The sequence below is a fragment of the Alligator mississippiensis genome, chromosome 1 (genome assembly GCF_030867095.1).
Source record: "Alligator mississippiensis isolate rAllMis1 chromosome 1, rAllMis1, whole genome shotgun sequence".
Taxonomy (NCBI): domain Eukaryota; kingdom Metazoa; phylum Chordata; order Crocodylia; family Alligatoridae; genus Alligator; species Alligator mississippiensis.
In genome coordinates, this window is record NC_081824.1 from 243846139 (window position 1) to 243907086 (window position 60948).

At 48.5% G+C, this 60948-nt stretch overlaps 1 protein-coding gene across 1 annotated transcript; it reads left to right on the forward strand.

The window, feature by feature from the left end:
• The first annotated feature begins 19742 nt into the window (after positions 1–19742).
• CD4 (CD4 molecule) lies at positions 19743–56194 on the forward strand. The gene is made up of 9 exons (XM_019476111.2): positions 19743–19866; positions 35397–35588; positions 35691–35837; positions 36113–36376; positions 36981–37337; positions 37463–37699; positions 37801–37919; positions 38203–38270; positions 55851–56194. Exons 1-9 carry the CDS (start codon positions 19806–19808, stop codon positions 55879–55881), a joined length of 1476 nt encoding a protein of 491 aa, XP_019331656.1. The 5' UTR covers positions 19743–19805; the 3' UTR covers positions 55882–56194.
• The last annotated feature ends 4754 nt before the right edge of the window (positions 56195–60948 follow it).

Genomic DNA, 60948 nt, shown 5'->3' on the forward strand with positions numbered 1-60948 from the left:
CAAAATGACTCAAAAGAACTTATCATAGATCTGGGTTGCTCTGCCTCTCTCTTGGCTGTCTAGGACCTGGAACTCATAACCAGCTTCCTGTGGCCACTTCTCTATACTACTAGTGAGCATGGAGATGTGGGACCTGAGTATTTTTCTGCATCACTGAGTTACAATGAGGACCTTCCAAATATGAACTGAATGTAACCAACGCACCAACATCTGCTTGAGCCTGACCTTGTTGAGAAATGATAACTGTGAGAGGTGTCAATTGCTTGTTGTCCTAATTTCCGTAGGAGATTCATTTTTAACCCCTATCTTACAAAGTTAAAATTTAACATTTAACTCTATCCCAGATGATTATTTCAGTAGAAATTTCTCCCTAATGTGGGTAACCACCACTGCTGAATGCAGTGGAAAATATGAAGGTAGGGAGCCTCTGATTGTTTTCTCACAAGGAAAACTGAGTATCAGATATTGTTTCTTTCTGACAAGTAAATGAAGAAACCATTGCTTGTTTTTATATTAGAAATCCAGCTCTCTTCTCCCCTGATTTTCCTGAAGAAGCCTGGAGAGTAGCAGGTATATAGCACCAGGGAAGTGAATCTGGGTTTAAGGGAAAGGTAAAGGGACAGACTAGTCTTTTTGCCTCACAGGTTTACTGCCCTCTTCCTCTTCTTCAAAGGAATACATTTATTTATATAGTGGAGCTAAATAAAAACCATTGTTTTGCCTGGTATATAATTTAGGCCATATCTACTTCTTTTTCAGACTTGAGGACTTACGTTTTTTTCCAAAAATCTTGCCTAACCTCTCTCCCAACTATGTCATTGATCTAATAAAAGATATCACGGAACAAACCCTACATCTTATATCAACCCTGTCATCCATCTGATGTTCTGTGCTATTTCTGACTCTGGCCAGGGCCAGATGCTTCAGAGGAAGGTGGAAGAACCTTCCAGTAAGCAGACAGAGAAATATGCTCTCCAGGAAGTCTTTTTCCAACCCAGGGATGGACAAAATAAATCCCATGAGCCAGATTCAACGCACCAAGGACTTTTGTCTGGCCTGCAGTGAGTCCTTTGGTCTCACTCAGCCCAGGTGCAGGGGGCAGCCTGGGCTGTGGCACATGCAGCTGGTCCTGCTGCCCTCTGGCATGCAGCATGGATAGGGTGGCATGGTGCAGTGGCCAGACTTGCTTCCCAGCAGCCCCAGCAATGGTGGCTCCTTCTGGTTGTCACCAGACCCAGCCACATTGCCTGGGCACCCTAGTGAGTCTACCTCACACCCACCACTGGGGGTAGGCCCTACGCGGGTAGGGTGTGCAGCCAGGCAGATGAGATGGGGCTGCAGGTGGGTAGGGAACAGTGTTCAGGAGCAGGATGAGTGGGTGAGGCTGGGATCATGGGGTGGAATCACAAGGCAGTAGTAGCTAAGGGGCTGGGACCTGGGGAAGAGCTGTGATCTGCTCCCCACATGCCCCTTCCTGCAGTAACAGTGCCCATTACAGGGGCATGTGGGCAGCAGATCATGGCTGTGCCCTGGGCCTTGCCCCATGCTGTCACTGCCCTGCAATCCTGGCCCCACCTACTGGTCCTGCTCCCCGATGCTGCTCCCAGCTGCCTGGCTGAGCGTGGAGCAGAGCCACTCAGGGAATTTTAGTGAGCTGGGGTGTGTGTGTGTGTGTGTGTGTTGGGGGGGTGGGGAGGGAAGTGTTGACAGTTCACCAGAATTCCCTATGTGTCCCACAGGTCCAAATAACTGCCCAGCCCTGTCCTAACCCCTTACAGTTACTTTATGGCTAAGGGTCCATAGCAGAAGATGTAATATCTTTTCCAAAGCGTTCTATCCCTAGTATTTACTGGATAAATCTGGATAGCCTTGTTATCCATACTGATGTCCAATCCCTCTTTAAATCTCACTGTGATTACTGCAAGTTGTTCCACAGTCTAACTGTTTATTGTCTGAAAACTGTTCCTGTTCATCAGTTTAGAACTTGCTACTTCCTTCACTTTCATTAACAAGGTCCCTCTGGCCTTGTGTTATTAGGCAGGGAGAACAGAAGTTAGCAGCTTCTGTTCTTTGAGTCACTCATTACTGTATACACTTTTATCCTTGCTCCCTCTTATTGATCAACCTTCTAAGGTAAACCCAGTGACCATTCAGTCTTTCTGCACAGCAGAATTTTCAGGCCTTTGATCATTCATGCTGCTTATCTCTTGAAACCCTCTAATTGTGTAGTATCCCCTTAGAGCTGAGCATCAGGTATGATAAACATCAAAAGATGAAACCACATCATTGGTTGATGTACTAGTATCATAATATTCTCTGTATTATCTACCATCATGTTGCTTACACATGGAAACATTAGAACAGAAGACTCCATTAAATGGAATCTCTCAGGTCTCTGGCAGTTGGGTATCATTACTATTCAGACTGTTCACAGCAATGGAAATTTACACCGGATAGTAAAATCAACAGTATTTTTTCTGATAATAGGGCTGTCAACATGCTCTGCTCTCAGCATCTCAGTAGAGGACATGCGCTTACCCAGTAATCATGGAGTAGTATCTTTGAGTCACTTCCTGCCAGGAGCAGATCCAGGGGGAGGGGAGGCGGTGGCATGTTTGAACCCTTGTTCAGCATCGAGAGCTCTAGTCTCAGTTGCTGGACTCACGCGCAGTAAGCTCATCACCGCCATTTCGGTTTCTGCTTCCTGTGAACCAGTTAAATATCTGTACATGAACGCAATACACCTTCCCTGTCAACAGAGGAGATCTGGAGATGCCCTTACTAATATTTCTCCCTAATAAAAGAACAGTGATCCTGATCACACTTGGCTCTCTCTGTCTCACTGTTCTGATAACTTATACGGAGATGCCTGGGTTTGTAGCATCATCTTCCGCGAAGTCTCCTCTTCTCCATCTTGTCCTTCTACAAAATTTTGCAAGAACAGATCTACTACAACAATTTTTCTTTAGTGGTTTGTGTTCAATATTCAAGTGTCACTTTTGTAGTTTTAGGATGATACACTGAAGGTTTGGTGGTGTAGAATCTTTGTCTGCTTTGATGTGAGCAATTTCCATCCACACATGTAAAGATTAACTGTTTGTTTCACTGCTTATGGTGCTTGTGGGTCCAGCTGAATTTTGTCTGGCTCATGTTGATCCTCTCTGGCCCCCTGATTGAACCTGGCTTTCTACTAAAAGAAATGCCCTAGCAGCAAGCTAACTGCTGCTGTACTACATGCTGGACTTCCATTCTGTAAGCAGCTCCTGACACCAGTTTTTCTCTGTCTCCCTACCTTTGTTCCTGACATTCTCCTTGATGTTCTGGCTGCAGGCCTTCAGCACTTGAATTCAGCTCTGTGTCTTAGGTCTGCCTTCTAATTTTGCCCCTTGGCTTGATGCTCTGGTTGTAGACCTTTAGCTCCCAACCCCAGCTTGGTGCCTTGGAGCTGCTTCTTGTTCTTATGCCTTTGACTCAGTTTTCAGGCTGTTGGCCTTCACCTTTTGTCCTGTGCAAGCTTCCAAGTCACCATGAGGGCACTTGATTCTTCGCAGGAGCTTGAGTTGTGCTGGGGAGCTCTTTTGTATAATGGTATTGTGAAACATCTACTTGTGGCTTTATTTCCTTGTTTTCATCATTTATTTTAGTTTAGTTTAGTTTAGTTTAGTTTTTCAGAGTGATTTTGTGATTTGGGAGGTCTTGTGAAGATGGCTAACCCAGGCCACTCATTTTTCCCCCCTCCAGCTCCCATATACGCACTGTGATTTCTATTAATTTTAGTAAAACTCCGGATTGGTGGATTGCCATCCTTCATTAGATTTCCTGATCTCTTTCTTTTTTGACTCAAGTCATGTGCTTCCATTTTCTAAGATGTGGCCACAGTAATTTATTTCCTCTACAGTGACTTGCATTTTGTTGTGATTCAGGATTTGGTGGTACTACCTGCAACTGATAAGGAGTGATGTTAGGTTTTTGCTGTACTTCACTCTTGTTATGCCACAAAGGAGTATGTCATCCATAATGACTTGGACTCTTGTCAGTCCCTCTAGTATTTTACCTACCTTTTTCTAGAGTTCTGTTTTGCAGGTGGTGTACCGAATGCATTCCCTAAAGTGCTGTCTTCAAAATGCAGAGTGAAAATAATTTGGGTGTCTTTTTTACCATATGATCTGCCAGTGGCTGGATCAAGCAACTTTTTCAATTAATATACTTGTGGAGACCTTGAATGTGATTTCATGTTGGGTGGATAGGTTTTTGTATCCCCAAATTATTGTTTCGATTATGTCTACAGGTCCTGTGCATGTCCAGGTTGCATCAGTGTTTTCTCCTGCTGCAGGCACTGAACTCAGCTGTTTCAAAAGCATATTTTTAGTGACACCTCAATGGCTCTCTCTCCTTGCTCTGCCTTGGTAGATAGCTTGGGTTTGCCATGCCCAGCTAGACACCCTATGCTTTCAGACAGATTGGGAGAGCTTTCTTTTATTTCTGCTGTGAGATGTCTTTTAATGGATCCTACTGGCATTAGGATTTTTATCAAGTTTAATTATTATCAAGTTGTTAGTCCCTGTACTAATTTGCCTTGTGTGATTTATTATTACATAGAACTTTAGATCCTGACATTTTTTGTTTGCACCTCTATTTAAAATTGTTTCCCCGCCACCCACCCCCCCGGGGTGGAAGGATGCCTTCCAGTCTCATTGATATAGGTAACGTAAGAGTCATGGTCTGCATGAGCTAAACTTTTCCCATGTGGTCTTTCAATGACACAATTTACTTCTTCCCCATGTCAGTTATAAATTAGATGAGCATTTCTTTTGGACTTACAAAGAGAGTTACATTTGCCTTAACATCCTGTTTCTTATTCTGTCTTTTGTTGAAAAAGAGCGCTGTGTCATTAATGCTAGTCACTTAATCTTCTCCAATCACAGGCACAGTACTTTGTGTTTGCACGTGATGTGCGCATGCAAAATGATTCACTCCGTGCACTTCATCTATCTTCCTCTGTGTCTGACTGCCATTTTCCTTTCCATGATGCAATTAATATCTACTACAAACCTGCTGTGTCAGTGCCTTTCCTGTGTACTAACTTATCTTATAATACTCTATAGGGCTGATCCTGTAGTCTTGCACCATTCTTTCTCCTGTGCTTATGTGATATGACCATCAAACTTTCTTTAGTCAACATGAGTGTGATAGTCTGAGTGCATACTGTCAGCTGCTGTTGGGGTATCTTATATACTCTGGTTGTTGTCATGGTTTTTTTCTAATTTCAAGATATTTTTCTGCACTAATTCTGTGTGCATTTTTTATTTTGATCCCACCCTGATCCTATCCTTCAGAACAGTGGTTCCCAACCTTTTTTTTACCACAGCCCAGCGAGAGCAGGATGGGGTGCACAGAGCTGGCTGCCTCCCTCCCAGGGCTTCCCCACCGCTCGGCTTTAACCCCAGAAGCTCAGCTGTGACCCCAGAAGCTGCTGAGCTGGGTGGACAGACGGGGCTTCAAGTGGGGAATCTCATGCCGTGACCCCACAGCCAACCCACTGTGGCCCGGTACCGGGCAACAGCCTGGTGGTTGGGAACCTCTGCTTCAGAATACCATCCTCACTTGTGAATATCTTTGTTTTTATCGTCATCTCTAACTGATCAGTTGGCTTAATAGTTCCCTACTCTCTGTCGCAGAAAAGTTTTGCATGGTAGTGATTTTCTATGAAAAGCAATAGGGATCAAATAGCTCATTGATCCTGTCTGGATTTTTCCTATCTGCTCCAGGGAGCTTGTCAATAGAAACTCCTGCCCTGCCTTTTGACCCATGGCATAATAATAAATAAGCAGCCTAATCTGGTCCTTACTGAACAGTTATTCAGCTAAAACCCAAATTAAGAGTGTAGTTGTTTCAAATTTCTAAGTTATTTAAATTTAAAAATTTAAATAAATCTTAAAACTCCAAAAGCTAAACTAGTTGCAAAGTTGTCTGGAGGGAAGATGGCACAGTTGCCTTTCAACTCTTTCGCAGAGGAGTTGAAGACTGTGGCACTTAACTAAACATCCTCGACTGAAGTTCTTGATTAAAGAAGGGCCCCCAGCTCCTTTGTAGAAACCCAAGATGAGCTGCCAGCTTGGAGGTGGGCAGTACTATGGCCAAAGCAGGGGCGTTTGAGGGGAGAAAGGAGTACATGGGTGAAACGTTCCAGGACATTCAAGATCATACCCACCTGTAACACTTCTAAAAAGGGCACCTGGCGCCTCCCGGTGGCCACTCTAATCCTGTCTCTTCTCTCTGGTTAGTCAGGGTACCTCTCTATGCTCCCTTGTCATGCCTTTGATGTTATTTCAAATTCAGTAGGCTGCCCCAGTCCACCAGAGTGATTTCTTTGCCCCTCTGGCTCAGTTCAGTTCACTGGGCCCTTGGCTCCTCGGGTTAGCCCCAATCATCCTTTCTTGACTGTAGTACTTCCCTCAGGTGCCTTCATTGGTCTCCTTCCACCCCTTCAGCCACTCCCATGCCGCCCAGCTCAAAATGCAATGAGCAGAACTCCACCATGATTACTTTGCAGCTGGGGAGCCTTTCTAACATCCTTCCCCAGGCTCCTACTCAGTCCCACTGACTTCTACTAGCTCTGGCCTTCCTGAGCCTACTCATAGTTCCCTTATTCTCTGGTCTTATTCATCAGTTTTATGCAATGAGCTTCTTGTGCTTTCACAGCCTGAGCCAGGCTCCATTTCCCATCCCTGCTTCCCTCAGCTCCTAGCAGGCAGCCCCTGCCTCCAGCCCTGCACAGGTAAGGCTGTCTTCATTTCTTGTGGTGCACAACTCCTCCTCTGGTCACCTCAGTAGGCTGTTATCTAATTAGCTGTCAGCTGCCGCTTTCTAACTCTACTGCCTTGCCCTGCTCTCAGCAACAGGGCTTAGTCAGGCAGGCAGTTCCTATGCTGCCAAGGAGGATGAAGGTCTCAAGAGAGGAGGCCAGCAAGCTGGAGAGGAGGGAAAAGTTTCTGTAGGTTGGACCCACTTTTCAGCTGCAGCTCCAGTATCTTCTAGCACTAAGGCCATCCCTCCAGGGGGAAGAGACCCCAGTGTATAAAAGGGAGAAGGTGTTAGTAGGGAGGGATTTGATTGTTAGGAATGTAAAGGGTTTTGTGTGTGGTGTTCATGAGGACAGGGTGCCTGCAGGGTGTAAAGGCAATGTATCATGTGGAACATGTAGACCAGCTTGTTAGGGGTGCTGGAGAGGAGCCAATGGCTGTAGTCCGCACTAGCACCAACAACAGAGCAAAGTGTAGGGGAGAGGTCCTGGGACGTTTGTACACGACACGAGATTCCCCATTTACACCACCGCAACTGTGTTTGTGCTTGCACAAGCAGGATTTCCCGCTACTTTTTTAAAAGTCTTTTTGGCACATTAAACTAAAACTGCTCAGACATAGTTTAGTTGGTGTCGCTGCCAATTACATCATCGTATCTATGAATTTGTGGCATGTAAACACCAACCGACTCAAAGACTTGTAATTACCTACTTTTGCCACCAGGTGGTACTGCGCTATTTCTGTAGTTCAGGCCTTTGGCCACTAGGTCCTGCTGTTATTTGCCGCTGTTATTTCTTTTAGGCTAAATTTAGACTACCAGCCAGGAGACTGAGGTCCAGGACCAGAATTCTCTGAAATGCTTTCAGTGCCCTAAGCTGGCCTAGGGAGACCGGCAGAGCTACAGAGTTTCAACATGTGGCTGAGGGAATGGTGTTGAGAGGAGTGGTTAGTTTTGGTAGGAACTGGGGATCCTTTTGAAGAAGGAGAAGCCTATACAGGCAAGGTGGGTGCCACTTAAACTAAATGGGTACTAGTGTGTTAGCACCTAACATTAAGAAGATGGCAGACTTTATACTAAAAGCTGGGGCTAGGAATGAGCACACAGTTTGGAATGGTGCATTTTCTTGGGGTAAAAATCATAAAAACTACATCCCCTCAAAGATGACAGAAAATAGGATGATAGGGCTCACATAAAACACTGGGAAGAACAGCCAAAGCAAAATGATTCCCAACTAAACAAGGCACTTACCAGTAGGCAGACAGGCAATAATAAAAAATATAGGTACTTCTGTATCGATGCCAGAAATTTAAGAACTAAATTGTATGAACTAGAACGCCTAGGTTTCAATAATGATATTGACATCGTAAGTATATCTGAAACTTGCTGAAACGAGGAAAATCAATGGGACACTAATATTGGGGTGCAAACAATATAGGAATAGTAGAACAGCTTGTATCGATGGGAGTGTGGCATTTTATGTTGAAGACAGCATTAAATAGGATAGAAATCTGACCAGACACAAGAGGTACCATAGAATCTCTCTGACTAGAAAAGCAGTGTCTGAATAGGAAAAGTTTAGTTTTGAGGTTATACTACCAACCACCAGGATGGTGGCAGTGAACAAGAAATGATAAGAAAGTTTAGAGTGGCTGCAAAACCACAGAACATTATACCATATTCTCATGCATTTCCCCTCCACAAAGTTACCCCCCTCTCCTGAAAAAAATTAGGATGCATGCATTAAGCAGGGACGCTTAGCTCATTTCCTGAACGAGTCAGAAGCATTCTGCTTTGATTCCTGATCTACAGTGCAGTAGCTGTCACCAGAGGCAGATTAAGGTGTACTGGGGCCCTGGGCAAACACAAAATTGGAGGCCCCTTCCTGCCATGAGAGCTAGGCTGCAGTGGGGGGAGCCCCTTCTAGTAACAACATACCTGGATTAACAAATAGCTATTTCCCACTCACAGCACAGACCAGTCATCTTACAGATGAAAGCAGCCATAACATTAGTATTAGTTCCCCTTCAATGCCACTTCAACTTAAAGAAAGCAAAGTGGGATTATTTCACCAAACACCTCTATGCCACCATAGTAAATGTTGAGTCAATACCAGAAAACTATGAGCAGCTTGTAAAAATGCCACACCGTGTCTCAAAAAGATATATCCCAAGAGGCTGCAGAACCGACTACCTACCAGAACTAACACCAGAATCAGCCAATAGATACACAAAATACAACAAGCTTCATGAAGCAGACCCATTTGCTGAGGAAAGTATCATTGCAGGAGAAGAACTAGTCACTATGTTAGCTGAGAAAAGAAAGAAATCATGGCAGAATTTCAGGGAGAATATGGATTCGAAACAAAATAGCAAAAAAGCATGGACAACCCTCTGGAAACTTACCAAGGACCCAAAAAAGAAAAGAACAATGCTACAATGTTATTGGAAAACAGGTACACATCAACTCAGTGAAAATTGTAGGGCAGGAAGTTGTCAACCCCTAGGGGTACCCCTAGGGGTACTTAGAAAGGCCATAGGGGGTATGCACGGGCAGGGATGGAGCATGCCTTGTGGTGTGGCAGCGGTGTCTCCCCTGGCATGTTCCCATACCCAGGCGCTGCCAGCCCCATGCAGCACACCAAAGTGCCTCCCTGCCTCCCACCTCAGCTTGCTCTCTGCGCCCGCTCCCAGGAGCAGGGCCAGGGGGGCAAGGGCATCAGTGCCCCTCTGCGGGCCACACGCACGCCTCCTGGCCAGCTGAACGGAGGGGGGCAGACTTGCGTGCAGTGGCTGCCTCCATCACAATCACTGCCCTGTGCTGCCATCGCTGCCACACCCTGTGCCGCTTTCTCACGACTGGTCAGGCATGCGGCTCCGTGGGCTGGTGATGGGCCTTGTGTCCAGCCAATCTCACTCCACCTGTCACCAGCCAGAAAAGCCGCACATGTGACAGCCGTGAGAAAGTGATGTGGGGCGTGGCAGCGGCATGGGGCAGTGATGGTGATGATGGTGGCAGTGGTGGTAGCTGCCATGTGCAAGCTCCCCTCCCTCCATCCGTCCATGCAGGCAGCATGTGCGCAGCCTACAGAGGGGCCACTTGCTGCCCTTGACCTCCTGGCCCTGCTCCTGGGAGCAGGCACAAAGGCACACTCCCCCGCTATTCTTGATCTGGCCCCACCCTGCCCCAATCCCCATGCACACTTACCTCCGAGGGGGGGCATGTCTGTGTGTGTTTCTGCATCTGCGTGTGTGTGTATATGTGTATGTGTGTGTGTCTGCATCTTTGTGTCTGTCCCCTGCCCACCCAGCGGCAGCAGGCACATGACGTTGTACAGCTCCTGGGGCAGTGGCAACGGGGTGCAGAGTCCAGCCTGCAGCAGCAGCTGCCTCGGCCCCACGCACAGATCTGGGGGACACATGCCCCTTGGGCCTCCACCAGGGTGTGTGTAGTGGCTGCACCCCCTTCCCATGCCCCCCAGACAAACTGCTCTCGCAGCTCCATCCCACACTCCATCCCAGCTGTGCAGCACCTGTCCCTGCCCCTGCCCCAGCCCCACTTCCTCCCTCACCACAGGGGGCCCCAATCTGCCCCCCACATCCTACTTACAAACAAGAGAAAAATATAAAGGGTACATGAGCTGAAACAGTGAGGCAGAAGGGGTACACTTGTTAAAAAAGGTTGAAAACCCCTGTGGTAGGACACTAAATAAATAACAAGGTTTGATTCAAGACATAAGAAAACCAGGAGGTTTATCACTTGGGATGCATTTTACAATGGCTGGATTAACAACTTCAGTAAAGGCAAAGCTTTTGGGTAGATGTGATGTCTTTTATTACACCAACTAAATAGTTGGAAAAAAATTCTTTGCAAGCTTTCAGGCATAAACACCCATCTTCAGGCATTGGGAGACACTGCAGAGGCTCCTTGCAAAAATATATCATATGACAAAAGATTACCAACTACTGTGAATAATACTATCCACGCTAGAAAATTGATGATTCTTTGTTGAATTGTGCATGAAGCAGCATGGCCTACCTCAAAGGAAGCATACGTGCACTTAGCCTGTTTAACATCTACATGAAAGTTCAACCAGTTCTCCCAGGTATGAGAAATTTTATTTATGCAGATGATTTATGTACCATTGCCTAAGCTAAGAACTTCACCCAGGTCAAGGCTCCACTGGCATCAGCACTCAATAGGTTGTCAAGCTATTATACCAGAAATCAACTAGGTGTCAATCCAAATAAAACACAACTTAGTTTTTTCCTCCTTCAAAACCGAGATGCTAGAAAGTGACTCAATGTAACCTGGAATGGAATAGCTCTCACCCACTGCCTGAATCCTATTTACTTAGGAGTGACATTAGACCACATGCTTTTATATAAAGCACATGCAGGAAAGACAAAATGCAAAGTTAGTTCCCAGAACAACATATTAAAGAAGCTCATCAACTGCGAATTGGGGGGGAGGAGGGTCGGCTAATCCAACAGCATTACAAACTCATGCAGTTGCACTGCACTTTGTTATCTGGCAACTGAATACACATGTCGAGTTTGGGAAAGATGGGCACATGCAGAGAAGCTAAACCAGGGGCAGGCAAAATACAGTCCGTGGGCCAAATCTGGCCCACCAATCCATTCCATCTGGCCTGTGGGGCCCCTCCAGAAAATAATTACCAGCCTGCAGCTTCCCCTCGGAAAGCTGGCGGGAGGCACAGGCTTTCAGAAGTTGCACGCCATTGGACTGGGTGGGCTCTGTGCATCCACTTCCCCGGGTCTCTCAGCATTCCAGCTGGGAGCCCCATGTGGAGGCATCAAGCATAATGGTGCATGATTGGACAGCTGGTGAGTGGGGAGGGGAGCTCCTGCCTGCAGTGCTGGGAGCCCCATGTGTTGGCACAGAGCCAGCCCAGCTGGCCCAATGGTGCACAGCTCCCAGAAGGAGAGCTGGGAGCTGCGCATGGCAGCATGGAGCTGGTTCAGCCTGATGGCACATGTGTGTGTGGGTATGGGGTTTGTGGGTGGGTGTGGGCCCCCAAACCCAGTCCACATGGTGCACAGCCTCTGTCAGTGGCAGCAGTAGCAGGCAGCAGGCCCTCAAGGCATTCATGACACATGGCAGGCAGAGCACTTCAGTGGCATTCAGCTCTGGCTGAGTCCCAGGAGCTTCACATGGAGGCACAGATCTGGCCCAGCCTGGCTTACTGGCGCATACCTTTGGGACAGACTGGGCTGGCTCCATGCGAGCATGTAGGGCTCCTGGCACTACAGGCGGAAGCTGCATGCCATTGGGCTGATCTGGCTCTGTGCCTCCATGTGGGGCTTCCAATACTCCAGCACGGAGCTACACGTGGAGGCACAGAGTCAGCCTGGCCCAGCCCGGTGGTGTGGGCTGCCAGCTGCAGTGCTAGGAGTCCTGTGCATTGGCAAGAAGCCAGCCCAGCCAGCCTGATGGTATGCAGCTCCCAGAAGGAGAGCCAGGAGCTGCACAATGCAGCACAGAGCCCGCCCAGCCCAATGGTGCATGGACCGGGAACCACAGGGAGTCACGTGCCATTGGACCAGGCAGGCTCCATGCCACCATGTGCAGCTCCCAGGACAGAGTCATAGCTGCGCACTGCTGGGGACCTCTGTCTGTCGCAGGCAATGAGCGCCCCAAGGTCCCATCGCCTGCTGCTGTTGCCACCACGGGTTCAAGCTGTCCATCCTAGGTGGGAGGCATGTGGTGGGGGGGCCCACCAGAACCCACAAACCCCACCCCCATTCCCCCACAAATCCCACACCCACCCACACACACTCCCACACCTACACGCCCCCCACAAACCCCACAACCAACCACATCCCCCCATGCCCCTTCACAACCTCCCTGCACAAATCTGACATCCACCCCCACTCACACTGATGCTCCTCCACACCCCTTCACAAACCCTATACACACACTCCCACAAATCACACCCTCCCACCCCCAACCACCCACACCCACACATAATATACAAGCATAAGGCTTTATTTTGAGCTATTGTGCAGTCACCTCTAAGCAAAGACATGTAAACCAGGACAAAATATTTTAGAAATAAAATTAAAATGTTATAATAGATGTTTTATTTTTAGTATGTGATTTGTTTTTTTCTAGTTCCAAGATGGCAAAACCCCCTCCCAAACAGAGTATTCCCATGAGCCAGGGGAGGGACTTCTGGTGGCAAAGGTCAGGGCTTAGGGACTGGAACTTCTAGTCCCAAGATGGAGGTGGGGCACCTGTCAAGGGGCAGGTCTATGCTTGCAGCCCCTGACAACTGACCCAAAATCATTAAGTGGCCCTATAGCCAAAATAATTGCTGAACTCTGAGCTAGACCCTGTGCTGAACAAAAGTGGCAAGTGCATTACTGAATGCCTTAAATCAATGAATGGTAATAGTCTCCATCTATTTGCCAAAATCACACCACCAGACATCAGGAGAGCAATAACAAATAAAACAAAATACACCCTGCAGTTCAAGGATAACAGGCACCCACTACATGGCTACACTGTAGCCCCAGTAGCCTGGGATCATGGAAAAGTTTCCTTTCTACAATGCAGACAATGAATGAGACAGACAGCCACATTAATAAAATTGTGGCTATCATGAATAGAGATGACCAGAGATCTGGTTTTCTCTGTTTAAAAAACCCTGCAAATTCTGATTAAAATCCTGAAAATCTGCATTTTCCCACGATTAAAATGAAATGCCACTCATATATAAATATATATATATAGGTAGGCTTCCAATTTGCTTTAAAAGTGTAAATATATCAATGAAACCTTTATATATATATTTTTTTATTGATATATTTATACTTTTAAAGCAAATTGGAAGCCTACCAGTGCCTCAATTGCTATAATAAAATTAATTCTAAATACCTAAAATTTTGGTGTTCAATTTTGGGTTTTTTATCATGGAAAAATCAGAGCTTCCTCTGCCCCTTTGCTCACCAGGTTATGGGTACAGCTGCACCCCCAGCTGTGTTTTCATAGATTTCATAGACATTAGGGCTGGAAGGAACCTTGAAAGATCGTGGAATCCAGCCCCCTGCCCAAGGGGCAGGAAGTCAGCTGCGGTCAAAGGATCCCAGCAAGATAAACATCCAACTGTCTGTTAAAGGAGTCCAGGGCAGGTGCTTGCACCACCCCTAGAGGTCTATTCCAAGTCTTTAGGGCTCAGACAGTAAAGAAATTCCAGCCTGAAACGGTCTTAGAGGAGTTTGTGAACATTTGTGGAGCTGAGCAGCCCTGATATGCCAGTGCCCTGCCCATAGCGTTGCCCCTCACTCCCCACCCGCAGTTCCCTGGGCCCTGCTGGTGTCCCTCACACCCCACCCACAACCTCCCACCCCGCCAGCCCTGCCAGAGGGGCCCCCCAGCTGCCAGGGCTATGGCATCAGGGACCTAGGTCCTCAACCCCCTGCCCCCACAGCAGCACCTGAGCCTCAGCTGCTGCCCATGAGAGGCAGTAGCTGTCTCAGCAGAGCAGAGCATGGAGCTTGACAGCACGCCGGGGAGCCCCGAGTCCGCAGCAGGCAGCCCACACCTGCCCCCACCCCATGCACAAAACTGGGGGGCACATGCCCCCCATGGGAGTACATGCAGCAGGGGGGAGCCAGCCCTTCCTGCCCCCCAGATGAATCACCTGCAGCTCCATTCTGCTCCCCACTTGGGCTCCCAGGCCGCACATGGCTCTAGACCCCAAGCTGCACAGACTGCCACAGCTGGGCAGCAGCCCCAGCTCCAGCCCTGCACAACTCCCTCCCTCCCACACTGTGGGGGCCTCAATTCCCTGCCCCACCCATGACTTACTGTAGACAGCTGTTCTTCAGGCTGTCTGGCAGCCACGTGTATGTACAGTACGTGCGCATATTCATTTGGCACCCCCTGCCTGACCACCCTCCTCCCACTCACCCAAGCCCCTTTCAGGCTGGAAGTCTGCCAGCCTGCAAGGGGAAACCCACCGGTTCCCGCATTTTTCTCCTTTAAAGGAGAAAATCTGTGGGTTTTGCCTTAAAACGAGAATATCCAGGTTTTTCTCCTTAAAATGAGAAAATCTGGGTTTTACTGCATTTTTCTTTAGCATTTTTACAAACTACTCATAATTTTCTGGTTTACTATGGTGGCATAGAGGTGTTTTGTGAAATCATCCCACTTTGCTTTCTTTAAGTTTAAGTGGCATTGAAGGGGAACTAAGACTAGTGTTATGGCTGCTTTTGTTTGTAAGATGACTTGTCTATGCTGTGAGTGGGGAATAGGGTCCATAACGATTTCATTACAGGCTCTAGCTATGCTGTTACTAGCAAATGCCAGGTCAGGGTTGTAGCCCCTTTTCAGAGGCTACTATTAAAAAGAATTGGGAAACTTTGAGTCATGGATAGGGTGACCATATTATTTTTAAGGAAATCCAGGACACTGTCCTCCCCCAAGTCAGCAGCCTTGCTGTAGGCAGAGGCAGGCAGGCAGGCAGGGTACAGGCAATAATCTGGTGGGGAGGTAGAGGGGCATGGTGCTCCAGGCTTGGTGCACCATGGTGCCTGCCTGTCTGGCATGTCATGCCCCTCCACCTCCCTGCCGGACCGCACCCCATGCCCCTGCAATTCCAGGACTTTCGTTTCAATTTTCACCACCTGGCCTAAGAAATCCAGGACTGTCCCGGCCAAAATAAGACCTATGGTAACCCTAGTCATGGATGAGGCTCAATTGATGGGCCTCTGCCCATACATCAACCCATTCCCCATCTTCACTGGTTGTGTTATATCCCTAGTTTACACTATGGCTGTTAAAATCATAGCTGATTACTTGTGTTTTATCATAGCTGAGATTGAACGTGTAAAGTTGAAGACTGTTTGGTGGTTTGTAGACTGATGTGATATAAATTCAGCAGGTATCTATTGTTAGAATTTCAATATTTTCATCATCAGTCAGAATTGTATTGATGATGAAGTCAGGTTTAACCAAGACTGTACTTCTGTATTGTTCATGTAGTCTCTTGAGTTAATCTATTTTTTTTGTGGAATAATTATCTGATCCTTTCAACAAATAAGTCAGTTTCTTACCCACACTACAGTTCCTTCAGTAACTCCCATCCTCTTCTGCTTAATAACTTTCTGTGTGGCATGGGATCCAATGCCTCACCAAAGTCCTGATGGATTACATTCAGTGCATTTCCCTTGCCTACAGAATCATTAACTTATCAAGAAAAGATATCAGGTTACACTAGTGCAACTTATCTTTCTTGTATCTTATCTTATTTTCTATTTGCCTCCATTATTAATTATTCTTTCTGACAAATTTGTTCTCATAGTTTCATAGTAGCTAGGGTCAGGAGGGACCTGAACAGATCATCTAGCCTGACCCCCTGCCACAGGCAGGAATGAATGCTGGGTTCACAAGACCCCAGACAGGTGATCATCCAACCTCCTCTTGAATTTGCCCAGGGTAGGAGCGAGGACCACTTCCCTGGGAAGTTGGTTCCAGATTTTGGCCATTCTAACTGTAAAATATTGCCTTCTGATCTCTAACCTAACCCTATTCTCCATCAGCTTATTACCATTGTTCCTTGTCACCCCAGGTTGTGCTGGGGAGAAAAGAGCTCTGCCTATTTGTTGTTGATCCCCCTTGATGAGCTTGTAGGCAGCCACCAGGTCCCCCCTCAGCCTCCTCTTGCTGAGGCTGAACAGGTTCAGGTCCCTCAGTCTCTCCTCATAGGGCCTGTCCTGCTGCCCTCTCACCAAGCGGGTGGCCCTCCTCTGATCCCTCTCCAGGCTGGCCACATCCCTTTTTGAAGTGCGGCGCCCAGTACTGGATGCAGTACTCCAACTGCAGCCTGACCAAAGTCGCATAGAGGGGGAGTATCACCTCTCTGGACCGGCTTGAGATGCACCTTCGGATGCATGACAAGGTATGGCTGGCCTTGCTGGCTGCGGTCTGGCATTGGCGGCTCATGTTCATCTTGGAGTCAATAATGACTCCGAGATCCCTTTCCGCCTCTGTGCTTTCAAGAGGGGAACTCCCCAGCCTATATGTATGCTGTGGATTCCTTCTCCCAAGGTGCAGCACCCTGCAATTGTCTACATTGCACCCCATCCTATTCTCGTCTACCCACTTTTGTAGTCTGTCTAAATCTAGTTGCAGCCTCTCTCTCCCTTCAAGTGTGTCCACCTCGCCCCACATCTTAGTGTCATCAGCAAACTTAGACAGCGTGTTTTCCACCCCCTTGTCCAAGTTGCTGATGAAGATATTAAACAGTGTGGGCCTGAGGACCGAGCTCTGGGGTACCCCACTGCTCACATCTCACCAGGTTGAGTACAACCCGTCCACCACTACTCTCTGGGTGCGCCACATCAGCCAATTTTTTACCCATCCAACTGTGCAGGCATCAATGCCACAGTCACTTAATTTATTGATGAGGATGGGGTGAGAGACAGTGTCAAAGGCTTTCTTAAAGTCTAGAAAGACTATGTCCACAGCGACACCATCATCCAAGGATTTAGTTACTTGGTCATAAAAGGCAATCAGGTTGGTCAGGCAGGACCTGCCTTTGCAGGTCCCCCACAGATATGCTCCTTGATGATCCTCTCCAAGAGCTTCCTGAGCACCGAAGTGAGGCTTACAGGCCTATAATTACTTGGGTCCTCCTTCCTCCCCTTCTTAAAAATAGGGACCACATTAGCCAGTTTCCAATCCCCCAGCACCTGGCCAGATGACCACGAATGCTCATACAGCCGGGCCAAAGGCTCCGCGATGACCCCTGCCAGCTCCCACAACACCCTAGGGTGGAGGGCATCTGGACCTGCAGATTTAAAAATGTCTAGCCCTTCCAGAAGATCCCTAACTACATCTGCACTGACTGAAGTCTTGATAGAGCTATCCCCAAGATTGTCCCTACCTCTGATAGGTGGGATATCCTGGTCCCTGTTCAGGAAAACAGAGGCAAAGAAACTGTTAAAAATATCAGCTTTCTTATCTAGCGTGGCCACCAGATTACCGTTTGTGTCTTGCAGGGGCCCTACATTGCCTGGTGCCCTCTTCTTGCTCCCAATGTACTTGAAAAAGGACTTTTTGTTGTCCTTAATCCTGGATGCTAGCCTGAGTTCCATCTCTACCTTGGCCTTCCTAATAGCCCTCCTACACTCCCGGGCCAAGGAGGAGTACTCCTCCTTGGTGATAGTTCCTCCCTTCTGTTGGCTAATCCTACAGGCACTGGAGTCTGCCGTTGATGGCCAGTTGAGGCTTCTTTCAGTGTGGTGTTATCCTCCAGAAGGGGGTCGCCGGCTGGTCCTTCTGGCTGGACAGGTTGGGTGCTGGTCAAGTTGGAGATCAAGAGGGTGCCGCTGAGGGTCACTTTTCACTGCTATTTATCTGTCCTTGGCAGACTTTGGTGACTCCCCAGTTTTCAGGTTTGCCCAATCCAGGGGTCGTTGACCCTCGTGGGACTTCCCCCTCGGTGGCTATTGGATGCCATCTGTCAGCCCCAGGGGTCATCCGCGTGTTCATGCAGGTTTGGGAGTCCATTGATGAATTTTGAATAGGGCTCTGGGAGCGGTCGATCTGGAGATATTCAGCCCAAAAGTTGGTCCCCGGTGTTTATTAACTTAGACCAGGTCTTCTAGCCCTTGAACAGTGAAGTTTAGAGAATTCCCGGTTGCTACATTGTCTTCTATTGATTTCTTCCGTTGGTTGATCTGCGGTTTTCCTAGGTGTTAATTGCTGCCTGCTACTGTGTTACACATTCAATCACTGATTCGGTCTTTCAGGGGCCCGCCTGATACAGGGAAGCAGCAGTTTGATCCCTGCCCTTATTAACATTGTTACAATGTATAACTTACTTCTGAAACTAAACACATTTAATTAAAAGGTGAGGAGTATAAAATATAAGCTACAAGAGTAATGCCATGGCACACAAATAGACAAAAATACCAAAATGCAAGGGGAGACACAAAATACACACATACAAACTTTAAAACACAATTCCTTATCTTATACTGAAAGAAAGAGGAAGGAAGAAAAGGTAGAAGAAGAGAAACATATCCAAAGAGGGGAGAGCAAATGCAGGCAAGAGGAAAAGGGGGCTTTCTGCTACACTTCCACTGGTTGTATGCCCCCCTTTTAGTCCTCAGGCATTGCTGAATGCCCTTGCTGAGCCAAGGGGGTTTCTGAGCACTCTTACCTCTCTTGCTTTTCTCAGGGACTGTTATCCTTCTAATACTGTACTTTGCATGCTTTGGAGGTCAGACTAACCAGCATGCTGATGCCCAGTTCACTTTTCTCCTTTCATATCTACAGGTACAGAATTTGGTATACTCCAGGCAAACAGTACCACACCCCTTTGGCAAATGTATTCAGATCCTCGCTACTGGACTTGCCCTTTCATATGCTTGTTCTTTCAGTATTCTGGGAGAGAGATTGTCTGGTTCTACTAACATGAAAGCTGTAAGCACTTTCTTTCCTACCATCTCTGAGAGGGTAATTTTATACACCCTTTCCCTTCCACCATCTTGCCCTTGCCTCATGTTAAGCATCATTTTTCTTTCTGGAACCTGAAGCACTTAGTTTGGGGCATACCAAGGTGACCTTCAATCTCTATTCTAGCCTCTTTCTCTAGTGACCTTACTTTTTCACCCTGGTTCTAACATTCTTTTGCTTTCTTGATTGCAACTGAACTTTAAGAAGACATCCTTAGGACCAGTCTGTGGTGATGCTTGGGGTGTCAGTTAATATAGAATGCCATAAGGTATACAAATGGTTTGAATTTTCCCTCCCATGGCTCTGCGACTGAATTTCTACCTTGCTGCATGAAACTACAGAAGGCTCCACAGGTATTGATTGAGAATATTAGCTCAGCCTGTCATGAAGCACGCAAGGCCCTAAGAACAAATCTTTGTTAATATTCTATTAATTGCCTTTCCCCTGTAGGACTTCTTGGTGCTGGCAGTATTTCTAGTCCTTGGCTCACAGAGGAAGAAAACATTCAAGGGAAGATGGAGCCACCCACCGTGCTTATGTGCAGGATCCTTGCTGTCCTCTCAGTGATGAAGCTTGGTGAGTCCTTGGTGAGCCAGAGAAGGAGTGGTACCATCACAGATCTCTGCCAACTCCTGTGACTGTTGTCATGGGTCTCATGTTATTTGAGATATGTTTATGCTTCACACAGTGTCCTGATTTCACATCTTCAAAATAGAAACATTCTGCTACTTTTCAAAATGGGGCCCATCTCCCATTACAGTCACTGGGACTGTGTCCACTACCAGACTTCAGTCAAAAAAGATGTCATAAATTCATCTGTGGGGAATCCCCAAGCCCTAATTTTCTCCTCACTGTGCTGCCAGTTGCCCCAAGGAACAAAGCGTGGTTGCCCTAGGATAACTCCTTAACCCAGTAAGCCTCAGCTCCACTGCTTGTATATCAGACCCTGTAGCTGCCATGAGGGAATCTCTGCCAGCCCCAGGTGGCCACCCTGTTCTATAGAAAGGACCGGCCTGGCATATCACTTGCCCAGAAATCACTCTTTCCACAGGCAATCTGTAAGGAGACAAAACAACATAGGATACAAGAATTACACAAGCAAAACAGACTATGAGTTTGGAGGCTAACAGGCTTGGATGTAGAAGGGGAAATGAATTATTTTAAGGCAAAACTACATAACCTATCAGGAGCTTGCATCCCAAGCAAGAGGAAAAACGGCAGAGAATAGATCTGCATAGATGAACTAGCACCTAAACAGGCCATTAAGAATAGCAGACGATCTACAAACAAGGCAGGAATGACGGATATCTTTCTGTGTTCAAGAAATTCAGGATCAAGTCTGAGTGTCCAAAGTTTAGCTGAATTCAACCATATAAAGAATAGTAAAACAAACAGTCAAAGCTTCTTTGGTCATATAAAGAAGCAACAAGTGGGACCATTAGATGTTGAAGATTGGGTGGAGATCAAGGGGCGCTTACACAAGTGATCAAAAGACACTTCTGATCACACTGTAACTTTTAAGTGTTTTACACAAAGCACTTAAAGTTATAGTGCAAGTGAACTTAACAGAAGTTCAGTGTTTGATTGTGGGGGCTCAAGCCTCCATGCTCAAGGCCAGGAGACAGGGAGCACTATTGCACAACTCACAGCAGGCTCTGCAGGTTCCCTGGGAGGTAGTGTCGAGAACGACCTAGCCACAAATGGATTCATCAGGCATCTGACTAGACGTCTTACATGTACACCATGATCCATAGGATCAGTGGTTGCCTGCTCAAAGGTTCAACAACAAGAAAGTCTGTTGAAAATTGCACCAGACCTTGGTATTCAACCAGACACAGATGTGGGCTGCTCTGCATGCTAATAAAATGGGCTACAGCCCATGCATGGGTATCAAATACTAACACATGGGTTAAAAAAACAAAAGGCTGATCCAAAACCCACTGAAAACAACAGGTAGATTTCCAGCCCTGGGCCAGTAGCAGCAGGGAAGCCCCAGCCTTTCCCATGCCCTCCCTGAGGAAGCTGGTCAGGGCACCCCCACTCCCCATAGTGCTATTTGGCTGGATGCCGATAGGCTGTCCCTGGTGGTTGCCCCCTTCCAAGAGAACATTCTCTTTCCCTAGGGATTTCCCCATGTGGGGGTGGGGAAGAAAAGGGGGCGGCAGACACCCTCCGGGCAGAGCAAACAGGCCTTCAGTGAAATTGCCCTGAAGAGGGATGGGGTGGCCTGGCTGACTTCCAGGTCGGTAGTGGCAGGGAAACCCTAGTCTTCCTCATGCCCTGCCTGGGAAAGCTGGCCTGGGCACCCCTACTCTTCCACAGTGGAATCCTGGCTGCTGCGCCGGGAGCTGGGGCAGGGGAATACCAAGCCCCCCTGCCTCATGGGCCCAAGCCCAGGCCAGCTCCCCCTCAAGACCCCAGCAGGGGTGGTTGAGCTGAACCCACATGGCAGGGGGCCTGGATTCCCCCTCCCACCCCAGCTCCGAACACCAGCGTCTTGCCTTTCTCCTTCTCCCTGACCCCTCTCCCTCTCTCTCCTCTCTGTGACAGCCCTAGGGGCAGGGTTGGGGTGGTGCTCATGGACCAGCAGCTGCCCAGCCCTGCAAAGGCACATGGTATGTGGGCAGAATCGCTCCAAATTAACCCTTGCCTGTACACAGGTTCTCTAAAGCACTCTGCCCTAGAGTGCCTTCACCCAATAACTGATTTAAGGAGGGTTAATTTTTCACATGATCGGTCATTTTAAAAGTGCTTTGCAGCTGTGAATGTTTGTTATGTTACCATTTTAGAGCACTTTCAGGAGCCTCATCACACAAAAAAATGTAACGTCTGTAAGCGCCCAAAGGCAGGCTATGCGTGGTTAAAGAACTTCAGTCAGGATGAGGAGATGATGGAGGACAATGATGGGGTAAAACACAACAACTGAGTACATGAATAGAAAAAAAAAGATCATATGCGGGGATGACACTAGGAGGGGGATGGGGACGGTGGTGGCGGAAAGAATAGCCACCCTAAAATTAATCTTAGCCCTCCAGTAGCCACCCCTTCCAGAGCTGCCACCGCCACCTGCCCGCCCTGCACAGCTGAACCTGCCCCATTTCCACGCAGCCCATAGAAACACTGTGCTCCCGGCCGGCCCAGTCCAGCCCTGGCCCAGCCCCCTCACCAGGAAGAGGTTGGCAGTGCACCTCCCCTGATCGAATGCAAGGTGGAAGCCTGATGTTACAAAATTCAGGGGCTTGAATAATCTTCAGCCTGGAACACTGAAGGAATTGGCACATGAAATAGCAACTTGTGTAGTACAGGTCATCACAGAATCTATCAAATCAAGGATAGCATCCTTTGACCGGAGAAGAGCAAATGTAGGGCAGAATTTCCCCTTGTGCAGTTTTATTCCCCATTCCTATTTCCCTCTGCCAGTGGTAGTTTTCTAGCTGTCTATATGTATATGGCCTTTTTGACCCCTTCTTTTGTGCTTGGAACATGTAAACCTGCACATACAGATTAACCAGGTGGTAGTAAGGCTATGCACCAGCCAGGAAAGTTCACATATGTGAGTGCAAGTGGAGGTCCCCCCAAAAATGACAGGGATGAGGGGAAAGGATAAGGGCCTTCTTCTGCACTTAGGAAAGCCATAGCCACAGGTCAGGCATTATCCAGACCCCTTGCAAGCAATCGTTTTGAACATGAGCCGCTGCTCCTGGCATTTACTAGTCACTGGATAAAATAGAAAGAAGGCCTCATTGGGAGCAAAGCTTAAAGATACAACACGGGCTTCCATTCAAGGGAACAACAATCTCACTGAGCCACACACTCTCTGGTATGTGCTCTTTCTCCTGGCCTCACCTACTTCCCTCTCTTGGCTGCCGAGGGGGCCACAGATAATGCCTGAACTGTAGTGTGGTGGTTGGATCGCAATAGTGGCAAGTCAGAGAGACACTCCGGGGTGAGAGGGGCCTAGAATCTGGATTTCCAAACAAATGCCCTAACCACTCATCTACTGACGATAAAAACACATGAGGACCTTCTCCAGCCTCCTCTAGAGTCAGGACCTGCTAATCATGAGTTTCTGGATCCCTACATTGAAATGCAGGTGTGCATTCACAATGGGTGCAGTTACATAGCTGTGTATGCACATGGCCAATGCATACTCTACAGCAGCGTTTCCCAGCCCATGAGTCACAACCCCAAAGTGGTCTCAAGAATATATGAAAGGGTCACAAACAAACTTTAAAAATGGATTCTTCTTTAAAGGAGAAAAACGTGGGAAACCACGACTTTTCCCTTGCAGGCTGGCAGAGTTCCAGCCTGCAAGGGGCTGTTTGGGGCCCCTCATGACCCACGCACCCACCCCCCATGTCCCCACCCCCACACACTGGGGGCTGGGGCCTGGGAGTGGGGAGCAGCAGGTTGCGAGTGAGGGACACTAGGTCAGGACTGACCATCAATGTTTACAAATGGGTCCTTATACAAAAAAGGGTTGAGAGTCACTGCTCTACAGCACATACTCAGTATATGTGCACCCACTGACTTATCCACTGTGCAGGACTCACAGAATTGCTTCCTGTGCATAAGTGGCATTTTTGGCACTCATGTGACTAAAAAGCTGTTATTTAGATGCATAAAAGGAAATCAAATTCTATCATCGCATGTGGGTTTTTTTAAAGTAAGAAAAAGTGACCCAGGCAACTACAAGCCCTTTTGCTTGACTTCAATAACATGTAAGGCAGGGGTGGGCAAAATGCAGCCCGGGGGCCAGATGCAGCCTGCCAGGCCATTTTATCTGGCCTGCAGGGCCCTTAAAAAAATTTAGAAAATTAATATTTATCTGCCCCTGGCTGCCTGTCATGCGGCCCTTGATGGCTTGCCAAAACTCAGTAAGCGGCCCTCTGCCCAAAATAATTGCTCGCCCCTGATGTAAGGTCTTAAACCAGATACTGAAGGAAAGAATAGTAAAAAAAAATGGAAGCGATTCAAAAATGGGACAAAATGCAACATGGGCTTGTCAGAGGACAATGATGTCAGACTAATTTAATATCTATGTTAAGATAATGGACTTGTTAAGTAAGAATAAAAAGGTGGACTTCATTTTTCTAGATGTAAACAAAGTTTCTGATACCACGTGTCATGGAAAATTAGTGGCTGAACTAGACAAGAAGGGGACCAATGCTATAGTTTTGAAGTGGATAAGGATTTGGGTCATGGAGGGCATCTTTACACATGCTTCAGGAGTGGGAGGTCACTTTAATTAGAGCAGGTCTTGGGAGCTGCTCTAATTAAAGCATCCACAGTGTCTTGTGTATTCCGTGTCCTGTGCTTCAAAATGGCGGCAGGAGTGCTTTAACTAAAGTTTGTTCCACAAGCTTTAGTGAAAGCACTCCTACCACCATTTTGAAGCGTGGGGATGCTAAATACATGGGATGCTGAGGCTGCCAGAGCATGGTAATTAGCACGTGCCAGCAGACTCGATTATTCAAGTCTGCTCCAACATACCATAATTACAAAGTGTCAGAGTGTTGAGGGCATGATCCCTAATTATGCAATTGTCACAGATAAAAGTTATTAATTTGTAAGGCTGAAATAATCAGGGATCGATGCAATGAAAGGGGTTACTCCTTAATTTGCTCATAGCTTGAGCTTGCTGACCTCAGGGCCCAGAGTACCTTAAACTAAAGTATGTACCTAAGGCTGGCTGCCCAGCAAGCTTTAAGAAAAAGTATGTAAACATAAGCAAGACTCTACACACCAGGTAAGTATGAACAAGTGAGTTATATTGTAAAGACAAAACGAAGTGCACAACAGATGTTTAATAAAGAACTGACATACAACTTCATACACAAACCGTCAATGACACTAATTTACAACTATGCCACTTCCCATATAAGTTCAACAAGTTCCCACCACATCAGACAAATAGCCAATTACAAATAAATCCAAAAACAAAGATCTTATGTCCTCAATAGGGACACCAAATTATAAACTCACAAGTATAACTCACTCAATTAGTTCTACTTCTCTCACCCTCACAGTCTAACACCCCCAGTTTCAGGACCCTAAAAATCATATACCCACTCTCACTCTTGCAGCAGTACTGCAAGCACAACTCACCAGGGGAGTGAGGTACCCAACACCAATCATTCACCTTCCCTAGGAATCTCTCCTTTTCACAGGGACTCGAGTTCCTTGGATTATGGGATGGGGCAATACTTTACCATAAGTGCAAGATCCTTTGGAGACTCTGCTGCCCCCTGATTGCTGTGGACTGCAATTAGGGTTCCACCTGAGAAGCTCCCTCTGCAGACTCAGGGGACATGCACTAATCAGTCTCCTCACATCCACTAGGCTCATGCCAAGCTCATACGTATACCTAAGCAAGCACCAAGCAAACAGACCCAAGCAAAGACAGCCACTGAGATGCCACACACAAACATCCAGCAAGTTCACCAACAATCCAACACAGATGCACGCACACAAACATCACACACCGCAAACCCTTTTATTTACCCAAATCACACCATTTCTGTCAATTGCAGCTAAACCAATCATCAGTTCAGAAGTCCCATCAATCACTTTCTAATCCAATCAAACTGATAGAGGTGTCTGTCACTCAGTATCATTTGGAACAAACTTAATGCTTTCCATTCATTCACCAATCAGATCAATAATTATCTCAGGGGGGTGATCTGCACCTTTTTGGTGCCAAAACCACTGTCACTCAATAAATTGGGCATGCTCAGAACCAGAAATTAGGTCATGATGTAATGATAGTTCAAAAGTTCAGAGCCTCCAAAACCTTCTGAGTCTGACCCACACTGAGCATCTGCCAATTGATACCCTAAGCCAGTGGTTGTCAACCAGAGTATGCATACCCCTAGGGGTACTTAAAAAGGTCACAGGGGGTACACAGAACTGATATGGCTGATAATGCGGCTGATAAATGCCCCATGCGTGTGCACAGCTGCAGCAGAGCATGCAGGCAGTGAGGACTGCAGCCCAGCAGTGTGGAGAGCACCTGGGTCCTGCTGTTAAGTCTGTTGTGAGGGAAGAAGTATGAGGCTGGCACATTGAGGCCCCCATGGTGGGGCTGGGGGAGGGAGTGGGGTTTGGGCAGGAGCAGGGGCTGCCCAGCTGGGGAGGGGCACGGGCCTGAGCTGTGCACGGAGGGGGAGGGGGGCAACTCCCATTTCTACACCCCCCCCCCCAGGAGGGCATGTGGGGTGTGTCCCCAGATATGCGCAGGAGGAGGGGGTAGGCTGCTGCTGCAGGCTGGGACTGTGGCTGGGGCAGTGCCAGGCTGTTACTGGCGGGGGTGTTGGGCTGGGCTGTGCTTGGGGCAGGCGACAGCAGTGCTGGAAGTGGGGGTTGGGGGGGGCTACAGCAAATTCTGGAGTAGCTGCAGCCCTCCCGTAGCCCCCTCCCAGTGCCACCACCAACCAGCCCCCTGCCAGGAAGATCCCAGTGCAACCCTAGCCCCAGCCTGCAGCAGCAGCCTGCCCCACCCCATGCACAGATCCATGGGCACATGTCCCCCATGCCCTCTTGGGGTGCGTGCAGCAGCAGGAGGCGCCCCCCCCCTCCAGTTCCCCCAAAGGAGGTGCTTGCAGCTCCATCCCGTGCTGCACCGCAGCTGTGCATCACCTGCCCCTGCCCCAGCCCTCCCTCACCAGGAGGGCCTCAATCTGCCCCTCCCCCCACCCCTTAAAAACAAGAAAAAAATATAAAGGGGTACATGAGCTGAAACTTTGAGACAGAATGGGTATACTTGTTTAAAAAGATTGAAAACCCCTGCCCTAAGCAAATTACTTAACTTGAGCAAAAGAGCTGGTCAGGCTGGGGACACTACACCTTCCAGCCTAACAAGAGCAGATGTCACAGGCACCCAGAGAGACCTCAGTGGTTTAGTTCAGAAGGTGACTTATCCAGTGGGAGAACAGTTACCAGTTGTGCTCCTCAGGGATCTCTCCTAGGACATGTTCTGTTTAATATTGAAATCCACATGAAATTAGTGGGTGGGCACTAGTGGGTAAGCTGGGGTGGGGTATTCCCCGTGTGGAGGAAGACCAGATCATTATCTACATCTTCAAATATAAACTTGTGCAATGAGGCATGAGGAATGAAATTTAACAGTACATAGTGTGAAGTAGGGATCAATAACAAGGACTTCAGCTACAAACATGGGGACACGAAGACTGGGAACATCTAACAGGGGTATGGGTGCATTGGTTAACTGTAGGATGGCCATGAGCCATCAGTGTGATGCAGCGGTCAAAAAGACTACCACAGTCCTAGGGTGTATTTGGTAAGGTATATGCAATAAGGATCAGAAGGTACCAGTACCACTGAACAAGGCATTGTCAAGACCCCATTTAGAGCACAGTGGGTATGTCTACACAAGACACTTTACTGCTCAATAGCATAGTTTACCCCATCTACACATGCATATGTTTACTGTGCAGTACACCTTGCTAATAATTTGTGAGTAAATTTGCAACCTGCAAATGCAAATCTGCTCCTGGTCAGCTGACCATCAGGGGGTGGGAAATTGCTCCTTGTCCCCAGGAGCTGCTTGCTGCCAGGGCAGATTCTGCCACCGGACCCCAGGCGGGGACTATGTCCCCCTGCCTTGGCAGCAGGGAGCTCCAAGCTCCCACTTTGAGATTGTAATGGGAGAGTGGGGGCTGGGAGAACTTTATCTCCTGGTGTCTGCTCCGTGGTCAAGAGACTGGCACTGGGAGATAAGGATCTCCCAGCACTGGCCCCGCAGTGGCAGAGGTGCTGCTGGGAGCTCCCTGTTGGCAGGGGCTGGGGAGCCTGTGCCCTGCCCAGCTCTGCGATTGCAGAGCTAAGTGGAGAACAAGCTCCCCAACCTCTGCCTTGTGTGTGGGACAAGGGCTGGAATCTGTCCTGGCCAGGGGCAGGTCCCAGCCCTGTGTCCCAATTGGGTGACCAAGGCATGGGGTTTGGAAATTGCTGCAGAGGTGGGGTAGGTCCCAACCCCCTGCCCTGATCTGCCAGTGGGGCAGCTAACAGCTCCATTTTTGCAAAGAGCTCTCTGCAGGCTGGCAGAGTTGCAGCCTGTGAGGGGCTGGGGGAAGTGGGAGGAGGGCAATCAGGTAGGGGGCACTATGTGTACACATACATACACCGCCAGGCAGTCTGGAAAGCAGCTCCTGCAGGTAAGTGTTGGGGGGGGGAGAATTGAGGCCCCCATAAAGAGAGAGAGAGGGAGCTGGGCAGAGCTGGGGCTGCTGCCCAGCTGGTGCGGTGTGTGGGGCTTGGGGCCCAGGGCCACATCTGGCAGCAGGGCCCGAGTGGGGAGCAGGACAGGGGCATAGGCAGTTCGTCCATGGAGCAGGATGGGGGGGCTGGCTCCCTGCCACTGCATGCACTCCAGGCGGGGGCATTGGGGGCTTTGGGGGCATGTGTTCCCAGGTTTCTGCACCCCAGGGGGGGAGGTGTGCAGGGGCAGGCTGCCTCCTGCGGGCTCAGGGTCCCCGCCGTGCTGCCCTTCCTCCCGGAGCCTCTGCGACCCAGTGGGTGGAACCTGGCACAGCGGGGCAGAGCAGGGGTGAGCAAGAAAGCTCGGGGCTGGTACTGCAAGCCTCATGCTGCTGTGGTGATGCACCCCTGCCCACCTGGCAGCAGAAGGGGTGGTGATGCAGAGCTGTGCCCCTTGTTGCTGCAGTGCAGGCAGGGGCTACCATGCCAGGTCCTGCCCACTGGGCCATGGAGGCCCTGTGGGGGAAGGCAGCAGGGCAGAGAGACCAAACCCACAGTGGGCAGCTTACGCTCCCTCCCCCATGGGCTCCACTCCAGCTGTACTGACCGTGGCAGAGGGGGAACTGGGCTCCAAGCTCCACTCCAGTCCGCTGCAGCAGCAGCCTCCTCCCATGGGTGGAAGCCAGGGCTTGGGTGCTGCTGCAGGGGACAGGGGGCTGCAGAACTGGGTCCCTGGCTTGGTAGCTCTGACAGTTGAGGGCCTCCTCTGGCAGGGCTGATGGGGGCGCAGGGGGGCTATTTGTGGGGAGTGAGGAATTTATTTTATTATAGTGACTGAGGCTTCCAAATTGTTTTAAATTTGTAAATATATTAATAAAACATTGCATTCAGTTGATACCTATATATACAGTGGCATTTCATTTTAATTGTGGATTTTGAGTTTTTAATCAGAGAATTTGCTTGTTTTTTTAAATCAGAGAATTTGCGATTTTCAAACATAGAAAACCAAGATCCCTGCTGATCACAGGGGAGTCCTGTCCTTGTGCAATTCACAAAAACTGCAATTCTGTAAAGTTGTTGTGTAAGAAACCTGACCTTTGGACACTGTTGCTTCCTGTTTAATAGAACACAGATCCCACCCACTAGTATAAGGTGCAGGATGGAGAATGCTGCCCCCCACACCGCCTCCAGTTTCCTTGGGGGATACGGGTGACATTTCTTCTAAAGGGGTTTACCATGGCAGACCCAGCATTGCCAGTATTCTTGTTGTCATTGAATATCTTATGATAGCTGGTGTTTTTGTTTGAGCCCCATTTCCTGGAATAGAAAAAAGTTTCATGACACTCCCAGCTTCAGTTATCTGACATTAAACATTTGGCCCCTGAGATTGCAGAGAGGAGCCTGAAATCTGATCTGAGCACACTATAAAACACAAAAACAGAGAAGCCAAAGAACTCACATTTTACTGCTTTAAAAAAAAATACCCTCATGAATTTTAGTCAACCCTCTGAGTGTCTGTGGCTTGACTCAAGATTGTTGAAGTGTGGTGTTGTAGATGGCCAGACATGTCTACAACAGGAGGCATTTGTGATGACTTCCTGCACAGGAGGCAGAGCTGTAGTTCTTTCCTGTGCAAAGAAAGTGCTGGGGCTGGACTAAATCTGTGTCAAATAAATCTAGTTAAACCTCTGTGAAATCTTACATCAGTGCACTTAAAGCTTTCTTTCTATCTTCCCTAACATTAGGGTTGAAGCAGTCCTAATTGGTGCTGCACTGCCTTACATCTACCTGACTGTTCCAGCCCCAGCATACCTTTGGCAACCTGGTTTCCTACAGCAGCCTCCTGACAGAGATTCTCCTTACTTTACAAGGGAGGAATCCCCCAGGGGCCAATTACAGATAGGAAATAACTCCTTTCTGGAGCCACAAACAGCCACATCCTGGTCCTTTTCAGGCAGAGCTACAACAAACGACATTTGGGACACCTTCGTGCTCTTTCCTGGAGAACTGTCTTCGGGCTTGCCTTTGTTATGGCCTTCAGTTAAAAACCTAAAACAGGTTTTTAACTGAAACCCATGGTTTCAAAGTAGGGATTTTGTTTTCCATCACTGTTTTGGTGAGGGGCCTGATCCTTTTTTATTTTTAGTTTTTGGCAAGGGGCCCGATCCTTTTTTGGGGGGAGAGCCTGCCCATGGCTGGGGGGGATAAGCTGACAGTGGTCTGAGCAGGGCCTAAACTGTGGGGGGCCCTGTCCTTCCCACCATGGCAGTGGTCCCCCTCCCCCCCACCCCGGGCCACCCAGGTAGGCTGCTAGGGGGGTGGGTGTTGCCCCAGCTTGGAGGCAGCCCCCAGCCTGATCCAACTCTTTCCCAACCTGAGCTGGGGCAGCACCCAGCCTGCTACCAGCCCACCCAGGCAGCCCCTGGGGGTGCTGCTGCCATGGAGGGTTGGACCGGGCCCCCATCCGCAACTCAGGGGCTGCTCGGCCTGCTGGCAGCTCACCCACAAATTGTGGGAGAGGCGGGCAGGCTCTACCTAAGAAAAAAGGATCGGGCCCTTCACTGCTTCTGCTTTCAGCAGGCTTCTTTTTTTCTCTGGAGCCCAATCCTTTTTTTCTGCGGAGCCCGCCTCTCCCACAGCTGGGAGTGTGAGCTGACAGCTGTATCATTGCAATTTGCAATGTTGCAAACTAAACTATATCGGGATGTAGTTTAGTTTTCAACAATGCAAACTCATTTAAAATCCCCCAAACACTTGCACATGTACAGTGTGACAGCACTAAGTCACACAAAGTGACCTTTTGGTCATGTGTACATAGTAATGGCATCACGTGTTCAAGCACCCACACAGATAAACTGTGATCCATGTAAGTGGTACGATTGGCCAGCTCTTACAAGATGAACATGGGAGAAGAGTAGATAGCAGCAGGGGGACACTCTTACTGCCAGACTCTTCACCTAAAGAATGAAGAGGGAAGAGTAAGGATGGCTGTCAGGACAAGGGTGGACAAGAGAAGCTCCCATGAAGTCCAGCCAGGGGTCGCTTGGATGAAGGAATTCTCTGGCCCCAAGGCACGCTGCACCAGGGTCACCAGCCCCCTGGATCTTCACAACAGATATGAACCCCTCATAGCACCAGTAGAGCCGGCACAGCTGCTGGCTCCAGTGCTCAAAGAAGAAAGGCAACCTGCAACCACTATGAAGAAGAAACACAGAGTGATTGTTCTGGGAGACTCCCTCTTGAGGGGGACAGACGGAGCGATCTGCTGCCCTGACCCCTTGGTCCGTGAGGTCTGCTGCCTCCCAGGGGCCCATATCTGGGATGTAGCAGAGAGGATCTCGAAACTTGTCTGACCCTCCGACCACTATCCCATGCTCCTCATCCATGTGGGCACAAATGACACGGCTTGGAGCAATCCCAGCTGGGTTATGAGTGACTACAGGGCTCTGGAGGCAGGGCTCACAGGGTTGGGGCTGCAGATAGTTTTCTCCTCAATCCTTCTGGTTAGGGGTCACGGGCACAGGAGGGAAGAGATGAATTGAAGAAGTAAACAGAAGACTGTGGTGGTGGTGCCTATGAGTGAGGTGGAGGCCGCACCTCACTTGCCTATGCACAAATGCCAGGAGACTGTGGAACAAGCAGGAGGAACTGGCCCTTCTGCTAAACAAAAATGAATACGATTTCATAGCGATAACAGAGACCTGGTGGGACTCCCCCTGTGGCTGAACCACGGGTATAGGTGGCTATATCTTGTACAGAAGGGATCATGTTGAAAGAAGGGGCAGGGGTGTAGCTCTCTATATGAAGGAGCAGTACATTTCCCTACAAGTGGATATTGGCACCCAAAGAAGGCAACTTGAGACCCTCTGGGTTAGATTATGGTGGGGACATGGTGAAAGGGATATCATGGTAGGAGTCTATTACAGACCTCCTAACCAAGAGGAAGAGCTTGACCACAAATTCACTAGGGAATTGGCAGTGGCTGCACACACTCAGTGCATGGTTGTCATGGGCGACTTCAACTACCCTGACATCTCATGGGAATAGCACTCAGTCAAATCTGATCGGTCGCGAAGCTTCCTCACTTGCATTGACAAGCTTTACTTGTCTCAAGAAGTCTATGGGCCAACAAGACGCAAGCCGTTGCTGGATCCAGTACTGGCCAAAGGGGATGATCTAGTGAACAACCTGAGAATTGAAGGGAAGTTCGGTAACAGTGATCATGAGTTGATCACTTTCTCTATCCATTGCAAAGCTGGCAGATCAGTCAGCAATGCAGAAATCCTCGACTTTAGGAAAGCCAAACTTCACAAGCTCAGGAGGCTGGTTGCCAAGGTCCTGAATGGCCATGACCTGACAGGGAGGGGAGTCCACGATGAGTGGTTGCTCCTTAAGGACATGATCCTTGAAGCACAAGGGAAGTCCATTCTGGCCTGTAGGAAAGGTAGCAGAAGGGATGAGTAACCCCCTGGCTAAATAGGGAACTCATGGACCTCTTGTATCTGAAAAGAGAAGCCTATAAGCAATGGAAGTCAGGTAACATCACCAAGAAGGAGTATTCAGCACTGACCTGCACCTGTAGGGAACAAACTAGAACAGTCAAGGCTGAAACCAAACTCAAACTGGCTACAGGAATCAAGGACAATAAAAAGTCCTTCTTCAGATTGTGACAGGGTCAAAACCTGATGGTATTCAACATGGAGAAATGCAAGGTGCTCCACCTTGGGGAAAAAAATACACATCATACCTATAGGCTTGGCAATGCTACACTCACTAGCACCATGACTGAAAGAGACTTGGGGGTCATGATTGACCACAAGATGAATATGAGCCACCAATGCAATGCTGCAGCCAGCAAAACAAACAAAACCCTGGCTTGCATCTACCGATGCATCTCAAGCAAGACCCAAGAAGTCATCCTCCTGCTTTTCTAGGCCTTGATGAAGTCACAGATGGAGTACTGCATTAAGTTCTGGGCTCTGCACTCTAGAAGGGATGTGGAAAAGCTTGAGAGAATCCAGAGAGCCACGTGCATGATTAAAGGACAAGAGAGCAGGCTTTATGAGGAGAGGCTGAGAGGCATGGGGACTCTTCAGCCTGGAGAAATGAAGGCTCAGGGGGGGACTTGGTGGCAGCCTATAAGTACATAAGGGGTGTGCATCAGAAACTGGGAGAACATCTGTTCCACAGGGCACCCCAAAGGAAGACAAGATCTAACAGTCACAAACTCCTGGAAGACTATTTTAGGCTGGACATAAAGATAAACTTGTTTACCATCCAAGTCCCCAGAGTCTGGAATAGACTCCCCTCAGAAGTGGTGCAAGCACTTAATCTGGACACCTTTAAGAAACATTTGGATGCTTATCTTGCTGGGATCATATGAACCCAGGTGGCTTCCTGCCCCTTGGGCAGGGGGCTGGACCTGATGATCTCGTGAGGTCCCTTCCAGCCCTGATGTCCGTGAAATGCTATGGGGGGCATGGGGCCCATCTAAGCTCTGCATAGGATCTGAAAGTATTATGAGGGAAATAGGTTCTATGGGAGGGCAGGGAAGAGAAATTCAGCTCTGCAGTGGGGTGGAAAGTGAATCAAGTGGTAACATGAGGGATCTTTGACCTCTTCAGAGGGGGAATATAAGGGAAAATGCACCTCAGAACTGAGGCTGACTATGTGAATAACTGATTGCTGATGCATACTCAGGAAAAACATCTGGGAAATCCCCAGAGACAAAATCTCAGGAGTTGAGCTATGGTTATGGAAGTGCAAGTGCTACCATAAACTGATTTGCAGCTGAACAACCTTATTTTGTTTCCATTTGGATAGATTCATAGAATCATCTAGTCCAGTGGTGCTCATGGTTTTGGCCCTGTAAGCCAGATGGATGGTGTGTGGCCACCTTGTGGGCCAGATTGGGCCCCATACCACCCCTTCAAACTGGAATTGGGCCCTGGAGCTCCATGCTGCCCTCACATGCCATGATCATGCCCTGGGGCCCCATGCCACCTCTGGCCAGCCAAGGGCCCTGCACTGCCTCCACCCAGATGGGTTTGATCCCTGGGGCCCCAAACTCCCCCCATCTGGTCCCCACACTACTGCTGTCTGGCCCCCATGCCAGACTGCATCACCCTGAGAGCTAAATCTAGTGAGCAAGACCATGGCCCCTCAGGCTCTCCACAGATCCATGGGGAGCCCTGCAGGTTGGATGCTGCAGCACCAAGGGCTGGGGCTGGCCTGCAGATGGAGGGTAGAGTACCTCTGATCTAGTCTGACCTCCTGTGTAATGGTAGGCCATAGGACTGTTCTATATAAACTCCTGTTTGAACTAGAACATGCCCTTTAGAAAACAGCCAATCTCATTTAAAATTGCCAGTGACAGAGATAATGTCACAGCCCTTGGTAAATTTATTCTAATGGTTAATTACCCTCACTGCTTAAAGCATATGCAAAATAGAACAGAATTGCTGCCAGCTGGGGGAAAGTGAAAGGGAGTTGGTGTGCCAGACTGGCAAGGATAGGATTGAGATATCAAAGAGGCACAGCAGGGAGGAATAAGAGAAGAAATCCAAGGGTGGGGAGAGTAAAGGGTGGGGACATCGGGAGTGGAGGGAAAAGAAAAAAATAGAAAGAGTTGGAGACAGGAAAAGCTTTTCCCAGACAGCAACAGACACTGGATTTAGGGTTGGATACAAGATCTTGATAATTAAGGAGGTGATAGGGAGATGAGAAATTTGAGGAAGGATTAAAGGAACAGAGGGGAATGAGGGAGACCTTCTCATGACCTGGATAAGGAGGCAGGGAATTTGGGGTCCATTTGGCTGGAAGGGAGGTATTAATTGTGCCAGTGCTTATCTACTTACTCCCTATGCTATTTTGGGGGTATCTTTCAGGCCTGAAGCCTGCTGCAGTTGTAGGACAAAAAAAGGTGGCTGGTGTTGTTGGACAGGAAGTGACCCTACCTTGTAGCTTCACTCATAAAATTCCTTCAGTGACTTGGAAATACCAGAAAAGATCAGAAAACACCGGACAACAAGAATCACAAGAAGACACTGTGATCAAATATTACAAAGATGTCTTTAAAGGTAAAATCCTAAATTCACCATGCCTACCCCCTATGCAGGGCTGGGTAGCCCCCTTTCCTCCACAGTGGAGTTCTAATCCCAGCATTCTTATTCTTCCTGAAGGAAAGGCTCCGATGGCCAATCGATCTGAATTAATTACAGAGAGCTTTTCCCTGAAAGTGAAGAAACTGACACCTTCTGATGTTGGCGAGTATACCTGTGAATCTGGAAAAGACAGAAGGGACACAGTCCAGCTGGTGGTGTTTGACAGTGAGTGATTGGGGACCATAATGAGACCTTTCTGGGAGAGGAAGGACCTGAGTCCCAGGGGCTTTGAGAAATGGCCCTGCTGAGATCCCTCTCCCTGATCCATCTCCTCCAGCCTATGCTGGTGCAGATCCCTTTCTTCAGCTTCTCAAAGTCCAAGCTCCCCATATTCACCTTTTTCTGGGATACCAATAAGGACCCTTCACTCCCAGATAGACCTTTGCTTGGGGAGGCAGGCAAAGGAGAGGACTCACTGACTGGGCTCTTTTTTTCTGCAGTTACCTGGTTTTCAACAAAATATTTACCACACAATGGAAATTTATTGCTGAGCTTGAAGCAATACCCCTCTGCCCAGAATAAAATCACTGTCACCTGGTGGGACAACAAACACATGGAAGTGACGAGCAAGCAGTCACAGACAGGTCAATACAGTCTGCAGAAAAGTGGTCTTCGGATTACAGATAGTGGGACATGGAAATGCAAGATCGAGTTACAATTCTTACCCGGGAACCTGGAGATCCCCTTTGATGTGAAAGTGATAGGTAGGAAAAACCCTGGACTCTTGGACTCCTCCTCTCCACACACACAGACCCTGGGATGGGCAAGTCCCCCTGTCCACTACCTCAGTCCTGAGCATTTGGAGCAATGAAGCTCCAGGTGCTTTCTCTTAGGATTTCTGGACTTCTGAAAATCCACATTGAACAAGTGACCTTGAACAAGTCACTTATTCTCCCTTTGTGGGAAGCTTGCTTACTGTGAGTACCTCCAGATAATGGGTATTCAGTAGTCCCTCTATTCCCAACATTACTACAGTCCTCTTTCCAGGGCGTCCCATAATCTGTCTCCTTCCCACTGGGGTTTATGTCTTTATGTTTATGACCCTGCAGGTGTCTCTCATTTTTCTCCTCACAGCTGAAGCTTTGGCGAGCCCTGTGGGTTTTTAGTTCTTTGAATCTTTATCAAGAGTCCAGCTCCTGATATTTTCTGTGGCTGTTTTCTGAACCCCCCCACCCAGAACTGAGCACAGCAATCCAGCTCAGGTCTTCCTGGAGTTGCACAAAATGCCTGGGTGAAGTTGAAAAAATGAGAAGGAGGCTATTGCTCCACATAATTCTGTTTGTTCTTCTCTCTCTGCTCTAAATTCAGGTTTCGGTGATTTGGAGAGTGAGATCCAGTATGCAGCTGTTAATACAACAGCGTCCTTTTCATACTCACTGAATCTCCAGGAAGTCAGATGGACGGGGAGCTTTAAAGGACGTTTGGATTGGAAAGCAAAGACAAATGACAAGTATCAGGAGATAATGAATTTCAACTTCACTAATCAAAGATTGACCTTGCCCAAGCAAATTAAGCACTTTGGGTTCAAGGGAGATGAGAAATCCTTCAGCAAACTGGATGTAGAGCTGTCTAAAGTTCTGTTTGAAGATGCTGGATGGTACCAGTGCAGAGTCACGTTTGACTTTGGACATGTGGAGACTGCTATCCACCTGGTAGTGATGACAGGTGAGAGGAAAGTAATCCCCAGAAAACGGGCTGGGGGAGTGTCCCCCCAGAGGTGTCTCCTGCAAGGAGCCCTGAAATCGTAAGATTGTCCTCTCACTTGTGTCTCCCCCTTCTGTTGTCTACAGTCTCTGCCACCCCCGCTGGGCCTCTCTCCAAAGGGGCTGAGGTGACGCTGCACTGTCAGCTCTCAGCTCTCCCCTCACAGAAAGGCCTACTGATCTGGCACCGTGTGAATGGGACAGATGAGGAATCTAAGCAGGTGATGCACAGGGAGGTGGAAGTGAAGGCCAGGACTGCAGGGCTATGGAGGTGTAGCTTCATATTGGAGACCAAAACATTAATCAGCGCTGACTACATGCTGGGTATGGGGACCAACTCTAAACTGCTGCCCCTATACTGAGGAACCTTTTGTCTCTGTCTGCCTCTTAGTCTTCCTCTCCCACTGACTGTCATCTCTCCACAGAGGAAGCTGTTGAGTGGAATATCTATGTACTGATTGCGGCAATAACCGGAGCGAGTGTGGCACTACTTCTCTTTGTCAGCCTGTGTACGTTTATCTGTATCGCATGGCAGCGCAGGAAGGTGAGTCCTTGAACCCTTGTACACAGTGAAATGAGTCAAGTCCTGGCATTTAAAATGAGTCTCTAAGGATCCTCACCTTCAGATGGGCAAGTGGGAGGAGATATGAAAACCCCACGTGGGGAAAGGGATCTCAGATCATACAGCCCAAACAACTCTCCTTGGAGTTTGGTGGATACAACCTGCCCTGTCTGGAGAGGGGGGTGATTTGAAACCTTCAGCCACTTCAGAGAGAACTTTCAATGCCAAAATAAAAACTTGTGCCACACTCCTCCTCTCTTGGCAGCGGCGGGCAAAGAGGATGGTGCGAGTCAGACGAGACCTGCTAGAGAACAGAATGTGTCAGTGTCAACAGTAAGTATTGTGGCCAGCACATCTAGGGCAGGAAGAAACTTGGGCTTTAAGACAGTGGGAAGACTCAGGGAACAGGGAATAGGACATGGACTTTTGACCACCTTGGCTATGGTTGGAGGACAGTCATCTCCATGTGTAGTTGTCATGTTAATTATCCTGGCTGTGGTTAACATAAATCAGTATATATTCAGAGCAGCCCCCCTCATGTTTAATCAATTTGCTGCTACACCCCACTGTAGCAGGGCACTAAGATATGCCTGCTCCTTAAGGCTGAAGAAGCCTGGCCAGGGAGCTTGGCAAGCTAAGCAGAGCTCCCCAGCTGCAGGTTGCCAGGGTAACAGCTTAAGGAAGCAATTGGCCACACCGGCCAACATCACCAGACCAGCAGGAGGCAGGGTTCTGGGATATATAAGCCCAGGCTGTAGCTAGCAGACACATGCTCTCTCTCTAGCAACTGACAGGGAAGATGCTCCTGCCTCCTGATGCTACTTGAGACTGGTGCTGCCTGCCTAGTTCTCCTAGGACTGCCTGCTATCTAGATGCTACATAACTACAGGGAGTCTCCCAGGTACCTAGAATAGGGGCATGTTACTCTGAGTAGAAGGCTGTCCCCTGAAAGAGGCATAGCACTGTTGTTATTGCTAGTATTTAAGTTATAGCCTAGAGGCTTGTGTTTGTGTTCATGTTTACCCTGGAGGATTGGGATAAGGCTAGAAGGGGAGGTTTGGAGGCTTCCTTAGTGCCTGGAGAGAGAGGGTATATGATTGGGTAGAGCCCAGTGTCAGGCATGCTGAGCCCAGAGCACCAGGAGGGTGCTGCCAGAAGGACTCAGCAAGCCCACCATGCCAGAGGGGTGCAGGTACAGGGTTGGGTGAGCCCATAGCACCAGAGGGGTGCAGCCAGAGGGGCACAGAACCCATAGCTCCAGAGGGGTACAGCTAAGGGGGTGCAGAGGTAGGTGCCCAAGAGAGAGGCACAAAGCCAAGCATCTGACAGAACGGCACAGAAAGCCAGTCACTAGAGAACTCAGTGCCTGCGGGTTACAGAGACAGGAGCCAGGGGACTCAATACCACGGGCGTATAGAGTTGATGACGGTAGTAACACCTGCAAGGCATGGGACACATGTAGAGAAGGTTGGAGCATGTATGTACCACCTGGTATAGCTGAACACATGAAGGACAGCCTCCCACCTTAATTATTTACTTACAAGGCATGGCAGGCAAGATAGGTGGACAGACTGTCCAAGACAGGTGAGTAGGCTGACACGGAGGGCAGCTTCAAGACAGCCCCCTGTCACACCCACATACTAGGGCTGTGTGAGGCTTCGGACAGAGCTTCGGATCTGGAAATGCTTCGTGGTCCAATGCAACACATCCGGGTCGAAGGGCTGGCCTTGTTAGGCTTCGCAAAGCGCCTCTGAGCCACCTTGGAGATCCGGCCATAGGGTATAATGGGGGAAACAATGTATCTATAACTTTGTTGTTTTTTGTCTGATTTGGATGAAATTTTTAGGCGTGGTAGACTCTGTAGAGGATGAAGCCTGCTAAGTTTCAAGAAGATAAGTTTAGGGGTTTGGGGGGAACAGCACCCCAAATTCTTAAAAGCAAAACTCCTGCCATGTCTACGTGTTACAACACAGGGGGGGTCAAAACTGCAGGAATGGTAGATCTTACTGAGGCCACTAAGCCTAACAAGTTTCAAGAAGATCGGTGCAAGGGTTTGGGGGGAACTGCCCCTCAAGCTGCGGACAAGCAAAACTCGTGCCATGGGTGCTGTGGGACTGACTGTGTCTGACTTGGGGCGGGGAGGGGAGACACTGCTGCAGGCCTGGCTGCTAAGCTGCTGTGTTCCCAGTTACCGATCAATCGATCATGATTCACTCAGGGACCAGCTCAATACACAGGACCTAGCTACTACATAATGACTTAACGAGCATCAATTAGCACCTACAAAACCAGGCTAAGGAAAGGAAAGACTCAATACAGGCAATCAACTGCCCCAGGACAGAGACAGTCTTGGCAGGAGTTTTGTCCATCAGCAGCTAGGGGTGCAGGGCCCCAGAACCCCCCTGCACCGATCTCCTTGACAGCTGGCAGGCGTCACAGCAGGGGCCACCATCCCTGCAGCTGTCACCCCGCTGCGCCTTAACACACGCAGTGCCACCCACAGCACGAGTCTTGCTTGACCACAGCTAGAGGTGCAGTTCTCCTCAAACCCTTGCATTGATCTCCTTGAAACTTGGTAGATTTCATGCTCTCAGCAGAGGCTACCATCCCTGCAAATTTCATCCAAATCAGACAAGAAACAACAACGTTATAGATATTTCATTGATTCCCCATTATACCCTATGGCCGGATCTCCAAGGCGGCTCTGAAGCTTCGGAGCTGCTTCAGCCAGATGGAAGCAGAAACCTGTTCCGGAGCTCCGGATTGGATCACGGCCATCTGAAGGAGCCGGATCGAAAGCCGGTTTGGATCGCTGGCGACTCGCACAGGCCTACCACATACACCCTAACACTGCGCTAACTCACACGAGCAAAAATGCCAGCTTCCACAGCCATCATATTTCATTTGAAAGGTCACAAGTTTGATGAACTCTTGCCAGATTCAAAGTAAGACTCCAAAGGAACCCTGCAAGGCTTCCTGGCTAGTCTGGTCTGGAGCCAGGAATGCAGGAAGCTGTCTGGTCTTTGCCCTCTAGGGAGACATACCTAAGGGATGAGTCTGCTCTAGGGAAAGTGACCCTGGAAACTGTTCCAGGTTGACCAAAAAAATGAGAACTCCCTGGAGGAAGGAAACTCTGCTTTTCAGCTCTCTCTGCCCGCAATATTTTTTGGCTGTTCACCCTAGAGCCCCTAATATTGCTCCAAAATGCTCTGTATTGTGAGTGATTGCTAATAGCTTTCAAGGGGGCTTTTTCATGCTGGGTGGCCAGGCCTAAGAACCACACAGGGGAAAGATGCAACCAAAATCCAAGGGAAATGTGACAAGTCCAACTGTAGGGAAGCCAGGAGATCCATCTGGGGAACCGAGTCATAGATCCAGACGGCTGGGCAGAGCACAGGGTCAGGAGGCTAGCTCAGTCAGGTATCTGGGACATCAAACCAGAGTCAGGTTAGGGAGCCAAAGGGTCAGGCCAAAATCAGGGTCCATGGGCAAGCCAGGTCAGGTAGCCAGAGTCTGTCAGAGGTAGTAGATGCATGAGCCAAGGGCAAGGCAACCTGGATACAAGATTGTACCTTATTGCCCAGACACTTCCTCTTCCAGGTCAGGGGTTTTTAAAGAAAGAGGTAAAGGTTCAGCTGACCCTGCCTGGTATCTAGGTCCAGGTAGCAGATTCTGATCACCCCTGTCTATCCTAATGCTCAGCTGTGGAGGTAGCAGACCAGGACAAACAGCTGTACCAGGCAGGCTGAGACCCGAGGTTCAAGGCCATAGCCTGACAGGCTTCAGAGGTGCCCAGGCAATCATAGTAGGAAAAGTCATTCTCCTAGAATCCCTCCTAAGTTCAAAAGTTGATGCCAGTATCCAAAGACTACACCATGTGCTACGTTAGTTGCTTGTTGGTTTCATAGGCACCAAGATTCCTCTCTAACTGAAGAGCTCCCTTTTTCCACAATGTAATGATTATGTACCATCAGACATCAGAAAAATCTGCCATTCTGTCATTATCACTGAAGAGCCCAGGAGGAGCAGTGTGAACTGGAGAAGGCTCATGTTTATCAATTTAGTGAACACCTCTGTGGTCTCCTGGCAGATAAAGCAGTCTGCAGACCTAAGATAACCAGCAGTAGCTGTAGAAGTTCTGGATGAAAAAGTCCATGCTGGAGAGTTTAATGTACTAGCTATTATGAGTGACTGTAAAACCTTTCACAGCACCCAGACTTTAGATCGTCTTTCTCCCCTCATGTCCTGCTACCATAATGATAATTTTTCTAGTATCAGTCCATGATATAGCTATGTCTGTAGCTCTGGCTTGGTCTTTTACAGCGAATGGTTCCTCTGGGAGCTAGCAGATAGAACCATGGACTGTGTTTCACTACACTCATGTGTCTGGATTGTTAGAGTAACCCCAGTTCCATGTGTTGTCTTTTGACCTGATGACTCTTTTTTGAAGGAGACTTAAACATCGCCAGGTCGACCACTCCTTCTCTAGGATCTGTTAGGAGGTGTTTGGAAACATTCATTTGCCTTTCAACATCTTTGAGTATATCAAGCCACATACACCATGTTTTCTGGTTGTGTAGGTTTTGGTGATTTTTTTTAAAGCCATTCTGTTGTGAGTGGGAAGCTTTTTTCATAACTTCAGGCAGTGAATGGGCACAGGGTAGCCAGAGAGGGGCTATCTAATGTCTTTAGTTTGGTGTGATTGTTCCACTTTGCTTGCAGGTGCTTGCTCTCCTAGTGGCCTGTGGAGTGATTGCAGCAAATACATACTAGCTGTTTATGTCTGCTGCTATTAAACATCTTAAAATGCAACAGTAGTTGTCATTCACCACGAGGCCTGGCTTCCTACACTGTCAGTGTATGTTCAGTTGTTGAATAGCAAAATGGAAGCACAGCGATTCTTAGCTTGTACTGACTCCCCATTTTGAGTTTGCAAGCTTCCTGTGCATGTTTTTTTCAGGGCACTAACTTTGATTTGTATCTTCTCCATGTGTGCTTTGAAGAAGACTGTGGGCTCTAGCATCATCATAAAGTAGACATGATTCCAGCAATGGGAGAGAGAGTGGTGTGTCCCATCCCAGACAATGCTGAATTAGCCTGTTGTTCTTACTGTTCCAACTATGGAGTAGACTCACTTGTATTTTTAGCTGGTTTGGCTTGTCATTGATTCTTAGTGTGACAGACAGAGAGCCCAGACAGCAGCACTACTGTTAGTGTAGACTTAATCTGGGTAAACTCTTTGGTCTGGGCAGAGATGCATCAGTCACTGGCATACATAAAACACTTGTGCCTGTATGGATTGCTTAATCATTTATGTAGGGCACTGACAGACATGCATATCCCCGCTGTAACTCATGCCACTTCACAGAAAGCACCATGAGTTACTGCAAGCCTCCCCTGACCCAACAGATGTATGCTGTTTGGTTGGAGGGGAGGGGGATCAGGCTCCACTTTGGAGCCAATCCAGTGGAGAGGCTACATATCTGCATCCTTTCTCCCCTAGCTCCGCCACCCCCCTCCAGCCCCCCTCCCCCCACAGCTCTGGCGCTGTCATCAAGATAGGAGTGGGGAAAAGGCAGGAGAGGGAGCTCCATTCTGGGGTTTGCCTAGCCTGTGCTTGAGGTGGGTGGATGGATTGGAGCCCCCCATCTCAGGGGGACTTCAATCTACTTGCTCGAACCCCAGAATGGAGCTCCCCTGCCTGCCTTCTCCCCCTCCCACCCTGATGACATCACCAAGGGTGGTCTTGAGCTGCATCAGCCCAGCTTTACTCCCAGCAGTGACAAACAGAAGTTAATGAAGGCACTTCACTTTGGAGCACCTTCATCTGAACCCTCATTGAATGAGGGCTAATTGTTGTACGATTGGCAATTTTTAAAGCACTCTGCAGCCATGTGCTTCTGTCAGGGCATGGCTGTAGAGCAGTGTTTCCTAACCTTTTCCAGCCCAAAGCATACTTACATTAATAAAAAGTTTCCATGGCACACCTGTTAAGGCATTCCCCATCCTCATACCTATTGTAACTCATTGTAGCTTACTGCCATGACAAAATTCTGAGGCACACCTAGTCACTTCTGACAGCACACTTTTGTGCTGTGGCACACTGGTTGGGAAACACTGCTGTAGAGTGCTTTCAAAGGGATAACAGCATGACAAATATTGCTTCTGTCAGTGCCTGTAGATGTCAAAAATCATTGGCATGAGCGTGCTGCCTTGTGGTGGCTCATATCACTGCTGCTGACACTGACTCCTTTTTCTACATAGTTCAGTGTAAAATCATTGGAGGCATTTGTATAAACAGCGAAATGTGCATCAGCACTGAGAAAAAGGTGGCAGTGCACTTTTGAACTAAAACACATCAAAGCTGTTTTAATTCAAAAGCACACTGCCACCATTTTCCTAGCACTGATGTGCATTTCACCGTTTATACAAATGCATGAGAGACAGTGGCAGGCACCTCAGCTTGCATGTGGAGCAGATTCAATTAATCAAGTCTGCTCTGACACTCTAGATCTCTGGCATGTCAAAGCAGACAAATGTATGTGTATAAATGCCCTGGGAGTCTCGCAGAGACTATATCTGTTGTAAGATGGTCATCTTTCATCATGTTATACATTGATGAGAACCCCTCAGTCGTTCACTGTACTATATGCTGTTCACAGGACAAGAGCAGCATCTCTTACCAGACCCTTTCCAAAGCAGTCTTCAATATACTGCATGAGGATCAGCACTTAACCTGTGTATGACTTGCCTGGTATCTGGCTTGCTCTGGAATTAGGTGCTTTTCAATGAATGATGAGATGACAGGTGATTTAAACTAAGATGTCTGTTCAATTTGCAGATTGAGTGTATTGTAGGGGATTGCTTGTCCCAGACAGATCAGATAGGGAGCAACAGGGCAACCATCTTTATTGTACAGAACAAAAAAAATGTTAACTGAATGCTTCTCAAACATGATTTAGTCAGCTATAAGGCAGTGGCAATGCATAGGGGATGCACAGTGGTGCACCCCCTGAGAGTGCTGGTGCCCCCACTGAGAGCGAGCGCTCTTGGTTTAGGCAATGGGTAGGGGGGGCAGGCAGAGTGCTGGTGGCCCCCTCCAAGAATTGCTGCCGGCACTTCCAGGCTTGGCATCTGGCCACGTGGGGACCCCCTTCCACCACCGACACCGCTGCAGCTGCTGACGGATGGTCCACGCTCTGCCCACCCTTGCCTCCGATGCTTGCATCACCACCTGTGGGTGGTCACCATGTCCCCCAGACTCAGGAAGCACATGTCGCTTATGCTATAAGGTGCAAATCTACCCAATCTTCTGTCTGACTGCAGACTAACACAGCTAACTACAGCAGGCAAACCAGAGGCAAGGACAACACAGAATAGCTCTATCTACACTCCCCCCCACCCCACCCCACCCCACCCCAACACACATCCACACACACACCATCCAGTACATAACACCCTTCCCCTGCCCTGGACCAGACAGTGATTCACCTTGGACAGCTCAGTTCAGGGGTTGGAGTCATCTAATTGGAGATGGCAGCAAGCTCTTCTCGAGTTGCGTCAGCAGCTGGAAATTTTCCTGAGTTCAGAACAACAGCTGCTGAACTTGTAAGAACCAGTCCTTCTAGCAGTATAGTGTCTTCTGGATTTGTACATGGTATATCATCTGGAAGTTGATCTTATATTTGGTTGTAATGTCTGCCAAGTGTCTTGTTATCTGAAGTCTTGGTTTTATAGGACACTGGTCTTGTAGCTTCAAGGACAGCTGCAGACACCCAACATGACTCAGTTGAATAGTTTTGGGTGTACACAGGGTAGTTTGATTTTATGACAATAGGAGTGGACCATGACAGACTTACTACTGCTTTTAGGACACCTTACTTAACCAGATGATTAATTTCTGCATTAACTTTTGGATGGAGGGTGAATGCAACATGACAAGACTTCTTTCACATTGGATCCAACATAAATAAAACAGGTGGGCTTTTGTATGTACCTTGCCCTTCTTCAAATTTTTTAAAGAATTCCTTTAGGATAGCTTGAGTGGTGTTTGCCACAACCCTGCATGCTCCTGTTAATTTGATGCCCAGCAGCTCAAAACATTCTCCACCAAGCAAGATTGCTCACTGTCTTTTGGCAACTATGAGATAATAGAGTCCTGGATTCTTCCTGTAGTTGAATGTTGATTTAACATTCTCCATTTAAACCAACAGTTTGTTGTAGTTGCAAGTCTTGTTTTGCATGGAACAATAAGAGAATGATTTTTGAGACCATTCATACGTTTCTACTGAAATTAAGAAAAACTTGGATCCTGAGTGTACCTCTATGACACATGAAATGCCTCAGAGTATCACTGTCATTTACATCTTTTCCACACTGTTGTCAGATCTGGTAGCATGGGCATCTGAGTTTCACAGACTAAAATTCTATTCAGGCCTGCAACAGTATTTGTGGCAGCTGGAGGCATACCTTCTATGGTTGCCTTCTTTTTGTATGGTTTGAACTTTTGATGACGTACACGTTCAATGCAACCCTTGCACTTGCAGTGATGTTATTGGCACCAGGAAACAGCATGTGTCGTGTAGGGGGTGCACGTGGGTGCACATTCACCCCCTGAGCGTGGCAGTGCACCCCCTACAAAAAGGTGCTGCTGACACTGTCAGCAGCGCCTGCAGGCGGTAACCGCTCGCCCCCCACCCCCTCGCCATTGACACCGCTGGCGGCATCTGTAGGCAGTGAGCAATCCCCACTGGCCACCACCACTGCTGCTGGTGGCGTCTGCGGGTGGTTGCTGACCCCTGGTTGGCACTTGCCACCCCCTTCACACCCACAATAGCATCTGCGGGAACTCCCGCTGCTACCACCGTGCTTCCGCCAGGGGCACATGTCGTTCATGGTGTCATGTCTGGCTCTCGCTATAGTTATAAAAGTTTCACAGAGATGAAGAATTTATTTTCTTGTGCACTGGTCATGACTTCTTCGGAGAATTCCTTTTAGATTGCGCATGGTGAGTCAATTAACATCATTTTCACAGACAGTGCATAGATCTCATGAGCAAGTGCTTCTTCTTGGACAATGGTGAATGTTAAGTTTTTTGCTTTGTGAGCAGTCTGCATTTTAGGGTGTCATCTTGAATCCCACAAGTTTACACACCCTCAAAAGAGACTAAAGACAGGTACCAAAACTACAGCTCTTGGACAGATGGGTGATTGCTCTAGTTGAAATGGAAATATCTGATTGCTTTAGAAAGAGTCCATGTTAAATTATATTTTTAGTAGTACGAGGATCTCATTGTAGAACTTGTTATAGGGCTTGGCCAGGGACATGAGTGAGCAAACAATGTCAGAAGCCTATAAGTAGATAACAGTCAGTAGCATGGCACATTTCTCAGAGGTCTGACTGATTAACTTCACTGATCTGACTGGCTTCAGATAGAAGACAACCTTGTCGGTATAGGAATTCCAAGGCAATGACCTGGCTACATCAAAGGCTTTGATACAGTACTAGATAGGCATGGTCAGGCAGCTGCACGGAATACCCCATAGGGAGAAACCCCTTTATTAGGCTCCCTGAACAGTGCAGTCCTCCTTTCTCCCTTGCATTCTTGGCACTCTCAGTTCAGAATGAAACAGAGGAAGCCTTCTGCTTAATGGGGGTCCCATCCCTATTGCCAACTTTGTGTATTGCAGGGGTGTGTTTGTGCTAGTGAGATCACACAGGGAGTAACAAGGGCAGCCTGCTTTGTTGTACAACAGTCTTAATTGAGTGCTTGTCAAATGTAACAGCAGGTAGCAACAGGAGAAAAACACAACATGGAATAGCCTCACTTACTGGTGGGAATGCTACCACCGTGCACAAATGTGCATGTGCACGTGAGCATGTACACGCACACACACCTGCATTACCATATTTACTCAAATATAAGATGCGGTTTTTTTCCTCCAATCAGCATAGGTATAAATAAACCTTCATCTTATATTCACATGCAAAAAACCCACATTAAATACATTACCTATCACTAAACTGCTGCCAGAAGCAGAATATGTTCAGTCATGGAAAGCAACTGTGAGGTTGGTTGAAGCAGCCCACACCAAGCATGCCTACAAAATACATGGTTCATGTTGTACAACATACCAATGGGAACCTTTTGTTTGTTTGTTTGTTTTGTTATGGCCCTTAAAAAATGAGCACATGTTCCCTACACAATGAATTGTACCAGGCCTGGAGATATTGCTATATCAGGCCAGCTCCAGGGGGGGGGTTAGATCCAGCACTAACACCCTCACCTTGGTGCCAAAAATGCTTGATCTTTTTTGTAAAAAAAGAAAAAAAATATAGCACAGTAACAACTACATATCAAAAACACACAGCTACATATATTAAACCCTTAAACAACATACATCAACTTCTCACAAAAAACAAACCCTTACAGAACCTCATGAAAAAAACTTTTATCTCAGTAACCACCTGAAACTCTGCCCTTCTCATCAGTCCTCTGTTGGTTTAGTGAAACAAGTGCATCTAGTCCTTTTACCTCCATGTATCCACCCCTTCCTCTCTGATCTCTTCCTTGTCCTGATCAATGTAGTATTTCAGTTCATGCAGCCCCAGCTTCAGGCAATCTTTCAGTAAAAGCCAACCCCTTAAACACCAAGAGGTTTCTTAGTTTCCATAAATTAGTTTTAACACATGCTAATAAAGTCCTTAATAGTGTTTCCTCCAGTCCCTTTGGAATAAGTCCATATAGTACCATTTACCGTGCTAATGACGGGTTTATTGTGGTGATACTCGGAAAGCAGCAGACCCTTTCCCACATCCTCTTTGCATACGTACACTCCCAAAACATGTACTACTGTTTTTTCTTCCATACACCTGGAAAGAAGAAACCATGATGAGCTCATCAAGCCCGATCTCTGTTTCACTTCTCTCAGTAGTGAGATATTTCTTACTTACAACCATCCATGGTAGGTCAGCATGTAGCTTTTTAGTTGTTTACCTGCCACCACTAACCACACCTTCACTTGTCCTTCTGTGAAATTTCCCACTAGCACCATCCTGTCTCTCTCCTTTACTGTTTTCATCAATTTCTTATGATCCTTCAGGACCTCCAGTGCTACGGTCCCTATCTAATACCTCTGTATGAATCCTTCCATCCTGATATAATAAATTGGCAGTTTTCATGCCCATGGACTCTTCAAAGAGGTCTGATATACTCCCCATTCCCTCAAAATCATAGTTGTGTGAAATCTGGTGATACGTGCGGCTTTCCCCTCTCCCTCTGTTGCTGCCTTGCATATTGTGCTTACATATTTCACATAGACAAACAATCCCAAGTCCGGCAGCCCCCATCCGCCATCTCTCATGCTTTGTACAGTTCAGCTCTAACTAACCCTTCTCTTCCTTCATTCCAGAAGTACACACGCATTTCCCTGTGTACATTTGCTGTCTGCTGCCACATCAGTGGGAATACAATTACTGTACAGAAAATAATCAACAGTAGTACACCCTTAAATGCCCCCAGTTTTCTGGCAAAGAACAGTACCCTTCTGGACTATAACCAAAGTATTTGCCATAGTCTTGCTGTTACTTTTTCTCATGCCAGATTACCTTTTCCTTTGGCATCCATCAGGATCCCTAGCACTCTGATTTCTCTCTCTTTCTTATTTGAAGGTCTAACTTCTCCGAATCCTTCCAGTTCCCCACTACCATTATGGTGCTTTTTGATCTATTTAGTTTAGCCCAGGGCAGTCAATTATTTCTGCCAGAGGGCTGCTTAACAGGTTTTGGGGAGCTGTCAAGGGGCGCATGGGTAGCCCTGCCCCTTGAGAGGTGCCCCACCCCCTGGTTGCCACATTGGGACCTGAAGTCCTTCCCCAAACCCCTGACCTTTGCCACTGGAAGTTCCTCCCCTTGCCCCACAGAAATACTCCTTTTGGGAGGGGAGGGATGCCATCTTGGAACCAGAAAAAAACCAAATCATACACTAAAAATATTTGTCATGATTTGTGTTTGTGTAGTGTATATAGAGGTGATTGTATAGTAACTCAAAAATAAAGTCTTACTCTTGTATGTGGGGTGTGGTTGCGGGTGGGGAGGGTGTATGTGGGGGGAGTGAAATGTGTGTGTGTGTGTATGGTGAGGTGTAGGTGCTGGCACCTGGCAGCACATGGCTCCAGCACTGCATATGGGGGCAAGGAGTGAAGCCTGCCTGGCCTGCCACTATCATGGGGGCTCTGCACAGAGTGTCTACAGCTCCTGCACTCATGCAGCACTGAGGGAAGCCCCACGCTGAAGCCAGCTGTCTTCCCTGCCCCCTGCCACTCAGGTTCCAGGACTCCGTACGCAAGCAGGGACTGGGGCTCCCCTCCACTTCCAGCAGAGTCCCAGGACCTGCATGGCAGGGGATGGGGAAGGCAGCTGGCTTCAGCGTGGGGCTTCCCCCAGTGCTGCATGAGTGCAGCAGTGGCAGGTGCACCACGCAGACCCACCATTATAAGAGGCATGCTGGACAGGCTTGGCTCCAGTGCCTGCTCCAGAGCACCCCTGCCTGCTGCTGCTGCCACTGGTAGTGGCTACATGCCACGTGCAGGATTGTGTGTGTGTGTGGGGGGGAGGAGTCCCCACACACCCCCACCCTCCCTCACAGCCACACCCTGCCCAGCCAAGCTCCACACTCCTGTTGCCCCTCTGGGCATGGTCTCCGCAGCACCACCAACCCTAGCCTCATGACCCAAACTTCTGTCCAGCTCAGCTGTCTACCGCCGCCCCTTCCACTTCCCTACCTGGTGCCTGAAGCAAGTAGGATGCTAGGGGAGCCAAGCATGTCCCCTGGTGGCTGCAGCAGCGGCAGCACCATGAGTGCAGGAAGCTGCTGCTGGCTGGGCTGGGTCCTTCTGCTTGCAAGGGTGGGAGCAAGGTGCAATAAGGTATTTGGCATTGGGGGGGTTATATGTGGGCACCTCGCTCCCACCCTCATGAGTGCAAGAGCTGGGCGAGGTACAATTCATTGATGGGCACCATGGGCTGGATGAAAGTGCTTGGTGGGCTGAATCTGGCCTGCAGGCCATATTTTGCCCACCCCTGGTTTAGCCCGTGCTAATGTATAGCACCCTTTCTATCAAAAGTCTCTCTCAAACTACTACATTTATATCATCTCTCTATTACATTTGTATCATCCATGTATAGTATGTATTTTACCTAACCCTCTCCCGGCATCTTTACTCTACTCATAACCTTGACTTTTCTTATTCTTTGTGCTGATGGTTCCATGCCACACGCAAATAGTAGTGGTGACAGGGGGCATCCTTGTCTCACCCCTGTATGCATTTTAAAGACCCTGTTAAGGTGCCCACTAATTTGGACTTGACTCTCTGCTCCTCTATACAATACCTTATCCAACACACACATTTCTCTGGGAACCCCATTTTTCCTAGCAGCTCAAATATGTAATCATGATGTAATTCTAGATAAATTAAGTCTGTAGGTACCCATAATAATTTGCATATATGCAACTTACTACAGCAAGGATAGACAACCCCTGGTATGTGTACCAATTTGTGGCATGTGGAGACATTTTCCTTGTTACACCAGGAAGTGTGCTGAGGAAAATGTTAATTTTTTTTTTTAAGATGCTGCTTCGGGCTCTCCGGAGCAGTCACAGCTCCCAGCGCCGTGGCAGGGATGCAGGCACAGTGACTGTGTTCTGCTGTCCCCACCCCGGATGTGAAGCACTCAGCACCACTACAGACAAAGCTTCATAAAAGTTTGCAGTGCTGCAGCAGGCACTGGGGAAGGGTCAGGAGAACATGGGCAGGGATGCAGGAATGCTGTCTTCATTCTGCTGATCTTGCCCCCACATCTGTGGTGATGCTGAGAGTTTCACGAAACTTCACAAACTTAGCAACAGGCACCAAGGGTGGGCTCAGCAAAATGCAGACTGTCCCTGCCCGTGTTCTCCTCACCCCACCCCCTGTGCTGTGGTGCTGGGAGCTTTTATGAAGCTTTGTGAAGGGCTCAGCACCGCCACAGACATTGGAAGACACTCAGCCTCTACTTATATGAGGGAAGCATGCGGCTCTGGGTGGCAGACAGCTTTGTAGTCTGTAGCCTATTGGTGCTGGTGCTGATTTCTGTGCTTTCCAAACTGAGAGTTTAATGTTGCATATTATTCAGTTTATTTTGCTTTGTTAAAGTATTTCATATTCAGTTTTTGCTCTCTCTCAAACCAGTTTCTACTATTCAGTTTATTTTGCTGTGTTAAATAATTTCTTATTCAGTTCTTCACTCTCTTAAACCAGTTCATATTTTCCAGTTTTTACCTTCATGAAACAGTTGATATTCAGTTTATTTTGATTTCTCTACTTTGCATTCCTTAATTTAAACATTTCATATTGCTCACTTTTTCGTGCACTTTTTTTGCTCTCTCACAGCCTTGTTGGAAATACCTACCCAGATTTATATGCACTTCAAATAATTCATTTTTTTCTGATTATCTACTTTCTATTTGCCTGTTTATGTTGTTCGCCTTGCCTTTGGTTTGCATGAACTTCAGGAAATTTTACAGTTAGAAGGCATATGTGAAGTTTTATTTATTGTCACCAGGCTTATAATTTTTAGAAACCCTGGTATTTACTGTACTGTAAAAAAGCAACATTTGTAATTATTAACTATATTAACATACACTGCATCCTACCATGTCTGTCCCCGTCATCTGCCATCCCATCCTCCCATGCCCTGGTTGTTTTTTTTTCTGGCATGCCAGCACTCCGGCACCTTACAAGGTAGACATTGCATTTTTTTGCAAAAAACATTGCCTACCCCTGTACTATAGCTGTTTATTTCAAAGTCAGTATTTTTTGGCACAAGCAGGATCTGATAGTAAGGGGGGGTTGGGGAAGTCTACAATGGGAGAAGTGGGGGTAAAGGGCAAGGGTGCCACCTGATTCCCCCAGCCATTATTTTCCCTTCTGTAGCAGTGGGAAGGGGAAAAATTCAAGACAAACCTTCTATAATTAGATTCTATAACTGAAAACGTCTAACAAGTTGATACATTTTCCATACATAGAATCAAATTATTGTGGGAGTAGTCTTAAATTCAGGCTCATTTTAGCTTCAAGTAACTATGGTACTTAGTGTATAACAGTAGAGGTGATGCAGTAGTGATACAGTCTTTCATCATTGGCCAAATTCATCCCAGGATTCAAGGACCATTGATATTAATTCCTCTCCTGCCTTTTGGAGGCACAGCACCAGGCAGTTGAAGTCAGTACTCATTGTGGTAATAAGTTTTTGTTTAGCACTCAAGGGTCCTTCAACATTTGTTGATATTAATTTCAGTAGCAACCCTCATGGGAGACCCTTTGAGTCACGTTGATAATTGCATTGACTTTCAGGTTCAATCACTAATGGCACTGGCGACACTGTTGGTCTGCAGCCATGTGCGAAGCAGCTGGTATTCACTTCGGATTTGGCCGATTTGGGGGATTCGAATCACTGTCCTGATTCGATTTTTGGCTGCTGCAGGCAGGGGTCGGGGGGGGGGGGGCGGCTGGCAGGGGTCCCCCTGTGGTCCCCTCCCCCCTGCCCCGCCCCTAGTACTTACCAGCATAGAGTCTAGCTGCAGCTCCCTGCTGCAGCCACCCGGGACTGCCCAAATCATCAAAGCTTTCCAAATCTTTTCTGAAGATACGGAGAGCTTTGAATCGACTCGAACCTTTAAATTGGTCCCCTGTTTCAATTCGGAAATTTGGCCACTGAATCTGGCTGAATCTCCTCTGAATCGAATCACCAGCCGAAGCTTCGCACAGTTCTGATAGATCTATTCTTTGGCTGTAGTGGCAGGTATTCAACAGGATTTGTTGAATGAGAATCTGACAGAGTCTCTGTGGGTGTGTCTATACATGCTATGACTGTGAATGAATAAACTCCAGAGCAATATTGCAGTATTGCTCCAGAGGTTATTCATGCACAGCACATGGAGCTGGGCTGGAGCAGCCCCAGCTGGCAGGGAGCCCTGGAGGTCAGCCTACCAGCCCGGGGTTGCTCCCCCTGGTTGCAGACCCAAGTTGCCTTGTGCAGCTCCCAGGGTCTGAGGTCCATGCACCGCTGTGTGCATCCAGTGACTGGAGACCCAAGCTGTCTTGCACAGCTCCCATGGTCTCACCCTGTGTGCCGCACTGCACACCAACAGGGGCTGAAGCCATCTGCCGCTCTTATCCAGTGAGAGGCATCTACAGGTGCTCTTCAGGGCAGCAGCATCCACCCGCTGGGCAGCTCTTCTTGGCCCTGCTCTCTTCCCCATCCCCCGAAGCATCTGCCATGTGCTGGGCACACTGCTTCTTTCAGACTCTTGGGAGGCTCCACTCCCAGAGTTCTGTTGGACCTGCAGAGCGCAGGCTTAAACCAGGTCGCGGCCCTCTGGGCCAGCCTTAAACCAAGGGCAGGGCAAGCCCCTCTCTGCCATTATCTGATTGGTGGAGGTGTTCCACCAATCAAAATCAAGGTTCTCCAAGCTCAGCATGCTGGGTGGGCAATTACTAGTAAGTCTGCCACACTTGTATGCTGACTACTCCACTACAGGATGGACATTATGCAGCTCTTTTGAAACTGGTCCCCTGGGCAACCACAAGAGGATACTATGAGAGCAAACATCTGCCTTGTCCCATGTCATAGTGAGACTCAGTGAAGTGATTGTTGGACTGGAAGGGAAGGAGCCCTGGGCTTTGGCCTAGAACCTTCTTCCCAAGGGGACTGAAGTTTCTGCCCAGCCCTTCATTCAATTTATGACTGTTAAATACAAAAGGCAGCAGCTCCACTTCAGGGCTGCCAGAGAGAGGCCTAGGCAATACATGCACTGTGGCACAGTATAGGGAAGTCAGAGAGAGGCAAGGTCAAGCTTCCTTTGGGTAAGCCCAGAACCTGCTGGAGTGCCCTGACCAGTCCACTATTGGGGCTAAAATACAAGACAATCCTTTAGCCCCCATCATTTTTCCAGGACTTCCACTAAATATACACACATGTAGCTGCATATGTGCCTAGTCAGCGCATAACTCCATTGTGCTCATGAGCCACCATGTAAATCCAGGGCCAAAAAGGCCAGGGAGATGTCTAGAAAACTGCCATGTAGAGGCCCCAAGGGAAATAGAATTCTGTTACATCTGTATCAGCAAGCAAGTAAAGCTGTGCAAAACAGGCAGCAGTATAGTCACCCTGCAACTCCCTCAGCCCAATAAACAAGTCAGGGTAAGTATAGGGTAAACAAAGTGCATTAATCACATAAATGCACAGACAATTTTGTATGAATGGTAATGCTCCCTCTGTTTTGTAACATCTTTGTATGTCTTTAATCTGGCCAAATGGCAGGGAACTGACTGGTTTAGAGGGTCAACCTGCAGAAAGTGGAGCCTTTCGCCTCTGGGATACCATACAGCAGGGGTGGGCAAAATATGGTTCCCCCAAGGGATTCTATCTCTTGGCCCCACCCAGCCTAGGGGGCAGCCCAAGTCATGGTGTGTGCAGCCAGTCCCACCCCTCCAAGGCTGTGTGGTAGGGCAGGGGTGGTGCTCCTGCTTGTCCTGTTCCCGGATGCTGCTCCCCACCCACCTGTGGCCCCATCACATCCGCTCAGCCAAGTGTGCCCTACCCTTCGGGGTCCAGGCCAGTATCCATGGAGATCCTGCCTACCCACCTGCTCCATCCGGCACCCCTGGCAGTGTGTGTGTGTAGGTGGGCCAGGGTGCCCTGGCAGCAAGGCTGGGTCTAGATAAGATCAACTGCCCTCTGCCCCACCCCCTCTACCTACACCAACACCTCCCACCCCTGGGCCTGCAACAACTCACCCAAACTCTTTAACTGGCCCTCTAGCCCAAATAATTGCCCATTCCTGCCATACAATGTAATTTCTTTCTCTTGCAGTCGCCTAAGGAATGACTACTTTGAGGCCTGAGGCAAAGGACTCCATGCAGTTATTGCCATTATCTACCAGCGCTGACTGCTTGCTTGGATCCAGCTCCTCTTCCATTCTGTGTATTCAGTATTTTGGTCTCTCATCTTTCATCCAGCATCCTTACTATGAAGGGATCTTCTATGGCTGGGAGCCAATAAGCAGGATAAGGCTCCTCCCAGGGTTATGGCTCAGCCCCAAGCTTCAGGAGGAGACATGCTGAGTGGAAAAGCACATGTGTTTGTATTTTGCTTTGACTGACCTTCTGGAACTTCTCAGAAGCTTCCTGTACCTGCTCCAAATGCAATAAATCATATTAGGGATTTGACTGCAAAATCAGACTTAGTTTTCTTGAAGCACCATTATCTGTTTCCCATCCACAGTTCTAGATCTCCCTTGCATACCTCACAGTCTAGGCTCCCCAAACCATCTGCCTCTCCTGTTCCCAGAAACCTGTGACTCATCTATCCTGGATTCTCTACCTGCCTCTCCAGTGTGGGTTCACCTGCCAGCCAGCACCCACCACCATTCCTATTCCCCCAAAACCATCCTCTGTTGGTGTTTTCCACTGCACACACTAACAATCCCCACTGCCTCCACCTCTACCTGGCTGCATTTCAACAACTCTTTCCAGCACCCCAACCACTGATTCCCCGTTATACCACTCTCTACCTTCCCCAATGCACCCATCCTCAAGGCCAAGTGTTAGGCAAGAGCCAGATCCACTAGTTCAGGGTATCAGGGCTAAGTGTCAAATGAAATCAGGAATCACAATCCTCGCTTGGGGTAGACAACATTGAATAAGCTGCTGCTTTTCTCTTTAAGTTCTTTAAAGGCCAAGCAGTTTCCCCTTTGGTTAAGACCAAAAGGAGCAAAGACAAGAGAGCCAGTCATGCTACAGGTACGTGATTGAGTCGTTCTACTGCAGGTGAAGGTGAGTGTTTCCCATGGCATTCACCACAATCACTTCCCTACCACTCATCTCCCACTGTACGCTCTTCCCAAAAAACAAAAATTAAACCACCAGGAGACAATAGATAGAGTTTTAGGCTGTTTGTATCAACTGCATTAAAAAGGTGGTTCTGAGGCTGGCTATGTAATGATTTTTAACCCACTAGACATTTTGCAGCTACCAAAACCTTAGCCCAGATAAGAGGGAAAGTACATAGAGTAAAATGCAGGTGGGATGTAGAAAATCAGTACAGAATAGAATGTATTGCTGTTGATGCGCATGAGACAGAGGCTGGCAAATAATTATTTGCTGGTAGCAAGGGGCTACTTTACCAAGTGGCATGAAGCTTACCCAGTGAGGTACCATGAGGCTGTAACTCTTGCAGAGGTTTCAAGGAATTAATCGTTCATTAGAGAAGGGTTCCCAAGTGAGTGCTACATAGATATTTCACCACCACCCGGATGCCTGCTGATGAAACGGTAGGAAAGTTCAATAGGATTGCCAGGGTTCTTCTGACTACTTTGTTGAGCAGCACCAAAAGACTGCAAATAGCGTATCCTGTTCCTTTGGATGGTTTATAAAACAGCAGTCAATGAAAATACAAAATGTACCACAGGGCTCCTCGAGTTTGGGCTTGAGCTAAAGACACCAGGCCATCTCTTGTATGATATTTCTGAAGAGGCTCAAAGGAATTTGAACCATCTCAACTGTCTAGAAACCCTACAGTACTGCAATTGTTTACATGACTGCTATGAAAGATTTGAGGACAGCGGCTGTTAAGATGAAAGTACTCTCTGATGGAAGGTCACATGGAGAAAATATGCTGGTTCCGCAGTCCTGAAAGGATAGAAGCCTGAGCTAGCTTGGGACTAACCTAAATAAACAAAGTGGTATATAGGAGACAGCCAAGTTCCTGGACTGAGCCCAAAGTTATCTACAACTACCATTTGAAAAGGTATAATTTTATTTTAGCAGTCCCTAAAACCTGAGAATGGAGCTGTAAAAACTGGGCCTGGGCACACCGTGCTAGAGATGAATTTTCCATTAGATCAAACTAGGCAGTCTGTCCAAGCCAAAAGACTCCAAAGAAACAATAGAATAGACCCTCTTGAGGTATATTGTGGTCTAAGGCTGTAGGTCTTAGACCAGGGCCAGGCAAAATATGGCCCACAGGATGGATCCAGCCCACCAGGTGATTTCACCCAGCCCGCAGGGCAGATGCCTACCAGTTCATTGTATCTGGCCTGGCCCCAGGCTGCCCCTGCTCTGCTCACATGAGGCCAAGCCTTGCTCACTCCCACCAAGGTAATAAGAGCTGTGCTTCCACCCTTGCCCATGGGATAGCCCTGACCCCAGCCCCGCAGGTAATGAAGCAGCAGTAGGCAGGCTGCGGGGTACAGGAGAAGTGGCGGTAACTAGGAGCAGTGGGGAGGGAAGTGGTGGCAGTGGAGGGATGGCAGAGCATGGGTGACAGTGGGTGGGCAGGGGGGAAGGTAGGAAATCAGCAGGGGTAGGGTGGCAGCGGCTGCAGGCAGGGGTGAGGGAAGTGGCGGTGGTGGCAGTGGTGACAGCAAGGGTGTGGGGGTGGGGAGTGGAGGTGGTGCCAGCAGTGGGTGGAAGTGAAATGACAGCTGGGCAGTTCACATGGGGCTTGCACTGGTGCCATAGGGGTGTAGCCGGGGCCAGTGGGGACCCAGGGCAGGGTGGCTGGAGCTCAGAGCCCAGGCTGGGAGGGGCATGGTGTTTGCCTGGCTCCATCGTGCAGGTTCACATGCAGTTCCCAGGTTCTCCACCTCAGCCATGTGCCTCTGGAGGAAGCCCCATGCAATGGAGCCAGCAGCCTGGCCCCACTCACTGCTATGTACAGGTGATGGGGAATGGTGAGGAGCTCTTTGCTTTGAAGCTGAGCTTGCTCCACCGCTCTCCCTGCCACCCTGGACAAGCCCCATGACCTGCACCACCAGCTTCGTTGCATGTGGCTCTGCCCAGTGACATTGGGCTCCGGCACATGAGCCCCATGGGATGGAGATGGCAGCCCAGCCACATGCAGTCCTGGGGCTTGCTGGGACTTCATGCCACAGGGGGGCTTTGCCTGCCATGGGCCATTAGTACCCCAATGGTCCACCACCTGCTGCTGCCATAGCAGCAGGGGCTGTGCACAATGTCGGGGCATGTGACTGGCAGCCATGCAGCAGAGGCAATACCCTGCAGCACCTGCAGGCTCAGGACAGGCTGCCAAGGGGCAGGACTAACCTTGTGGCCCCTGACAGGACCAGGCGGACCACGAATTCTGGTGGGGCAATGCGTAGGGGATGCATGCGGGTACACGTGCACCCCCTGAGCATGGCGGTGCACGCCCTTCAAAAAGGTGCTGCTGCCACTCGCCACCCCGACACCATCTGCCGGTGGTCTGCAATTGCCAGTGACGTTGCCGGCGGGATCTGCGGGTGGTTGCCGACCCCTGGTCAGCACTTGCTGCTCCCCTCCCCCTGCTGCCGACAGCAGTGTCTGCAGGAGCTCCTGCTTACTGCTGCCGTGCTCCCACCACCACTGTGCCCCCCCCCAGCTGCCGGGGGCATGTGTCGTTCATGAGTTCTGGGCACAGCTCCTGGCCCTGAAGCGTGAGCAGCTTGACTTGCTGCTGGAGCAGAATGCCATCCTGGCCCAGGCAGCGCAGGCCATGGATGCTGACCACCAGGTGCTGGATACCATTCTGGCCATGGAGGTCATGTTTATGCCACCTGCTGCCCAGCCCCTGAATCTAGCCCCGCCTTCCCCCTGGCAGCTGCCTGCCACCCAGCAGCAGCTCCCACCTAGGTGTAAGACACAGTAGGGCTATTGCAGTTTAAGACCACTCCAATTTAGCTGAAAACAAATTGTGCAAAACTCTAGGAGTAAGCTAAAGAAAACTTGTAGCATATACTCTTGCAGTGTGTCTCCTTGTCCTCCTGTAGTGCCTGGAGCAATGTAGAAATATATGAATCTGCTCTGAGTTTGAACTAACAAAGGCAACCCTTATCTCAAGGCTTTAGGGATAATGTTCAACCCTCACAGACAACGCAAACAGGGGTGCTGATACACATCATCTGGCCAAAGAATCATGCATGGAATTACATACTTCTGAGATTCAACAGGCTACAGTGCTTCAGTAGCCACATGGTTCTGTGGGAATTAAATCCAAGATGTGTGTGGGCACACACTCTCCAGTTGTTGCAGGGGGAAAAAGAAACATCCAGATGCATAGGCAACTGGTGGCCCCCCACCTGCCCCCGCCCAACAGGGCCTTCCCTGCTGTCAAGACTGCTTCTGTGGGTGCTTGCCAGCTCTGTCCCTGCCACCACCGCCACCGGCTTCTGCAGGTACTCACCAGACCCATCTCCATTGACGCCGCTGATGCCGGCTTCTGTGAGTGCTTGTCAGCCCTGTCTACACCGCTGCCGCCACTGGCAGCTTCTGAAGGTGCTTGCCAGGCCCGTCCCTACCTCCAGCTTCTGCTAGTGCCCCCCAAGACTCAGGAGGCACCAGTCTCCCATGCCCAGATGTAGCATGACTTTTACACTCCCTGTGGTCAGCACAGTTTGTTTTGAGCATCAGAGAACTATAGCTCTTAAAATATCCATTTACACCTGGGACCTATTGTATCTAAGAAACAACTGGACCTATTAACTCCAAGGCAGGAGCAGATTCACAAAAGACAAAGGCTAAATGCTTAAAAGAGAACAAAACACCGCTCTCCCTTCCCACAGTCCCACTCAATCTATGTTCAGTTGCATCTTCTGACACTGCAGTATGGTAATAAGCAGCATAGATGCTGACTTTGGGTTTTGCCACTGGGTGCTTGAAGACAAAAAAAAACCAAACCCCCCTGGTGTTTTACTTTAAACTTGGTACATTCTCACACTGAGCCCCATGCATGCCCAGAAGCAGCAGTACCTTACTTCAACATGGCCCTGCAGCATCTGTAAAAACTGGGTGCTTTAATGGGGCTTTTTTGGCACTTTTATCTAGTAGTGGATTGAATCAGTTTTAGCTAAAAGTGCCAAAAAGTCCTGCTGAAGCACCCAGTCTATACAAAAGCTGCAGAGCTGGGTTGGAGTAATGCACTGTTTCATCCAGTA

Bases quoted from the DNA above. Each gene is read 5' to 3' on its own strand.
- CD4 (XM_019476111.2), top strand. From the start codon at position 19,806: ATGGAGCCACCCACCGTGCTTATGTGCAGGATCCTTGCTGTCCTCTCA. The intron at 35,589-35,690 runs GTAAAATCCTAA...TTCTTCCTGAAG, and splicing joins TTACAAAGATGTCTTTAAAG to GAAAGGCTCCGATGGCCAAT. The intron at 36,377-36,980 runs GTAGGAAAAACC...CTCTAAATTCAG, and splicing joins CTTTGATGTGAAAGTGATAG to GTTTCGGTGATTTGGAGAGT.